The 54,089-nt window shown below is 31.5% G+C and overlaps 8 protein-coding genes and 1 long non-coding RNA gene across 37 annotated transcripts in view; 7 read left to right on the forward strand and 2 right to left on the reverse strand.

Annotated features, from left to right (window-relative positions):
* The first annotated feature begins 4,594 nt into the window (after positions 1-4,594).
* Positions 4,595-7,501, forward strand: LOC100785464 (rac-like GTP-binding protein RAC1). 2 transcript variants are annotated; one of them, XM_003540832.4, is made up of 7 exons: positions 4,595-4,939; positions 5,609-5,696; positions 5,774-5,883; positions 5,961-6,024; positions 6,625-6,689; positions 6,861-6,926; positions 7,011-7,501. In XM_003540832.4, the coding sequence occupies exons 1-7, from the start codon at positions 4,841-4,843 to the stop codon at positions 7,110-7,112; spliced, it is 594 nt and encodes a 197-aa protein (XP_003540880.1). In that variant the 5' UTR covers positions 4,595-4,840; the 3' UTR covers positions 7,113-7,501. The 2 variants fall into 2 exon arrangements, with proteins under 2 accessions (XP_003540880.1, XP_014619944.1); XM_014764458.3 differs by having other exon boundaries at positions 4,598-4,939; positions 6,998-7,501.
* A 346-nt stretch (positions 7,502-7,847) lies between these two features.
* Positions 7,848-9,541, forward strand: LOC100787053 (ubiquitin-conjugating enzyme E2 28). The gene is made up of 4 exons (XM_003540835.5): positions 7,848-8,417; positions 8,522-8,649; positions 8,968-9,072; positions 9,164-9,541. Exons 1-4 carry the CDS (start codon positions 8,348-8,350, stop codon positions 9,305-9,307), a joined length of 447 nt encoding a protein of 148 aa, XP_003540883.1. The 5' UTR covers positions 7,848-8,347; the 3' UTR covers positions 9,308-9,541.
* Positions 9,542-15,941: 6,400 nt separating this feature from the next.
* On the forward strand, positions 15,942-19,636 carry LOC100789189 (pto-interacting protein 1). Of its 2 annotated transcripts, XM_006592007.4 has the most exons (11): positions 15,942-16,072; positions 16,150-16,343; positions 16,433-16,506; positions 16,764-16,858; positions 16,976-17,091; positions 17,189-17,716; positions 17,811-18,059; positions 18,159-18,322; positions 18,410-18,634; positions 18,906-19,055; positions 19,172-19,636. In XM_006592007.4, exons 2-11 carry the CDS (start codon positions 16,208-16,210, stop codon positions 19,418-19,420), a joined length of 1,986 nt encoding a protein of 661 aa, XP_006592070.1. In that variant the 5' UTR covers positions 15,942-16,072; positions 16,150-16,207; the 3' UTR covers positions 19,421-19,636. The 2 variants fall into 2 exon arrangements, with proteins under 2 accessions (XP_006592070.1, XP_040863306.1); XM_041007372.1 differs by lacking the exons at positions 15,942-16,072; positions 16,150-16,343 and having other exon boundaries at positions 16,490-16,506; positions 16,764-16,853.
* A 3,201-nt stretch (positions 19,637-22,837) lies between these two features.
* Positions 22,838-26,512, forward strand: BZIP122 (bZIP transcription factor bZIP122). 19 transcript variants are annotated; one of them, XR_001383657.2, is made up of 6 exons: positions 22,838-23,060; positions 23,169-23,981; positions 25,489-25,553; positions 25,690-25,787; positions 25,978-26,032; positions 26,172-26,512. XR_001383657.2 is itself a non-coding variant. In XM_006591866.4 (4 exons), the coding sequence occupies exons 2-3, from the start codon at positions 23,195-23,197 to the stop codon at positions 25,515-25,517; spliced, it is 816 nt and encodes a 271-aa protein (XP_006591929.1). In that variant the 5' UTR covers positions 22,838-23,060; positions 23,169-23,194; the 3' UTR covers positions 25,518-25,553; positions 25,978-26,512. The 19 variants fall into 19 exon arrangements, 7 of the variants coding, with proteins under 7 accessions (XP_006591929.1, XP_040863057.1, XP_040863055.1 ...); XR_003263588.2 differs by having other exon boundaries at positions 25,695-25,787; XR_005887330.1 differs by having other exon boundaries at positions 23,169-23,938.
* A 589-nt stretch (positions 26,513-27,101) lies between these two features.
* LOC100791834 (WD-40 repeat-containing protein MSI2-like) lies at positions 27,102-29,931 on the reverse strand. The gene is made up of 6 exons (NM_001255049.3): positions 29,582-29,931; positions 29,185-29,496; positions 28,920-29,063; positions 28,462-28,586; positions 28,198-28,293; positions 27,102-27,531 (listed from the first exon to the last, which is right to left on the reverse strand). Exons 1-6 carry the CDS (start codon positions 29,885-29,887, stop codon positions 27,309-27,311), a joined length of 1,206 nt encoding a protein of 401 aa, NP_001241978.2. The 5' UTR covers positions 29,888-29,931; the 3' UTR covers positions 27,102-27,308.
* Positions 29,932-31,931: 2,000 nt separating this feature from the next.
* LOC100813090 (heavy metal-associated isoprenylated plant protein 26) lies at positions 31,932-32,988 on the reverse strand. The gene is made up of 2 exons (XM_003540606.5): positions 32,577-32,988; positions 31,932-32,401 (listed from the first exon to the last, which is right to left on the reverse strand). The coding sequence occupies exons 1-2, from the start codon at positions 32,658-32,660 to the stop codon at positions 32,225-32,227; spliced, it is 261 nt and encodes an 86-aa protein (XP_003540654.1). The 5' UTR covers positions 32,661-32,988; the 3' UTR covers positions 31,932-32,224.
* A 3,370-nt stretch (positions 32,989-36,358) lies between these two features.
* Positions 36,359-38,091, forward strand: LOC106795236 (uncharacterized). Its single transcript, XR_001383721.3, has 2 exons — positions 36,359-37,450; positions 37,607-38,091. It is a non-coding gene; the product is annotated as an uncharacterized lncRNA (long non-coding RNA).
* Positions 38,092-39,917: 1,826 nt separating this feature from the next.
* Positions 39,918-42,245, forward strand: LOC100813629 (probable BOI-related E3 ubiquitin-protein ligase 3). 2 transcript variants are annotated; one of them, XM_006592008.4, is made up of 3 exons: positions 40,028-40,228; positions 40,576-41,104; positions 41,218-42,245. In XM_006592008.4, the coding sequence occupies exons 2-3, from the start codon at positions 40,814-40,816 to the stop codon at positions 41,791-41,793; spliced, it is 867 nt and encodes a 288-aa protein (XP_006592071.1). In that variant the 5' UTR covers positions 40,028-40,228; positions 40,576-40,813; the 3' UTR covers positions 41,794-42,245. The 2 variants fall into 2 exon arrangements, with proteins under 2 accessions (XP_040863329.1, XP_006592071.1); XM_041007395.1 differs by having other exon boundaries at positions 39,918-41,104.
* A 7,427-nt stretch (positions 42,246-49,672) lies between these two features.
* The window catches only part of LOC100798168 (probable CDP-diacylglycerol--inositol 3-phosphatidyltransferase 2), a 4,617-nt gene continuing 200 nt past the window's right edge, over positions 49,673-54,089 (forward strand). The window contains exons 1-12 of one of the 8 annotated variants that reach the window (XM_041007401.1): positions 51,061-51,147; positions 51,246-51,295; positions 51,600-51,765; positions 51,867-51,932; positions 52,015-52,171; positions 52,341-52,380; positions 52,502-52,546; positions 52,633-52,698; positions 52,815-52,929; positions 53,010-53,066; positions 53,159-53,257; positions 53,944-54,089. The exon at positions 53,944-54,089 is cut by the window's right edge and continues 200 nt beyond it. In XM_041007401.1, coding sequence (XP_040863335.1) covers positions 52,063-52,171; positions 52,341-52,380; positions 52,502-52,546; positions 52,633-52,698; positions 52,815-52,929; positions 53,010-53,066; positions 53,159-53,257; positions 53,944-54,003 — 591 coding nt within the window. In that variant the 5' untranslated portion in view covers positions 51,061-51,147; positions 51,246-51,295; positions 51,600-51,765; positions 51,867-51,932; positions 52,015-52,062 and the 3' untranslated portion in view covers positions 54,004-54,089. Of the gene's footprint in view, positions 49,958-50,524; positions 50,658-50,983; positions 51,148-51,245; positions 51,296-51,599; positions 52,172-52,340; positions 52,381-52,501; positions 52,547-52,632; positions 52,699-52,814; positions 52,930-53,009; positions 53,741-53,943 lie in introns of those variants that run through there. The other 7 variants (XM_006592009.4, XM_003540847.5, XM_041007400.1 and 4 more) reach the window with 7 other exon arrangements.

Consider the following 54,089-nt stretch of genomic DNA (forward strand, 5'->3'; position numbering starts at 1 on the left):
CTATTTTTGTTTTATTTAATGAAATTATATTTAAATATCCTCATAATAAGAAATTTATGCTTAATATCAATTTTCAATAAATGATAGTTTTAAAAAATATTTTTTAATTAAAAATAACACAATTTAATAAAATTAACTAATTTTCATAAGGGAGAAATTATTATTATTTTGCTTATAAAAGATAAGAGTAACTATATTTGATACAGTTAAGACATGTGAAATTAAGATAAATGCACGTAAAGGATGCACACGCTTAATATCCTTTAAAAAGTGCAAGTGTTAAAAGCTCCATTCTTGGATTGTCTTGATATTTAAAAGAGTTTGAAGTTTAAGTGCACTAAACAGGTCTCTTAAATAAGAAAAAAAAAATTTGTAATCCTTCAAAGATAGAGATACTTTTAGCAAAAAAGAGAGAACAGTTTTAGAAAACATGCATACTTAAAAAAAAGTTAAAATACATTTCCCATCCTTAATAAATATCTAAATTTTATGTTTATTTTTTAATATTTTTTCTTTTCTTTTCTCCTTGATAAAACAAATTTTTTTATTTTTATGCATGTCACTTTTTTTAGTATTTGATAGATTAAGAATTTTATGTTTACTCCTTGATAAATTTTTTAAATTTGTTATTAGTTCCTTTGAAAAGATTAATAATAAATGATATATTTTTTTTTATTAAGGAACAAATAAAAAATTTCCTAATTTATCAGGAACTAAACAAATATCAAGAATTAAAAATAAAATTATTATTTTATTAGGGACTCAATATAAAGAAAAAATTTATCAAAAAATAAATAAAAATTTAAATATTTATTAGGAATAAAACATATTTTAGCCTTTAAAAAATATAACTTAATTTGAGAAAAAAATGTACTTATATCATGTATGTAACAAGAATTAGGAGATATCTTATAAATCATTATGATTAGATAAGACGATCGAGAAAATATCTTATGTGAAGAGAAAAATACTATAATTTTACTTTCAAATTAAAGTAGAGATATTTTTACTTTTGGTTCCTTCAATTTCCTTATTTACATTTAAAAGTTGTTTCATATTTCTTGATATCATTCTTTTACCTATTATTCAGTACCTATTTTGAATTCACTATGAGAAATTTGGACTGTTAATTAATTTCCAACATTTCTTTATTACATAGTTACCCAAGCACTTATGAGGCTAATATAAAGATTTTTGGCCTGTACATGTTCATAGGTTTGCATTTTATTCGTATGGGTGCTAATAACTAACTATCTCTAAGGAGATTTCTTAAAGAAGCAACAAGTTAAAAGAGACCATGTCCTATAAAAAAACAATTCTCTGAACAAATAACCCTAATTTGAAATATGAACCAAAAATTGAATAAGACCTACATATATTGGTGGTTGCATAAAATCAGGCCGTGGAAGGTTGATTCACATAGGTTTAGGTGTAGATTAGATAGTGATAAATTACTATTTTTAGTTAAATTCATTCATTATAAAAATTCCAAGAGATACGTGCCGCGTGTCTTACACACACCACACGCATATATATAATTGGTTTAATTAATCAGATTGTCTCTTTATTCACTTGTTGGTTGGGTTTAATAATCTTTGAATTGTTATGATTAGTCCCATTGCTTAATCAGTGGCAGATGAACCTGAAACTACCTGTCCTCACGGTCCAGTAGTTCCGTAGGACGTCACAATTGTTGATTTGTGATCCTCCAACTAATCTCATTAGGTGGGGGTACCACTAGCCACACTCAACAACCATTGATATTTCAAGCAATTTTGTGGGAAATTAATTAATGTGAAATTCACATACTTAATAGTACCTGGTGAATGAAAAGAGTTTAGCCACGGATCGGATTGAAATTTAATTAAGCATGTTTGTCGAGTGTTATGGAGCAAGAAGGGACTAGTGCTAGTGTACTACTACTAAATTAAAGTTTCTGGTGTGATAATGTTTATGCATCATTCATTGTCACTCACTAGCTATAGCATGGCTGGTATAATTGCACATAAATAAATGGCGCTTTAAAAGACATCCATACCCAACCATGAAAATATATCGCTTCCTAATGAAGGAAAATTAAAGCGTGGTCCATTCTCTTTGCAGTTGTGAATATCGATCGTGGCATAATTGTGATGAGAGTTATGGCATTTCTTTCACATCATTCTCACACTTGTCACCATCTTCCACGTGGGTTTAAGGGAAGATGCATTACCCATCCCCATCATCTTCCTCCCTTTCAATGCAAAATTTTCCATGCTCAATATTTGAGGTTCGGAATCAGAACTTCAATTATATCAGCATGTAGTAGTATTTTATAACTAATTAACAAGGCATATAAGTTCACAACTCAGGTTGAAGTGGAATTATGGTCACCAATGTAGTAAAGAACTCTAAAATTAAAATTGTACTAGTAGTTAATAAACTTCTGGATTTAAACTTCGTGATACTGATATATTGTGGCGTCATTAATTTTTTTAGCAGTTTTCTCCTTATTTATGATAGCAATTGTTATGTTTCTCCATGTAGTGGACGGCAACATGCGTTGATTTGACTTTGCATTTTATTCTTCACAGGATCTGTGAGGATTGAGTAAGAATTGAAATAATGCATGGACAAAATCAATAAGCTGCTCAGCTGTAAAGTAATTTAAGAAAACAGATACCGTTTCTCTCTGTCAAAATTATTTTGTGACGATTGCTTTAAATTTGTTATGACAGGCCACCGTGATTCTTCTTAACTTGCCATAAATTGCTCATTCAATTTACTGAACTATACTATTATTGGCAATGTGATACTCCCGAGAGCTTATCTGCATGTGTCCTACTCCTACACTTGTTACTCACCTCCTTTTTATATCAACATTGAATTTGAAAGATGATGAATGTAAAACTTTTATTTTAAATATTTATCACCTCATTTATGTTACTGTCCTTTCATGTTTGTAAAATTGACAGTGCATCCGATTTTAATTGCATAGTCAGGTAAGTATCAATAGGCTCGGTTTCTAATTTCAAGTAGCTGAAATTGGAAGTGATTCAGATGGTGAAAGTTTTAGATTTAAGTCCTAATTCTTTGTTGATAAGAGAGAAAGAGCGACCTCTAATCAGAAATTAACTTTTTCTTTGTTCACACTAAACGATGAACATTTTATAAATATTTCACATGCTATATTCCTAGGTATTTAGTTCTTTTATGTAGCAACATTTTTTTTTCTCTTCTAACGAGAGATTCTTGACAAGTGTATCACGTACACCTTATAATTATTTTTTTTTTAAAAATTAAACCAAAAGTATAATTTACGTTGTGATCGACATTATCTTTGTATCTTGCATGTATTAAATTAAAGAGATACAACTAACAGTCATACTATATATTCATTACGCAGCAAGCTCTATGAATAATGAAACGTGGCTGACATTAAATGCATCACAATTACAGCCAATAGTGGGTCCTCTAATCATGCCTCTTTTGCAAAACAAAATCTTTATTTTATGTTAATACAAGACTTAGATACGTACACTTCGATAAGTGTTTTGGGTCTTTGTTCTTTTTTTAACTCAAAAATTAATTTTATCTCATTATTCTACGTTATAAAACATTAAAATTTAATTTAAGTTATAAGAATGAAATTCTAATTCTAATTGAAAAAAAAACAAAATATTTATCTTAATAATCTGCATCTAAGTTTTATTTTGAATATTATATAACAAGGGAAAAAGGATAAAACAAATGCTTTATTTGTTTCTGTGAAGAACTGATGGGTAGATTAAAGAATAGAAAATATTATGATTAAAAGTCCTTTCGTAGTTTGAATATTTGTATGAAGAAAAGAAATAAAAGCTTTACATGAGTTTCACTCTATTATTGTCCGTTCATTGGACGAAAAGGCGAGAAAATGAAGCTCTTTTTTTTATAAATATAAAAAAATTAATTTATCTAACACATATAAAATTAGTATAAATCAAAAACAGTTATATATATATATATATATTTATTTAAATTTAAGACTATTCATTAAATTAAAATAACTTGCATCAACATTTATTAAATATTATATTTGGTTATTTTTTTTCTTATGAATTAGTAGACGTTTAAGTAGTAGAGAAACTTTTTATTTCCCGTTAAAAAACTTGATTTTCATGTTTGATATAATTTTTTTTAAATAAACATTTTGTTCCTGCGAATGTCTTTAATCAATTTTTCAAAAAAAAAATTCATGGAGAGTTACAAATCTTACTTTTTTAAGTTTAATTTTTTTTACAACAACAAAATAACAAAATATCATGTTATTTTTTTTATTAAATTATATAATGTAATAAATAATTAAAATAATTAACAAAAACATTATAACATTTTGATTTCTAAAAAAATATAATTTTTTTAATAATTAATTAAACAAATTTTATTCATCAGAAAACATAATTCCTCTAAAATAAATCATGATTCCCGAGGATAATTTTTTTCCTACCCAACACCCCCAAAGGGTATCTTAAAAAAATATCTCATTTTTATTACTAATTATCCTTTTGTTTCCTTTTACTACCTTGTGTAATTGTGTTGATAAAGGCATTATGGTGGAGGTGAGGGGAGTTGGTGAGGGCATATTAAAATTTGGGAGCTGAAATTGTGGCATAAGCATAGCTGGCAAATACAACATGCAGCCCAGGCCCAGGCCCAGTACAGTACACCAAATTCAATTTCTTTTTTTCCCTTTCTCTAATACACACTAGCTCCTCCTTCTCTTCTCTCTCTCCCTTTTCTTTTGTTTCTTTCTTCTTCTACATCCACTGCACAATTGCCACATGAATCATTAGTTAGGGTTTATTCTCCAAGAAAAGCAATGAGTGCGTCCAGGTTCATCAAGTGTGTCACTGTGGGTGACGGTGCCGTTGGCAAGACTTGCATGCTCATCTCCTACACCAGCAACACTTTTCCTACGGTCAGTGCTACTTTTCTCACTATCGCAAACAAAGCTTCACATTTTCTGTTCTCTTCAGGTTCTAGCTTACTGGGTTTTCAGATAATCACAAATAGTTGGGAGTGCTTGTTACCTACTTGTTCTTACTCTGTGATAATTGGGTTTGCTTGTGATTTTCATAATTCTTTTCTTTCTTTTTTATTGTTTGTGTTCTTGTTTTTAGGTTTTTCTTGGTTCTGTTGTCCTAACCTTTCTTTTAGAGTTGCTGATGCTAGCTAAGGTTTCTTCTAAACAGATTAAATGTGGGGATTTTTTTTTCCCATCGTTTTCATATACCCTTCTTAGAGACGACCGTGGATTTGGACCCGTTTGTAATTTTTTGGGTGAAAAGAGGAAAAGAAAATGTTTTGGTTGAATCTTGGATGTTGATTTCAACTTTTAGTTGCTGTCTTTCTTTGTATTTGATATGACTCCAACGGAGGTGCGATAATTTCTCGAAGATGCTTTGCTAAAATTACTTTCGTAGGACTTTTATGACTTAGATCCTTCTTGATTTTTTGGATTGCTACAATAATCTTCAAAACAATTCCCTTTGTGTTGTTTGACTTGCAATTGACTGAGCGATGGGGATTGACTTTGGGATGTAGTAATCGTGACATCTTGTGTTTCTTTGTGATTCATTGGCAACAGGACTACGTGCCAACTGTCTTTGACAATTTCAGTGCAAATGTAGTTGTGGATGGAAGCACTGTGAATCTTGGGTTGTGGGATACTGCTGGTAAGTATAGTTTCCCGGTTATCTTTCATCCTTCTTGTGTTTTGTCATTGTTTTGATGTTTTCAACTTATGGGACAGGCCAAGAAGATTACAATAGATTAAGACCCTTAAGCTATCGTGGAGCAGATGTATTCCTGCTTGCTTTCTCTCTCATAAGCAGGGCTAGCTATGAAAATGTTGCCAAGAAAGTAAGCTTGGGTTTTTTACTTTTTTTTTTTTTTTGTACCTCTCTAATCTGGACTAATTTTCTCCCATCCTTGTCCAGTGGATTCCTGAGTTGAGGCATTATGCTCCTGGTGTTCCAATTATTCTTGTTGGAACAAAACTTGGTTAGATTCTTGTTCCTTCATTACCTTCTCTGACTTTGTATACACTCTTAATGTGCTCCTTATGTTGTGTCATTGTTTTAAAGTGGGGGAAGTTACTTGCTTAATAAACCTAACCTCTAATTAAATGTCTTGGCCTAAATTCTAGAATCTGAAGCTACTGGATGGGTTGTTATTCAGTATAGATTGAAAGAATAAAGTTCCTTTCTATATTCCAAACTTTCCTCAGGCGTAACTTTACCCAGTAATTGGTTCAGATATAACAAAGTATTTCAGAAGAGCCTTGGCAAATTTTCATCTTCGTTCAATGTTTACCTCCTTTAAAACCAAATGGCAAGTGTAATGGTTGTTCTGAATGCTGCAAGAGTGATTACTGATAAAGCTTGAGAACTTTTGAAGTGTACTAGTGTAAGATGAAAGAGGAATGCAAGTACATAGTACATAAGTCCTTCGCTTCACTATTCATCAGACTTTCTGTTAATCTGTAGCAAAAGTTCTTTTGTTCTGTAAATTTTTCCATTAATAGTTTCACTTTGACCACGATAAAGCTGCCATGATTAGTTTGCTTGGGCATTTCATGACAACCAAATCTCTGTCTTGTAGATCTTCGGGATGATAAGCAGTTCTTTCAAGACCATCCTGGTGCAGTGCCTATCACCACAGCACAGGTGCTTGCTATTTGCCACTACTTCCTTTATATATACAATTAATTAATTGCTTTTGCATTATTTTTTTTTTATTTCACTGTTTTTTCTTTTAGCCCTTTTTTTGTTGGTCACAGTATGGGCATGAGCTTACTTTTGATAGGTTAGTGGTCTGATTTACTGTATTTTGTGAAGGGTGAGGAGCTGAGAAAGCTTATCGGTGCTCCAGTTTACATTGAATGTAGTTCAAAAACGCAACAGGTACATACATGTTCTTTGAATCTTTTGAAAGTTCTGAAGGTTAAAGGAAGTCATGACCTTATTGATGTTAGCCTTTGTATACAGAATGTGAAGGCTGTTTTTGATGCGGCCATCAAGGTAGTTCTCCAGCCCCCAAAACAGAAGAAAAAGAAGAGAAAGGGGCAAAAGGCCTGTTCCATTTTGTGATCTTCAGTTCTTAATATAGTAGTTCGTGGAGGATGACATGACCGTAGTCTTCACCATTCTATATCTTATACTATTTCCAACCTAGATGAAGGAATCACCATGTCCAACTGATTGGTGTGCACACAACTTGCGTTTCTGCTGTAGGATCTGTACAGTCGTAATTTCAATATGTTTGGTGTGCACACAACTTGCGTTTCTGCTGGCCGTTTACCTGCTATATTGATTATTAAATGGCCATTTCCACCAGTGGACACGGGTTGTATTCATGTTGTAATCTAATCTAGGAAGTGCTTGCATATGTGGCTTTGGATGTGAACCAAGTATATGTAATTAATTATGTTAGCTGCTTTTAACAGCTTGGATATATAGATGGTTTGATTAAGGTTTCATTCTTCCATTTGTTTATTCGAGTCGGGTTGACTTAGTGAACTTAAAATCTTATGACAATTCCAGCCTGAGGCTAGTAAAAACGAATTTTAAAATGGAATCTAAACTATCAAGTAACGAAAAGAATAATATGGAGCTGTCAACAACTTTGAGCTTGCACGGGAATATACATTTATTTTAAAGGATTCACAAAACAAGACCAAATTCATCTTTCCCTAGTCACAACTTTATCAGATACTCAACGTGTGGACTTTGAGAGTCGGCAAGCAAAGTGTGGATCTAATTTCTTCTTTTTGGGACGTGGGTTGTCCAATAACTCGGTATCTTGTTTTGGCATTGATGCATTTCACAGGGGAAGTGGTACCTGAAGCCAAAATGGAAGAAAGATAAAAGGCTTAAATAGTCAATGAGGTGTTGGACCTAATTTAATTTGCAAATGGTTAAACTAAACTATATAGTTAATTCTTTGTTAGATTCAACGTTTAACTTTGATATAATATCCTAATGAAGAATCTTTGGGGCGTGGACCATTTTTCCATCTATGCTTAGATGGACAGCAGGCAATTGCAAAAATGATAGAACTCAATTGAAAGCAGCTAAATACTATGTAATATGGCCAACAGCTTTCACTCATTGCTCCCATATCTAAAAGTTGATTGATTCTTAGAATCTTATCTTTTACATGAGGAATATATACTGTGCCCACTTCCGTTGATGAATGGAACTCGTGATTCTGTTCAATCTCCCTTCTCCAACCCTCCATTAAATAATAGCCTGCAACCTGCTTTGTTTCTTGTAGTGTTCTAATCATTTTGGCTTTCCTCTTCTACAATTCTAAAATCACGCAAATGGCATCCAAGAGAATACTGAAGGAGCTCAAGGACTTACAGAGAGATCCACCAACTTCATGCAGTGCAGGTAAAGAGGTTGAATGAAAGTTTGTTTAATTGGATTATTTGACATAAGCTATAACCATGCTGCAGTGTAGACTAGTGTGACATGCTTGTTATGGCGGATTTCAGGACCTGTGGGTGAGGACATGTTCCATTGGCAAGCAACCATCATTGGTCCAAATGACAGTCCCTATGCTGGTGGTGTTTTCCTTGTGACCATCCATTTCCCTCCCGATTATCCCTTCAAACCTCCCAAGGTATACATCAAAAACTGTTACCGTATTCTGACACCCATTTTCTTCATTTCAGTTAAACTTTCATTTACAAATGACTATGGATAAGCAAAGAGTTTCTTCCTTTGCCATATTTGAAGGTGGAACATCTGTTTTTCTAGAGCAACACACAAACACACACATCAGCAGCTATATACAGATATATATACACATACATGGTAGCAGCATCACCTAACAAAATCGTGCTTGTCTTCAATTTTAAATCTTAGTAACTGTTATTTAATATTTGTAGTATAAAGCACGGGATCTAATTGATGGCTAGTATTAAAAACTATTAAACAGGTTGCATTCAGGACCAAGGTTTTCCATCCCAACATTAACAGCAATGGCAATATTTGCCTGGACATACTCAAAGAACAATGGAGTCCTGCTCTCACCATATCCAAGGTCATGTTTTGGACCTTTCCTCATTGATGCCATTAATAGTTTGTTTCTGTTTGTTATAAGTGCTGACTGGTTGTCAAAAATCATGATGCAGGTGCTGCTCTCTATATGTTCTTTGCTAACGGATCCAAATCCTGATGACCCTTTGGTGCCTGAAATTGCTCATATGTGCAAGACCGACAAAGTCAAGTATGAGTCCACTGCTAGAAGCTGGACCCAGAAGTATGCCATGGGCTAAAACTCGATCTCTGCCCTCTTGTCCCCTCCAATACGTTTTGGAATTGTCTCTTTTTGCTCTTCAAAAACCTTCCCTTTTATAGTATTATATATTAATATGTAGATATGACCATGAAGTTTGGGCATATTATTGAACAACTTGCATACATATGAGAATTGTTCTCAAAGGCTTTACCTTTGTGATTCGAGCTTGCTCTATATGAATAAATGCTACTCTCATTTAGAGCTTTTCAAATATTCCCATTAAAAAAGTAACCAAGAAGACTGAATTATTGTCCACTTCCTCAGGTCAAGAAACAAGGTTTTTATATGCACTAGAGGTAATAGTTTTTTTTTTTTTTAAAGACCAATGTTTGTTGTTACTTTATTAGATTTTGTTATTGGGAGAGATACAAATCCACGATCTCTTCCTCTTCCTACAACCACCAAACCATGAAAACTCTAAGCCCTTAATTTGCATTTTGTTTTGGTTTGAAATTATGGTTAACTAAATTGAATCATACTATAATCTAGGGTCAAAAACATAAGAGGGGAAAAGAAACACGTTCTGAATTATATCTTCAAGAGTACACTTTTATGTTTGACAGAACTAACGAATTTGTGATTGGTATTTCAAGCTTGGTGTTTGAAACTGTCATCCGCTTTGCTGATTTTTATACATTTCATCGTGAGGTAATGAAAACTGTCATCCGCTTGTTGATCACAAATGAGCATATTGACCAAGTATTTAAGAGTCATGCTTTACAAATTACAAGTAAAATATTCTTCCATACTAGTTAAACTGCCAGTGCTAGTAAACATCTTAATATAACCCAATATAGTTCTCATTGGCAGTTTGACCTGTAACAGTCTTACATTAGTCATTTTGAGAAAATAGGCTGCACATGGTTTTATAAAGTGATTTAATGATAAACGTAGGATCACAGTCAAACCCAAGGATAAAGTAACTAAAAGTTGCATTTTAGGCTCACTAGCAAAATTATTTGCTATTAGTATTAGTATTTATAAAGTAAAAAAGCACTATACATTGACAAAAAAATCATATATATTAGTAAAAAGACTCAACATATTTAAAATACAATATTTCTTTTCAAAATTATTTAGATCTTACTTATCATTGTGTCGGTCCAGCGTAAAAAAAGAAAAAAAATAACATAAAATAAATATTATATATGATAAATTTATTAATTTTTACATGAATTATATTAAAAGTCATACCGTAGTATTGTTGGTGATTTATGATTGATTAATATTTAACGGTATAAAGCTATCTACGCATAGTCATTAAAAATATGCATATGACTTGAAACAAGGTATTATGTTTTTCTGTCACTACCAATTTTAGCTAATAGTCAAGAATCATATAGTCATCTTCAGCTTTACAAAACTATTACTTGCTATAATTTGTTTGAAAAATGTTTCTGAACAACCCTTGAGTTGTATACACCTTGAGAGAGAAAGGAAGAGAATAGAGATAAAAGAAAGTGATTGCTTTGATTGATGATGTGGTGTGATAAGAAAAAAAAAATAGAAAAAAGAGAATTATTAATTGAGTGTTTAAATATAAGCACTCAATTTGTTTAGACACGCAGGTTCCTAATATCCCATATCACAGTGGTTAGGTTTCTTCATTATATAAAAAGAATAAAGGTAGCAATTATTGCAGGATGAGATTAATATTCTGATAGATATTTACATTTTATACCTAATGTCCCATCTTAATAATTGCAACATGCAATATGCGCAACTTTACGACTTACGAGCAAACATTAGTACCACGCAAATAAAATTTAAAATTAGACATTGGTGATGCCATGTCAAGCACGCAAAGCTACAATGGAGTGTCTTAATGACAGCATTTGATGGCATGCTTATGGTTGGCGTTATTTACAGAAAGAATAGGGGTTACACCATCAATATTCTTCGAGCAAATAATTCTCTTGCTTGGTTCCAAAGATGCAGTTGAGTAGGCCACAGCACCTTTCTCATATGTGATGGTAGCAAAGCCATGCAGGGAACCCCTACGATTGTGAGACTTGAACTGCTTTAATTTTATTTTTCACACCTTGTTTCTTTTCAACCTCCCTAAATTTAATTTAATTTTCTGCAAATAGACCCTTGAACTTTAATTTCATTACAATTAATCATTAAATTTAATCATTTTATAAATAGACATGTTGGACTTTAATTTTTCTAAATTGATTCCTAAATTTTAAACATTTTACAAAAAGAGACTCTATTCTAGACTTTAATTTTATACCAATTGATCATCAAACTTCGCCTCTATTGCAAATAGTATATTTTAATTATTAAGTTGAGATTAAATTATTGACTGCGGAGAAAAAATCTCAATTGTTTATTTACCTTAAATCTCAATCATTCATTAAAAATATTTATCTTTCAAAACTTATTCGAGTACACCCTTCAATAGAAAATATCTTAATTTATATATTGTTAGGTATATGTAGAGTATTAAATTATTGTGCTGCATAAAATATTCTAATGACTGAGAGAGGGTACACTAAGTATATTAAGTAGAAAAGGAAAGAATAAGAGGATTTGATTTTGATTTTTAAAACAAAGAGGGAGGACCTTGCTCATCTTTCGAATTTTGTTTCGTCCACTAATCGCTTATGTTGGTCAAGCATCTTTTAAAAAATATAATAATTTCCTTTGATAAATTATTATATATAGATGATTTTGTAGTGCTTTTTTTTATATAAAAATAAACTTTTTAAGCAGCCTCTATATGTTTACCAAAAGAAAGTCATCCACGACTTCACAAAGTAGTTTTGTCGTTCTAGCAAACAAGCTTAAACCGTTGTAAAACATTCGCAGACAGTTTAGACCTATAACTTTTACTAAGGTCCACTGCCAATTCTACCAAAAAATTCTTATTCCGGTCCCTCTGTATTAAAATAGTGTTAAAATGTTTTGACTTGTCCTTTCTTTCTTTCCTTTATTTTTTTTTTTCTTTTCCTCTTATTGGTTCATATTGACATACATATTTGCGTATTTAACTAATCTAACTGTTATATTTAATCGATTTATGTACGATGCTTTTCTTTTCGGTTGTTATGAGGCAGATATGACAACTTAATTATCGCATACAAATCAAGAGAAAGAAAAATAGAAGAAGGAAAAAGATGAAAATCCAAATACAACAAACCAAACCATACCAAACCATCCCGATTTCTGTTGTACCTAATATCAGATAAGGGTGAAGATTTATCAGTCCCATTTCTCACCAAAGAACAACAAGGCCTGACAAGAAAACGTGGCATGTATTCAGCTTGAAAGTTGAAAGGTTATGCTTTAGACTTTGAATTTGTGGGGCCTATTAAAGAATCAGAATTTTAACGTGTTCAACTTTGATTTCATTGTCAATATTAATTTCAACTAGATAAGCAACAAGTAAATTAAATTAAACTGCGTAATATGTTCAAACTTAAATTTTCAATTATCAGATGGGATCTCTTCAACTGTTACATTCCTGTTGTTGAGCTGCTGAACAATCTGATGACCATTTTGGTTCTGTAAAAAATTCACATGAAAAAGAGAAACAGTATACAAATTTTCAATCAAAGACGTGCACTCCGAGAATTCTAACGTCTAAAATTTTTCAAGCTTTGCATAGTTTTGGATAAATATACACATGCGATCATGACAATGACAAAACAGATCGATTTATGTTGTGTGAATTTTTCAATTTTGTTACGGAATGTATGTTTTTAATTTGCGATATAATTCAAACACTGAAAAGATTCTTTTTTACATTTTTATTTAATCATGAAATTTAAATGATTGAGTTTTTGTAATAATCACTTAAAAAATTATATTTAAAATAATTTCTAATTAGTTGATAGTATAATTTTTTTTTTTTACAATAACAACATGTTAAAAGTAAAATGTTAAATTGATTGAATTTTAATTTTTATGGTTACCTCCTTTACGTGGACTAAACTGTAATATTTTTTAAACAATTAAGAAATTTAGTGTAATGTATAAGGAGTGTTGTTATAATATTTTTAAAATAATTAAGAAATGTTAGTATAGGAATAGAAAAAACATGGAGAGATTGAGTAATTTTATGAAATCCTAGGAATAACGTTTGTGTTAAGTTTGCATGTAGGCAAACTAATCAAGTTTCTCATACTTTAGTTAGAGTATCTTAATTTCATGCTATTCCACATGTTTCTTATTTCATTTCAACATATATATTCACTCAATTACATTAAAATTACATTATAACATGGAACATTTTATTGCATGTCATGAAAATCATATGCAATTGAACATATACAAAAATTTTCAGCAATTTTATTTTTAATGTATACTAATAAATAATTCATCGAAAATTCATCTTGTTTTAATTTTTTGTTTTTAATGATCATAAGAAAGGCTCATAATTAGAGTTTAGCAAAGCCTAAGGATTTTTTTTTAACTAGGGTATTTCTAAACCCAAAGCCAAGGATTTGTCTCATGTGGTAAAACCCATATGTATGATCACACTTAAGAAACAAAATTATCTATTAATAATGTCATATCATATTTACATGATTGTATAATAATTAAAAATTGAAAATATATTATCTTTTGATGTTTTAGCTTTCCAATTTTTTTCCAAAATAATTGATGTTTTAGACTTTCAATGTCCATTTAAATCTTTTTTCTCAAATATACTCTTATTTAACATCGGATGCAAGTATCAAAGATCAAAATATTAAATAAGGATAATTTAGTCCAAATACGATTTCATTAAATATTTCTTAATCTATGTGTAATGATCTTAAACATTAAAAGATATGAAAAGGAGGTAGTAATACTTAGATAAAAAAAATCCAAAAAAAGATAAGATTACTAATAATTTTATCATTTAGAAAAAAAGTAAGGTTAAATATTAATTGTATAATGATTAAAATTTGATAAATGTAATATTTAGATAAAAATTTCTTTAAAAAGAAAAAAATAAGATTACTATTAATTTTATAACTTTAAGAAAAAGTTAAGAAATAAATATTGATTATATAATAACTAAAATTTGATTTAATATTTAGATAAGATTTCTTTGTTAATAAAATATCCTTCTAGTTTTTAAAAAATATATACCAGTGTTCTTATATTTGATGACCACAACTATATAACACTATTCTTTATAGTTTCAACAATATATAAGTTAACAGCGAACTCAATTTAATATGGCTTTTAAATTTAGCAAAAAGTCAGGGGGGCCTAGCATATTTCATTATTAATATTTAATGTAATATGATAATTTGTTATCATGATTATCAATATACATAGATATTATAAATAATAAAATAATAATAACAATAATAAATATAAAATATGACCACAAATTTTATTATTTTTATTTATTGTGTTAGCGTTTAAGGTATCATAATCATTTATTTACGGCAAATTATTATTATAAAATCGTGATATTAAACAAAAATTAATCATAATTATGAAAAGTATTCTAAAATTTTAAAGCTGATTATCATCTTATATAAAATTAAAATTGATTTAATGATTTTATTGATTAATTTAATCAAAATATATTTTTTAATTTACAATAAATGATTATAATAATGTTTTTATGAATTAAAAACCCAAAAGAATCGACGAAATTTAGACGAAAAAAGAGTACATGTATGATGTCATGCTTATGTAACAAAACCTCCTTTTATTATTATTATTATTCATAATTGACTGGTTTTTATATAAAAATTAGAATGACACACGTGCTTACTATCCAAATATATTTATCATGAAAAATTTGAATTATATAATTAGAATGAATTTCATCGGTGCAGACGTTCTAACAAATAAAAATTGACAATTGATAAAGAAAGTACTAATATTTTTTCTTTATCATCATCATTGTTTGATTAAGAAGGGAGATAAATGACAAAACAAAAATTGAGCATTATTGTTATTATAACATTATAAGAATAATATACCACGAGTATTAAAAAAAAAAAATAGAAAGAAGAATACGAGTGTCACTCGAAGTTTGGAAATTTTTATTGTAAGCAATGTGGTTGTCCTAGGCGCAATAATCGTGGAATAGTGTTTCATCAGACCATGAACATGTAACAGGACCGCATGTCAAGGGTTTCCCGCCAAAACGCCCGCTTAGGACTAAAAGTCAGGTGCTTATTTTCATCTTATCGTAAATAACGTTAACACATAACTCTCTATCCGTACTTTTCGCACCAATTCTTTTCCTTATCAACACCCCCAGCAATGCATCTTTTTACTTCCTTTTTTCCTTTCCAATTTTAACACCCCCATTTCGTTCAAGAACACACTTTTATTCCACACCCGAATTCTCTCTGTGTATTCTTTTATTCCATTCTACCACAATACGTAAAAGCAATTTCAGTAGTCTTCTATAGAAATTTTTTAGTTCAAGTAGGTACGCTTGCTGATGCTATTTGGCGGTAATTTAATTCAGTTAAAAGAAAAAACACACAAAAAACATGCTGTTCTCAAACCATGGCTGCTTACAACATTTTAGGTACATATTTCTTGTTTTATTCAACATATTTTTAATACCATAATCGTTTTTTACGACGATATATTATATTTAATTCAAGGTCTCCGCGGGTTTTCTTCACCTATTGTTTCATCCAATAGGTCATGTGATTTTTAATGTTTTTTTTCCTCCCCTTCCTCTCTAGCCACCATAAATATATGGATTTTTTTAATGCGACGTCGTCTCTGTCAATGGATGCTGCTATTTAATATTCAACTATACGAATAGGTGAGCCAAGTGTTGGGACATTATGTTCAAGTTTCAATTCCAACCATGATAGTAATATTAGTACCTCTGTTTTGCAGAGGATGAGATGGTTCGCTCAACAAGGTGAGGTGATTGATACTATAAGGGCAAAACGCAATGACTGTTGAAAAGAGAATTGTTTTGGTTGGGATTAGAATTGATGGCTATAGCAGACAGCTCCTCAACTGGGCACTTGCCAAAGTTGCTGAGCCTGGGGATTGTGTTATAGCAGTTCATGTTGTTAAAAGTTCGGGTAAGGAACTTCAAAGCTTCTACAAATATTATTAGCGTGTGTATTTTACCTTTGAACATGCCGTTGTTGAAAAAGTTAATTTAATGCAGATTATGTTTCCAAAAACAAGACTCTGATAGATGGCTATTTAGAAGTTTATGAAGGCCTATGTGGTGTGAAGAAGGTACATAAATATTTCTATACTTTTTTTTTTACAATACTTTTGATACAGTTCTGGAGATATTGTTTGTGGTGTTCTTCAATTTATAGTTAGAGTTTCACCTCAATAAGGCATAATAAAACCAAGTTAAAACTCCAATTCTGATTAGAAAATGATGCTTAAGATATTGTAAGTTATGTCTTTATTTTTATTTATTTTTACTTTAATTCATGGGGTTGGTAAAGTCACAGATTTTATTGACGGGTCTAATTGGATTTCAGGTAGGTCTCACCGGTCAAATCTTCACAGGAAGCTCCATTAAAAACATTCTTGTTAGAGAAGCTAAAAAGCATGCTGCCCTGGCTCTAGTGGTAGGGTATGTGGAGCTTGTATTTCACCATATTTGTTGTGGGTTTAGTTTACTTGATGTGTACATTTACTTAATTTGCTTTCTCTGATTGGTTTAAAAGACTAAAACAGATTTCAATTGCAGGGGTCGAGCTGCCACAGCTAAATATTGTGCTAAACGTCTACAACCCACCACCAATGTTCTAGCCATTCAAGACTCAAGAATTGTCTTCAGAAGTTGCACCAATAAACAACTACCAGGTTCATATCTGTGTCATTTTTCTTGTAGAAAAATTATATCATAAGAGAGTCAGTAACATGAGTGAAACAGAATAAGGCTTGTTTTCTCTTGTGGCAGGTGGTCTTATACTGGATCCAAGACCAAGTTTAACAATCATAAAAGAAAATTTGCGTGACAGAGCAATCCACTCTTCAATTTGTGACTCCATCGTGGAGATTGAGGAATCAACGCGCAAAAATTCCTTAGAATCGAAGGAAGAAGCGTTTAATGGATCAGAAAAGAGCAAGTCAAGGTCAATATCCATGTTTGCAGGTGATTCTGCCGAACAGAAGCTTGGATGGCCTCTACTCCGCAGAGCCAATTCAGGAATGTCACAAACCCTTCATGCAAGGGACATGTCAGTAGTACAATGGGTTATGACCTTACCAGATCGTTCACCAAATAAAGGTTCTAGCTCTTCTTCCACTGAGGAAAATCCATTTGAAAGGAGCATCAGCGATGTTGAATATGAGAGCTCTTCAAATTCCTCTCCTTCATCTGTTGATATACCAAATGGCCTGGAAGAGATGTTAAATTTAAATTCTCTAAATTGCAAGCGGTTCAGCCTTGAGGTTCTGAAGTCTTGCACTAGCCAATTCTCTTCAGGTTGAACCTCTGCTTCTTACACTGACTGTTATGTTTTTTTCTTCTAGTTTCATAGTTTGTGAATAAATATAATATAAACTTTGTTCCGTTGCAGAAAAATTGGTTGGGAAAGGAGGGAGCAATCGTGTGTACAAAGGAGTCCTCACTGATGGAAAATCAATCGCAGTTAAAGTAATGCAGTCATCAAAAGAAGCATGGAAAGATTTTGCCCTTGAGGTGGAAATAATATCCTCATTGGAGCACAAAAGCATTGCCCCTTTACTTGGGATTTGCATAGAGAACAATACTTTAATATCTGTTTATGACTATTTCCCCAATGGCAGCTTAGAGGAAAATCTGCATGGTAAAGTTTCAGTGGATTTTTGCTTTCACTTTTCAACCATAATTTCAATTTTGATGGGAATGAATAATGATGCTAATATGAATTTGAAAATGGATATAGGAAAGAACAAGGATGAATCCATCTTGTCATGGGAAGTAAGATTTAATGTGGCTATTAGGATCGCTGAGGCCCTTGATTACCTACACAGGGAAGCTTTGAAGCCTGTCATACATAAAGATGTCAAGTCGTCTAACATTCTTCTCTCCCAAGGGTTTGAACCTCAGGTAACCAAAAGTTGAGACTATTAGTATTGAAAAGAACATTATGTGTGAAATTCATTGGGTGACTCATGATTTTTTCTTTTGATGCAGTTGTCTGATTTTGGACTAGCAGTATGGGGACCAACAACTTCATCCTTTTTGACCCAAGATGTAGTTGGAACATTTGGTTACCTTGCTCCTGAATACTTCATGTATGGAAAGGTCAGTGACAAGATAGATGTCTATGCCTTCGGTGTAGTTTTACTTGAACTAATATCAGGAAGGGAACCTATCAACTCGGCAGCTTGCAAAGGACAGGAGAGCTTGGTCGTGTGGGTAAGACGAAGCCCCATTTACAAGAATGAATTTTGACTTCTGTTAATGATATAAAAATATAAGAATAATGTTATTCTTGCAATTCCTGTCACAAATCACAATACTAGTACCATTTATAATTAGGAGAGAGAGGGAAGTATAGAATAAGATAAAAGATGTGACATACAGAAAAAATGAATTATTAAAAAGTATATATAAAACATTGTGAAAATAGGAATACTCAAAAAGTATAAATTCTTCTAAGAATTATAAACAATGATTTCATTTTCAGGCAAAACCAATAATAGAGAGTGGGAATGTTAAGGGCTTATTGGACCCAAATTTAGAAGGGAAATTTGATGAGGCCCAATTGCAAAGAATGGTTTTGGCAGCATCTTTATGCATCACACGGGCTGCTAGACTTCGTCCTAAACTGAGCCAGGTAATACCAAATGACCCATATTGAAGCTGCCATATTCTCGATGAAAGTCACATTCCCAGTTATTATATTTTATAAACTTTAAGCTCCTAAAGTTTATAATTTTCCATCATGTACAGATACTGAAGATCCTAAAAGGAGAAGAGAAAGTTGAATATTTCTTAAACTCTCAAGGAGATAATGATCAGGAGGATTCAGAAAATCAAGAAAACATTGATGACGAAGTGTATCCAAATTCAAGTGCAGAGTTACACCTAAGTCTTGCATTACTTGGTGTTGACGATGACAGTACATCACATAGTAGCACAGACCACAGCTATAGTGAAGACTTGAAAGAACAATGGAGCAGGTCATCAAGTTTTAATTAGTTTTCTTCAATTTCTAAGTTCCTAACACCTATTTCGTCATTAGTTTTATGCGTGTACAGTTACGTTAAAAAAACAACAAACGCGAAAACAAAGGAGTTGCGCCCCTTGATGAGGTGGTTTGTAGATTTAGAATGGCAGTTTTCTTTTGAATTTATCAGGGAACAATGTACTAATTTTTGGATTTATGCACAAATCATATAGGCAATGGTTGAAATATAATGCGACTTTTATTTCTCTTACCCATTATATATGCTTTGACTGAAGCCGATATTCCTTTAAAATTTCAATGAACCATAACTAATGTTTGAAATTTCAACCAATAATGTAGAGATTATGATTATTTTTTGGTCTATACCTCTACAAAAGAAGATGGGGAGAGCTCCAAAGGAACATATACATTTAGGCAGAAACTAGTGTTGATTAAGAATAATTTAAAAAGTTTATTACCATTCACACCATTTTCTTTGTTTCGTACTACGAATTCAATGATGCCATTCAGCTGACTACTCTATGAAAGCGAAAGTAAAATATGCGATGGATAATGCCAACAATGATGCCATTCATCCCATTATATGAAAGCTAAGTAAAATATAAGCTCTTGGCAAAAGTAAATAGTAAAAGTAAAAAAGAAGAGAGAAATAAAATATAAGCTCTTGGCAAAAGTAAATAGTAAAAGTAAAAAGAAGAGAGAAGTAAAATATAAGTTCCCAAAAAGATCAAGCTTCTGTTTGTGGGGTAAAGGGTGTCACGCATATAAAAATATCTTTCAATAAGAATGATTACTTGTGACGTTTTCAAGAATTCTAAATAGTAAATTTATTTGATTTTTTAAAGAAAATTCATTTTAAATTATATAATAATTATAACGTAATTATAATGATTAATTGCAATCATATTTTCTTATAATTGTAATTATAATAATAAAAAATGATTAACAATTATTTATAATAATTATACATATTATACTTTTTTACTGCATACTTATTATTATTATTATTATTATTATTATTATTATTATTATTGCTCTAATGGCCAGTCATGAATATGAAATTACTAGAAATATTTTATACACAATTTTAAATAGGCTTTGATTTTCCTATTTTGTTCAATATATAATTTTGGTCTTTCCATCTTAAAATAGAGACATTTGATTCTTCTATTTTTAAAAATCTATCATTTTAGTTCACATATTTCAAAATAGATATATTTTGTCCTTCTATTTTAGAAAATTTATAATTTTGGTTCAATATTCAATTTTATCTACATTTTATTTCTATTATTGCTTACATTATAATTAATTTAATAATTTTGTATGATACCTTAAATGAATATGTTAGGTCTAATGTTCAAACGGTATCAAAATAAAATAAATAACCGTAGGAAAATTTAAGGATTTAACTAAAATTGTAAATTTTTTAAAAATAAAAGGATTAAATATCTCTATTTTGAAATAGAGAAATAAAATAACAGATCTTTTAAAGCAGGGTAATCAAATGTTTGTATTTTAAAATAGAATAATCAAAATTACGGATTTAACAAAATAGAGAGATTTAAAATTATATTTAAGCCTTTTGAATAAATATATTTTTCAAGTATGAATAATAACCTTCTTTGGGGTCTTTCACTATTTTTTTCTTGTGTATTAGCCTCACACTTATTAAATATTTTATGCACAATTATTTGCATATAAATAATTTTAAAACAATTATAACCTTCAAAAATATAAAAAAAAAAATCTTTATAATATTTTCTAATCGAGTATCATTTCACAATCACTATATATAATTATGAAAATTATTAGTATCTAATATTTTTATTTTTTAATTCAAATAGAGTTGAAGAATAAAAGACCATCAAGGAAACAAAAAATGATAAAGGGGTGTATCTTTGAAGATTAATGGGTCTAGAGTAACTATACATGTCAATAATTAAATAAATTGATATGTAAATTGAGTAAAATATTTAACATAAAATACTCAATCGTTTATTTTTAAAAATATTTAATTTAAAATAATTAGGAGTAATATATACTTTAATTTGGATTAATTAATAACATTAATATATCTTGATTCAAAATTACAACATATTTAAATTAACATAAAATAAAAATAATTTATTGAGTGAACATAAATTTAGTTATTGTTTTTATTATTTCCATATTTTTTTAAGATATAATAATTAATTGAATCTTCAATTGACTATTTATGTTACACAATAATAATTAATAATTTTAAAATCGTTATATTTATGATACATTGTTGATATCTAGCACAAAAATATTAATTTTAGTTTATAATTCTTAATTCAAAATTTCAAAAATTCTTATAGGTTAAAATTTTAAAATTTTTTATATCATTTTTCAGAAATCAACATATATATTATGAATGACACACATTATATGAATTTAAGTCTTAATTTTAAAATACATAATTGAAAATGTCATTTTATAAATATTTTTTTTATTATAGCCAACAATTAAGTTTAGATTTTTGTAATATTATTTTTCAACAAATATAAATTACTAACCTTTTTAACACATAATTAATTATTATTTGTCTCATTGTATTTTTTAAAATTCTACTATATATATATATATATATAACAACCATTAATAATAGACAACAATAACTAATAAGTAAATGGTTAGAATAAACAAGTTACTAGAAAAGTTTAAAAAATACATATTTAATTTTTTTTTTTTAAATATTTACCCGTACATGGTACCAGTCACAACACTCTAGTAATATAGATAAATAAATCACACACTTATATATATATATATATATATATATATATATATATATATATATATATTAATAAAAAAACAAGCTGTGTTATTTTTACATATAAATATCTATGTAAAAGAATGCATTAACAGTGGAGAAATTATATGAGATAAGGAATTGTCTATAATGAGTTAGGGTAACATAAATGTTGTTTAATAACTTGTTTAAAAGTATATCAAAAATATCATACAAAAAAATAAATGAAAATTTTGCATGTGTATGGCCTGATATAAATCATATGAGTGACTACTTGACTAGGTTTCAAAAGTAATTTTGGAAAACACGACACAAAATTGATTGTAACAAACAATAATGATTTTCACAGTATTAGTATTATGATGTTAAAATCTTAGTACCTTTAGAAAGACGAAAGTGATTTAATAAATTATAGAAGTACACTTACAAAACTTGGTATTATTTTCTCTGTCTCTATCGGTCAACAATTTTTTTTTTCTTACGATAAGATTTGATTTTATTTCTCTTATTTTACTAAAATATCTTAAATTATATATTTTTTTCTCTAATCGAAGAAGATAAGCAGATTCACACTAAATTAAGAATTATTAAGAATAAATTTTTAAAAAAATATTAACAATTAAAATAATTAAGTTTTTATAATTAAAAAGGGAGAAAAGGAAGAATATTATTCTGATACCAATGACAATAGAGAGTGTGGACCCAGAATAAGGAGAAGAGGTAGAGGTCTTGGCCCTACGCGAATTATCATCGTAGAACAATCAGACATTCACACATTCTCGATCACATGTAAGTCTGAGACTAGAAGAATACGTATAAATTAGAACCGATTGAAAGTAATCAATCCGTGGATTCTCTGAACTTATCGCTTCTTCCCGGTAGGTCCATTTCGCTTTTGTTTCTGTTTCCCATATCCTGCCTGTGTTATCTTATTAGGGTTTCGTTCCCAATTGCAATTCAATTCAAATTCGCACACTATTTACTAGGTTTGAATTTGGGTGTTTCCGTTTCAATGGATGACGGCGAGCTTGATTTCTCCAACCATGAAGTGTTTTCGAGTCCCAACATGGGTGAGCTTCCCAGCAGCGGTTCAATGGACAGTTTCTTCGACGAGCTTCTCAAGGACACGCACGCCTGCACCCACACCCACACCTGTAACCCTCCCGGCCCCGATTTCTCCCACACTCACACGTGCTACCATGTCCACACCAAAATCGTCCCCGCCCCTGAGGAGGACCATGTCGCCACCGATGACACCGCCGAGTCCGCCGAGAAGAAGTCGTCGTCGTCGAAGAAGCGGTCTCTGGGGAACAAAGAGGCCGTCCGGAAGTACCGCGAGAAGAAGAAGGCGCGTGCGGCGTCGCTGGAGGACGAGGTTGTGAAGTTGAGGGCTCTGAACCAGCACTTGATGAAGAAGCTGAAGGGGCAGGCGGCTCTCGAGGCCGAAATCGCGAGGCTCAAGTGTTTGTTGGTTGACATAAGGGGGAGGATTGAAGGGGAAATTGGGTCGTTTCCCTATCAGAAACCAACGCCGAATGCGAACCCTCCGGTGGCTAACTTGCCTGGTTCTTATGTGATGAACCCTTGTAACTTGCAATGTGATGATCGGGTGTATTGCCATCACCCCTATGGGAAAATTGGGGAGAGTGCGGCTTTGAATGGGGAAGAGTTTGATGGTTGTGAATTTGAGAACCTGCAGTGTCTGGCAAGCCAGAATTTGGGGCTCAAGGATCTTCGTGCCTGTGGGGTTGGACAGGCAAGGTCTAATGTAAATTCTTCTGCATCAAATAAAAGAAAAGGTGGCACTTGAATTTGATGACACACACTATCTGATTATAGGGTAAATTGAAATGTTTGATTTGTTACTACTGAATTTGTGCTTATACTAGCTTGCATTTTAATTGCTGCTCATGGTATGATTATGATCTGCCTAGTATATTCGGTCACTTTTTTTTGGATTCAGTGCTAATTGTTTGTCTTGTTATCTAGTTTTGCTTTGTAAACGTGCAGTATAGATTCCAGGGACGGAGCTATGTAGTGACTTAGGGGGCCTGACTAATAGAAATTTTTTCAATAATACTTGCTAGCTCTACCAAGCTTATGGCTCTCATGGACATATTCTCTTGCCATTGTGGGCCTTTTGTTTGCAAGAAAAAAAGTTCTAATGTGCAGGATTTCATAAGAAAGTGATTTTAGGAAAAGTTTAATTTATTGGATATTAGATTTGGCCTTTTGTTTATATTCGTTGCATGTTGTATACCTGTCTTTTCTTTAGATTTACCATATTTTAGTACTGAATTTAGTATTATATGTTAACATTTCCATTACTCATTCAACCATTCTTTTACTACTTCTATAGTAGAATCTGTCAATTTTTCTTCTTTGGCACAAGTTTTTTACCTACAGGCTACAGTATAAAGAGCATTCAATTTATGTATTTTTCTTTTTGTGTGATTTGATCTTTTTTCCCCCACCCACTATCTATTAGTTGGCCTTTTTTTACAGTTTTAAGTTTCATCTCGTTTATATATAATTTTAATAATTTCTTTAAAAATATTTCTAATTTATATTTTATACTTTTCAAATATCATAAATATAACTATTATCACCCGTTAAATAAAAAAAAATGAAAATTTTATCAGTGCCCCCCCGTAAGCCTCCTCTGGCTCCGTCATTAGAAAGTGTTGAGATTTGAGAGAGGGAGAGAAAGAGAAAAGCATGGGAGGTGAACTTGCTCATGCTCAACAATGCGATCTTCTACATTTTTTCTGTTTAGGTCATGAATTGTTGGGAGTTCTGAATTAAGATGGTCACACAGAAACACCTTTTTTTTAACATATATTTGGTATAGTTTGTGTTTGCTAAATTTCGTAGTTGTCCTTATATTCTAGGGCTGAAATCTGATTGCTAGATTTTATATGGTATTATTGTTAGCTTCTGTGAGAATGCTAGGTTTTGAAAGGGTAGTTATTATTACAGTATTACTATTACTATTTACTAGTATTAGAGTTCTTGTAAGACTTGTAAGATAACTACATGTAACATGTATGTATGCACGAGTTAACAAAATGGTGCCATGTTTTATGACTAAATCTCCTCCCAGAAGATTTAAGCAATTGAAATTTAAAGATTCAAAGTACCAAATTATTGTGCTGAACGTTTTTACCAACTCTACCTAGAGGGTTGAAACAAGGTTTTTTTTTCAATTATTTATTATTCAATTCCTTTTATCCCCGTTTCCCAAAGAATTGGGATTGAGTCCAGTATGATGACTTTAAAATGCTCTAATGGATGTTTATTTCTTAGGGGGATCTCATGCTGTGACAGCTGGTTGAAGAATTAATAAATTGGTGGTTTTCATCTTTGCCATGGTAATATCTCCTTCCAATAAATATCTCGTTACCAGTTGAAGCATCAGCTATCCATCAAGTCTTTTTTTAAAACAATTTTCTCTTTTTGACCCTCTGCTGCATTATCGTGGTTCGAATGGCTGTTCTACTATGGAAGATTAGTCATAGATTAATGTTTTATTCAAACGAAATAGAGTAGTTGATCTGCAGCCAGCATAGCTTCTGGCCAAGACAGATTTGGTGCTTCTCTATGCAGTTAAGTTTCCTGTTTTTTTTTTTTTTTATGCATGGGACAAGTTAAACTGATATCACAAAAGTTTCTATGATCTGCCAATTTTAAATATGTCAAGTATGTGAGTAGTGTTTACTTTGTTTAATAATAAGAGGATATAAAGTGGTGATTCATGTTTTCTAAATTCGCTAGTTTTTCATTGCTGGATTGCAGAACTTAGGGAAGATGGGGGTGTGTTTCATCTTTCAGTACTTAGTGCTGTGGACAGGTGAGACACCAATGTCATTTTGTGTAATATATAATTTTGTGTGAGTGAAATGATAAAATTGGCTTGTATGGTTGCCGGCGTTGTTCTTTTTCCATCTTTGTTTATCTTAATAATATGAGAGGTTTACTTCTGTCTTTAGCATTTTTGCTGGACAAGGGTAGAAGGAACTGTTCCTTTAACTGAAGATTTTGCATATGGGCATGTCTTCTACAAGTTAAGACAGACAAGTGATTTGTTTTGTATTTGAGAACGCAAAGTAACTGTTTCGATGATGGGAAAAGCATATCTGCCTGTCTGCCCTTAGAGAACAAGTCTTGAATAGATTTCGGTAAATTAAAAATGCTCTTGCTGATCCTCTTTTGGAATGATTAATAAAACATTACATTATTGTATCTTCTACTTCGACCGCCGTTGTGGACAAAATTTGTAATAATTTTACTTTGCGTTAGAGTCTCTATAGTAAATAATTGCTTAAATAAATTGTTTATCTTAAATTTTTGAGTCATTGTTACATAGATTTAAAAATTCGACATAAAAATTTATTCTATTGCTAAAGTTGTTAGAGTAATTGTTTAACTTGAATTATATTAAATTTTATAATTAAAAAATCTTTAACTGGTAAGAATTAATTAAACAACGGTTGTTAATATATAAGTAACCCACTTAAGTAAGTCACTATCAAGTCATCTGCTTCGATAGTAAAAACTTGTTAAACAATATTGTTAAATTTTAAAAACTTATGAAACACCTACATTAGAGATGTCCTTACTTGCTTGTTGAACGTTAAAATTTTCTTATGTCAAAAGCTACATCTACAATTTATTAATGACATCAAACTTGTTCGATGAACATTAATGTGAGATAACAAAAGCCTTTTGAAAAACAATTTTTCCTCAAGAGTTTTATTTACAAACTTTTTTTCGTTTAAAGACCAATTATTTATAAATAACACTAAGGAAATTTCTTTCTTACCCTCAAACTTTATTGTTCTAGTTCTGTTGTAAAAGCAATCATTGTGTGTGTATAAACTCTCAAGTCTCAAGCACGCTGCGGCAGACATAGGATTTATCATCATAGTACTTTTAAACGTGCTTCAGAAATCAATTCTGCATATAAAAAAGAGTTCATGTTTGACAAAGATACTATGTTGCCATCACTGTTCCAGTTGTTAATGATCACAAGACATTCACATGACACCAAATGGTCAAAGATTCCATTAAAACAATAAAGCAATGGTAATAAGAGCATCATCGCCTTTGATCATGTGTCTGGTTAATTAATCATCGGCCGTCCACATGTTGTCATCATCTCCGTCATTGTAAATGCTCTCAGCCATTTGCCAGACATGGAAAGAATTGTCCTCAGCTACACTTGAGATAACCCATGGCTGATTTCTGTTCCATGAAAAATCTGATATTTTCCCTTTGTGACCCCCGTGAGAGAATAGTAGTTCAGGAGGGCCACCTTCACCATCTCCCTCTATCTGCTCACCACCAACTCTGAGCCATCATGAAAATAAAGCGTTAAGGGAAGATTTCAAATCCTTTTGTTTATAATTATTATGCCATTATTGAATATAGAGTTTGCACCGTGAATCTAAATAAGCATAATCATAGTTATTAGAATCTAAGATTCATTATTCGAATCCTACAATGTGATTTGGCTACTTATGGATTTGTATCATAAGAAACTCAAATGACTTTAAATTTTATGATTCATAATGAACCATTGCAATTTCATATCATTAATATGAATCACATGATTCGGCAATTTATTACTTTTTCCTTTTTGTTTCTCACTTTTATGTCACCAATTTCCATAAAGTACAAGTCATATAGACTTAAATTGTTAAATCAAAAGAAATTAAAGGAACACCTCTAAACATATATCATTCGATTATTCCACTACTTTATTTGCCACTCATTCCTTCGATGCATGCACTTTATTTGGCTATTTCATTGCTTTATGGTGAGGTGGTTTTATCAATTTCTAGTTCAAAATTATTACATTTAACACCATATCATCTATTCCCAATTCAAAAGTTAGCTTGGCAATTCTTGATTTGATAACCTAGACCATAATTCTTCTTACAGTAGTAGATCAACTAATCACAACAAATTGTCAAGAAAGAGAAAGAAACAAAACATTCTGGAGTCTGCCCTTACCTGTTAAGGTCCCAAACCATCAGCCGTCTGTCAGCACCAGAAGATGCCAACACAGTCTCATGATTAGGATCCCACTCTACCTGGAAAACTTCATCTCTATACACATTAAAAACAAACCAAATCAGTGAGTAAACAAAATTGAAATATTCTAAGCTACTAATGACTAGTCAGTCGTCACATTGAAATAGTATCAACAAAAATAATTATTTTACCAACGGACCAAGGCATTGTTAATACACACAGCATGATAGACAAATGACATACGTGTGGCTACTTAAAATATGTAGCGGCACTGCCAGCTTCCGTGTATCAAAGAGGCCAACATCTGTATCTGAAGATGCTGTAGCCAAAATCCATTCATTATATGGATTGAAAGAAAGAAAGTTCACCTGATCCAACAAGAAAACAGATACAATATAACATTATCAGTAACAAACAAACGATATTCCGGTAAAGAGTGAGATGAGAGTCGGATGAGGCAAATATACAGAGACATGGGGAGTATATTTCAGTTTAAACAACGGTAACAATTAACTACAACAAAAAGAAAGGCACACAAACTACGGTAAATATTAACTACAGTGTGTACTATCATTGGTTCCAAAATCCTGTAGTTTTTAGCAATGTCATTGTACACACAACCCTAATGTGGTGGTTGTCATAACCCCATGCAGTCAGCACACTTGACGAACAAGAGACACTGCAAGGATTACGAAGCATACCTCCTTTTCATGTGGTTTGACTGATTGTTGGGCTTTGTTTGTCCGCAAGTCCCAAATGATCAATTTGCAGTCATCTCCACTGGACCCAAACATATTCTCATCCTTCAAATTCCATGACACATCTTCAACCACATTCTCATGACCCTGCCAATACAATCAAAAGCCCAATTCAATCACCAAAATGCCAGGCAACCTAACCTAACAAAAAAGACCAACACAGCACACCAAGCATAAAAAAACAACCGTCACCAATTCTCAGCATTACCTCATAAATATGAAGTGCATCAAGCACCTTCTCTTGAGAGGCACCAGGCACATCCCACAAGCAAACCTTATGGTCATGCGAACCACTCAAAAGATACCCGTTCTTAAAAGGGCTCCAAGACAAACCATAACCCTCTTTATCATGACCCCTTAACCTCAAATCAGGGTCACACGCACTCCCACGTTCCTTGGTGAAATCAAACACATAAACCTCGGAATTACAAGTCTTGGCACCAACAATACTAGGGTTCTGCGGCATGCACCGCGCTCGATTCACCTCCCCATCAACAGAAATCCTTTGAGAAATCTCCACCTACAAAAAATTAGCAGAGAAATTTCATCAAACAGTTGGTACGCATAAACCGATGGAGCAAAAAAGGGGTTAGAGAAACACAAACCTTGGGAAGAACGGGGTTGTTCGGATCGGTGGCGACGATGTGTTGTGAGGTGTCTACGGGGAGGGATGCGTCAGCGAGCATGAGGAAGTTTGATTCGCCTTCGGAAGTGTGAGTGGCGAGAAGAAGTTTGTGGAGATTGAAGGAAGGATGGGAGTGAGGTTGGGGAGAGGAGGGAAGCCAGTGAACGGTGAGAGAAGGCCATTGAAGAGGGTGAGAAATGAAGAAATCGTACAATAGAGGAGTGTTCTTCTTCCAAACGGAGAACTCTTCTTCAACCTCACCACCTTCCTCGTACTCTTCCGCCATTTTTCTTTCAGCGCCAAAACTTCAAACCCTCGCGCGCGAATGCCACTGTCAGAGAGAAACGCAGGTTTTAATAGTGGAGCAGAGCATTACACTTGCGCTGGGCTTGGGCTGGGATTAGATGGTCAGGTCTATTTGGTTCAAAATCTCCCCAGGCCCATCTATAAATAACTATTGCTAGATAATATCCTTAATAATTTTTTATTCGGATAATATCTTTGATATAGATTAAAAACAAATATTGGGACATTTTTTATTTTCCATTCTTAAATTAAAAAATAAATTTAATCTCAACTTACCACCAAACTCGTAGATCAACTGATGTGAATTGTTCTAATTTAACAAAAAGTCTGAAATTAAAGTTTTAAACCAGAAAAATAACTTTAACCCAAGTCCAGAGACTCATCCTTTTGCTTTTACATTGGTTCATCAACTTTTGTGCTTGGGTTGTGACATTCTAACTTTCAACAACAATCAATTAAAGGGCCGCGTTGAAATATGGTAATCCTCTATTCTAATTCATGATATAGCTTACTCATACGAAGGCTATCATTCCATCAATCACAAATATTTGTATAGGCGCGTTAAACTATATTTTGATTTTTTTGTTGTCATCTTCAGATGTATTTCGGACATAGTTAGAATATTTACATACTCTTGGTGTAAAGATTTATATATTGTTAACCAATTTAAAATGATTTTAAATATAATTTTATAATACTTTTAAAAAAGATAACAATATTTTCATATATAATGATTTATAATTAAAAAGACAATGTAAAAAGGTTTACACTATTATATGTTTTAATTAAATTCATTAAAGAATCTCACTAAAAGTTAAGATAATGATCGAGAGTCCCCGAAAAAAAAAAGATAACGATCGAGAGGACATTGAATGTTATTCCAAACAAATTTGTAGTTAGAATGACCGACGACAAACAACATCACCCACAAAATAAAATGTGAGCTAGGAATATTTCAAGATGAGTATTACTAACAGTTGTTAAAAATATGCTTAATTAAGTTCGGTTACAATGTAAATTACTTTTCTCGTTCATGAGAGTGGGGAGATGGTCTTTTCATGAAGAGAATAAAAGTAAAAGCAAAGATAATAGAAAATGAAGAGTGGGGAGATGCATATAACTTTTCCGTGGTTTTCTTTTTATACACACACATACAAACCCACTCCCAACTTGCCATACGTAAGAGGTAAATTATCTTTTTTCATATCAACCATGTAATCATTCATACTTGTTTGGGTTGCTTTTGCATGTAATCATGAAGTTAATTAATTATAACTTTTCACCTACTTATTTTAATTGATTGTTTGAACTATTGTGTACCTAATTTTTTCTTTTCAATTTATAATTCATCCTGCTAAGAGATTTTCAATTATCAAGTGTATGATTGTATTTATTCTTCAAATTGAAGCAGAAAAGCTTCTTCCTCGCTCCGTCTCTCGAAGGATGATGAATTGCGAATATGTGAGTTAATATTGATAAGACAGCATTTTTTTTTCTTATTTCCTTTTTTTATTATTCTTTATCATAGCTTGCTACCAGTCTTTTTAAAAAAAAACGCTAATATCACCTGATCAGTAAAAGAAATAAACAAACCAGTAATCTACGATGACACGTCGTTATATGCATGCATCTACCTCCCCTCGCATGCTGTGTGATGTTTTTAGGCAAAACAATCTGTTTTAAAATGTGAAAAAACAAACCACAACTGAGCTATGTTTAGTTGTGCATTTCAATTAACTTTTACTCTTTTTATAACTTTTATAGCATCTTTTAAAATGTTAGATGAAACAACTTTCTTAAATATTTAAGAAGATTATTGTATTTTATTTCATTTTTATCTTAAAAAATTTATTCAATTTTTTTTGTTATTTAAAATTTTTCAATTACTTCTTTTACCGTTAATTTTATTAAATACTTATAATTAATTATATTTCAATAAGTTAATTTTTTAGTTTTATCGATCTAATCTGAAATAACATAGCAAGAAAAAAATATATACTAACACAAACAGAAAAAAAGGCGCATTAATTTGTAATATATGGATTCATAAAATAATCATTAATTACAATACAAAGATATCAAATTTCCCAACATGACATTATAAATAAATAAAACATCACTATTAAGGATACATGTCCATTGCCAAAAGCGTTCCCCTCATGAACAGGTGACCTATTTTACTTTTATGTTGTTTTTTTTTTTTTGCTACTACGATATGATACAAGAAAAAGAAAAACAAAAGGAAAGAGAAACTAACCAATAAGACAGGATGAGGTGTGGTGTGGTGTGGTGTTCACATCAGATTCACATAACGATTTCACGTAAGGCCGGTGCGGTGAGCGATGCGTGAAACCACCTTTGAGGGTTCCACGTACCCCGAAACACTCACCTTGCTACCCTGTCGATCCACCTCCACTTCTGTCACCCCTTCCACCGATTTCTTCACCTTTCTTTCACACCCTTCGCAGTCCATCTTCACTTCCACCTCCACCGTCTGTTACGTGCATCAAATGACTCAATTAATTCAACACAATGCGTTAATTATTTTAAATCTTAAATACTGATCGACGGATAAAAAGAAAAATTACAACATAGTGGCACGGATATGATGTGTGTATATATATATATATATATATATAAATCTATGATTGTGATATGAAGTGGTTTGCCTGGAATTGTTTGCGTTTCTTCTTGAGCTTGGAGCTGGCGTGGGAGCAGTCAAAGAGCTCAGAGATGTGATCCAAAGCACCCATTTTTCTGTGTATGAGATTGAATATTGTTGCTGGTTGCTACTACTACGTTACTACTTTGGTTGGCCTCATCTATTAGAAGTTACTATTATTTATTGCGAAGACCAAGGCTAAAAATTAAACGAGTGATGAATACTATATATATCGGATGCAGTAGAAAGTTCTAGCTGTGAAACCGACAAGTCCGTAAGAAATAGTAACAGCCAAAATAAAACGAACATTTAGTCGGTTGGTTTTGTTTTGATGAGATGAGATGCATGGGGGTGGCAATGTTAATCGATTGAGGAAAGGAGGTGTGGGTCGTTACAAGTAATGTAATGACCGTATGGGGTATCCATTCTATCTTTTTCAAGTAATATTTTTATTTCCAAATACGTCCGGGAAGAGAGGTGTGGCGGTGCACAGAACAAAAGAAACTCCCTGAATTTTTTTCTTTCAAGGCCCAAAGGGAAATCTTTGGGTTGTTTTGCTTTAAGCCCATGTAAGTAGGCCTCAATCTCATTAGTGTCAGCTCAGAAAGGCCTCACAAGGAAATATACTCGAGCCCATTGTACAGTGCCGCATCCAAGGGCTGCCACTTCTTTTGAAAAAATAAATTGGACCTACTTCATGGAAAAATGGGTGTTGACTGAAAAAAAAAAGCAGATGAATATATGTATTACATAGTAATAATTTGGGTTTGAATGTGTTGATAAGTTGGACACAGGAACAATAATTAAAGATGATACCTACGTGCCAATAAATAAATGAATCCTTACTAAACATTTTATATATATATATATATATATATATATATATATATATATATATTTACAGAATTGAATATAATAGTAAATGATTCCTACATTCCGTTTCATGTCCCTGGCAATGTACAAATTCTTTTTACTCAAAAGTCTATCATCATTTATTCTTGGACTCGCTTACTTATGCGTTCATCACAACACTGAAACTGTATATTCTTTTGAATTACAGTAGAAATTTAAATTTAATGAATGACAACACACTCAAATCAGTAACATTTTATAAAAAATATTGGTATGTTTAGATAATAAATTAATTTAATCCAGGCACCCCTTCCTAGTTCCTGACCACTTAATTAGATTATTTTGGTTGTGTAGACAAGATAAGTATAAATTTGGTGCAGCATAAATATCACCAACTTTAAGGTTTTTAGGTACTAGATTGGGAGTTAATATCAATTAGGTAAAAGTCATTAGCATATGGTCAAAGTCGGTATGTTCCCATGTCCCCTCGCTCCACGACTTAAGGGACAAGGACAATTATTAATGATATATGGACTTCAATTCCCATCTCATCCATGTTATGTACGTTATTGTTAGCTCCCAAGTCCTTTTTTTATATTTTTTGTTCTACACTTTGAATCTGGGAGAAAAAAGAGAAAGACAAAGTTACCCTATGGTCTGAACTTTCGAGGAAACAAGATGTCAACGAATAGAGTAATTATACAATTAAAGACGTGCATGAATGAACTCTGCAGATTTTCTTTAAAGAAAAAGCTATATGTATTGTAAGACCAAAAAGGTAAAAAAAAGGAATTAGCTAGCTAGGGGATATAAAATATTGGTTCAAACTTCAAAGACTGAATGAATCATTCATATATATCCGCTTCCAGCTTTTTCTAGACATGCTTTACTGACTATTGACTGGTAAACAGCATGCAATATTGCAACTGGGGGTGTTGTCAAAGTTGCACGAGAACCACTCAAAAGAATTCACCTCTTTGCTCTAATTTCTTTCTTTCTTTCACTGTTATGGGGCATAGAAAAGCGACCTCATAGAACAATATGTATTCAAGTAAAGCATGCATGGGATTGGGATAGGTCCTTCCCTCCACAAAAAGACAAATTCATAGTTCACATGATTTGCGTGCATGTGTCGGTCTCCAATGTAGAATATATATATATATATATATATATATATATATATATATATGAGATGAGAATATTCAACCCACACATGATCATACATCCACATATACTAACCATAACCAGTAACTAACCAGACAAATTCATATTTCACTCTCTTAACAACCAGTCAAGTCAAGAACATGCATGGGCGTGCCGCCCTTAATTTGTTTATTCATATATAGGGATTCAATTTTCACTTTTCATGTTAAAATATTGTGGTTCCTGTTATCTACGTACCAGCTGATTTGTTGTCATTACTTGTAAGTTACTGAGTTGGATTACAATTTACAACCAAATAATATTAACAATAATGAAGAAAATCTGATATTATTGAGGAACAGTTGACGCTATTATGAGTTGTTTCTCAACTAAATGCTAAATACGAATGACATTACATATTAGCATCTGTATCATGTGACAGATGAGGTTTTACTTAGTCGGAGCTGTGTGCTGATAATTATTAAGAACCAGATTTGGTAACCGACCAAAAAAGATACTACATACATACTAGTTCAATCAATCTATCTTTGCCTCTTTTAATCCTCTGCTGTTGTAGATTAAGTTGCCAGCTATTGAACCTAGCTAGTAGCTATATATGCTATCCATAACCTAATTAAATATTAAAATATGTATATACAGTACTATCAGTTTGTTATATATTAGATAATGATGTTGCATATCTATAAAAAAAAAAATATAATTTGCAGGCTCCATATATAGATCCATGATAAAACAAAATCCTTATATTTGGTAATGCTGAAAGTGATTGATATATGATTAACGGAATACTGATTGATATATGATCAACCGAATCTAACGTAGTTGATTGAGTAGAAGGAATATGAATTATTATAAATTTTTTAACATTATATTCAATTTTTACATATAAAAAAATAATATAGTATAAAGCTATGAGCTAGTATATCATAGTGATTCAAGAAGTTGAGTTTTTTAAGTTTTTAAATAATTAAGCCAAACAAATCAATTTCACCAATAGAAGATGATATTGTTGTGAACGAAAGACTACGCAATTTATAATTGGCCAATTCCACATGGCAACGTTTATGCATTGTGGAGGTGGTCCGTGGTCCTAAGATTACCCAAAAACATTGAAGCATCAGCTATAATTAACCCATCCAAGTCAAATCTTTGATATCACCGAAAACCTAACAAAAAAGTAAATGGTTCTTAATTTCTTTTCTACGTATATAGATTGGTACGTAATGCAGTACAAATAGGACAAAGCTATGATGTATGAACAATTTTGTGAGGTGTGATGACTGATGAGTAGGTTCTGTGCTTGATTAGTGGTGTCTCTGCTTGCCCTTGTGATATAGTATGGAGGAAATTAATAACTCCAATTGCATAATTCGGTTTCTGATAAGATAACATTAATCGTGTGTGACTAAATTAGCAAATGCTAATTAACCTAGCTACAATTCTTAGAAGCCGCCAGCACTCATGCACATAATAAGGTATAACCTTTACTTATGTTTGCTCGATAGGGACCGGCGAAGTTCTTTCATAAAAAAAATGCCGAGATAGTTTTGATTTTAACTTCCAAATGCTTAATCTATATATAGACTTAAGATTAATTGCTCTATGCTTAAACCAGAAGAAATTAATAGCTATGTAAGCTAGCTTTTTTTAATTACAGAGCCAGTTGACTTTTTGCATGTTTGTGTATTTTATGCAACAATGTGACTCGCTAAGTGGCTATTTTCATTCATTAATTCCGTAGAGATTAATGCTATGGAGGCTTACAAATTGGGAATTGCTAGCTAAAAGTTGTGCTCTGACTTCTCATTTCAACTCGCAACGTTTACATTAATTTACCTACACGGCAATGTCATATATTAACAATGCATGGTAGAATCACACTACTCTATAAAGAATTACCTTGATTCCACGACAATTCCCTGTGTTTAATGATTGTGCGAAATCAAAGTCTTAAAGTTTAAAATTACGATGCTGAACGAATAATTTTTTTTGAATCGGGGGATTGAGAGTTGAGACTGCCCTTTACGGCACAAGTTCCACCTTATACAATGCTTTGTTCAAGGTTCAAAAACAAAACAAAAAAGAATCGTAGTTGAGAAGTTACCCCCAAAGACTTTTTGCATCAAATACGAGAAATGGGGCTAACATATTGGAATGAATATCTCCACGTCTTAATGAGTTAAACGAAACAAAGCAAAGCAAACCCCATTACCCACAAGAGAAAGCGAAAGATATGTGGGTCTTCCTTGAGAATATATTACTGGCATGACACGATCATAACAAATATAAAACCCACACAATGTGGGAAGACTTTAACCCTTGGTCTCATTTGCACAAGTACCGCCCAAGATGGTTCATGTGGGTGGCCAACACGTGGGTCCATTCCCACACCTTAATATTCAATTATTCATCTCTATGAATAATGATCATTCGGTTCATTGTCCGTGCTTTCTCCATCTGTCTCGCTTTACACCAAAAACAAATTAATGTTTACAAAGGAAACCAATTAGAAAAGAAAATTAATAAAAAATACAACCAACAGTTGGTGACTTTTTCTCCTACACCGAGATTTCTTTGTGTGTGCATCCGTGCATATATGTATCTATTCAAAATGATGTTACTGTCTCTAAGGTGGATCACCTTTATAAGTGATTTATCGTGGACCACTTTTAGTAATCGTTAGATTCATCTTCAGCTTACATTGATACCGTGCATCCTCCACACTGGATCCCTCCTCTGCCTCCACAGATTCTCTCGTTCTTGTTTCACTCTCACTTGATGCGCAATTACTCGCCACCGCCAGCACCAAGCTAGGGTACTCTGATTCAGATTTTCCACACAAATCATGGCACCTTTCTTGGGGAAGTATATGCTGTTTCGTGGTTTTCTTTTTTTTTTTTTTCCTGAAAATTAGTTTATAGTTTATTAGTACATTTTTTCTACTTTGATGCTTTAGTTTACAGTGTGGTCATTTAGAGCATTTTGGTTCTCTGGTGTGAATTTATTGGGTGACACATTTAGGTGAGAAGGGATGCGAAAGCTATTGACAGTGCTGAGATCTATAGTTCACAAGTACTACACGCAGAGAAGAGGACTCCAGGAAAGATGATCGAGGAAATAAAAGGTGAGAAGGGATCTAGTGTGGATGATGCACGTTTAGTCTGAGCTGAAAATGATTCTAATGGCTATTAAAAGTGACTCACGGTAAACTACTTGCAAAGATGGTTCACCTTAGCATCATCTGGCTTGACATATAAACTAGTTTAAATAATGTTTCCGTGATTTGGGGTTCCACCGGACGCGTCAATAACAACGTTGTGGCCTGTGGGTCATGGCTAGCTATTGCTTCCATGAAGGTGTTTACATGTGTGGCTCCAAGAAGATAGGTCCAATGTAACGTCCAAAGTTCAAAAGAATATCATGATCATCCTATGTGGATATTGACTATGCCTAACACCGATATGTTCGTTCTTTTGAATTATTTAATCAAGAGATTTAGATTGTTATTATTTGTGTCTATCATTGCGGATAAATATTACTAATTTTGGATCAATTAACGCTTGCGACATTTTGTTTACGTGATGAGTTCTTTAAGTTAATTAAATCCTTAACTGTGGTCTGCTTTTTTTTTTTTGGGAAAATGTAAATTATATTAAATTTAAAATGATATAATACTAAACGGGTCATACTCCGCTGTTAAAAAAAATTAAGATGTTAAAATAAATATAACATATGCGTTTATCTATACTTAACAAACTTAATCTTACTAACGTGTCTGCTTGATTCTCAAACACGCGCTGCAAATCGCAGTGCATATATAACACAAGTGACTTACGTGTTCATTCGGCTTTTGGCTTTTTTGCTTTCGATGGACGGTATGGTCTATATGAATAGAATACACGCTTTCAAGCTTCAACCACCGAATCACACGACAGTCACGACTATTTGGATGGGGGAGCGTCTGCAAATTTTATTTTAAGTGCTTCTTATTTTTAAATATAATTTTAATTAAAATTATAGTGAAGTAATTTATACTTAAAAAATTGATTATTTTCTGGTGTGCATCAAGACTTCAGCTATGGAAGATTAACTTTTTAAATAAAGTCTTCGCACACTAACCGCACTTTGATTGATACGTCAAAAATTTAAATTTCAAAAACAATTTTTTTATATTAAAATTTAACCTATAATTTATAAAATAATTTTACTTTTATAGTCGAATCTATAAAGTTTGATTAGACAAAATCACGTTTGCATTATATTAGCAAGCAATCTATCATTACAGTAGTTTATTGTGCTTGCCAAAACCATATTGTCACGATAAACAATCTATCATTAAGGCAGCTCTAGACATTTTAGTTTCAAAGTAAGGAGACTACTGATCTTGTTCCAAGCTCGACCAACGCAAAAGGTGAACCCCATTTAAAGTCATTTGGTGATATCGCGCTAAACTTATTTGCAGAACCTTATCCTTTACTTTTTCAATCAAAGATATATAATATGGTTAGTTATGAATTTTTTTTTAAAATTATGATATTTGAATTCAGATATAAATTCTACTTCACATTTGTTGAGTGACCTAACTTGATATTATTATACTTTCAAAACATAATAAAAAAAATTAAGCAATCAAAAAATATTTTACAAAATGTTACTATAATTTTTAATAAATATTTATTAATTCCCAATAAAGAGTGTTAGCAAATCCTGAAAATTATTTCCCTCACAATAAACGTCCTGTTGCAAAAGAAAAAAATGTTTAAATAAGCACATTTATTAATGCAAAAAATTCCACTCAATTAATAGAAGACAAATTTTCTATCTTCTTCCTGAATTTGATTACCGGCGGCCACGCAGTACCCACTAAAACAAGCAAGCTCAAAAACATTGTTTATTAAAAAAAATGTAAAATTTTCAACACTAAAATAAAATGAATTGTCAGTTCCACAAAATCTAAACTTTGACCAACTTATAAACTAAATTATAGTTTCTTTATTAATAAATCTAATTAATTTTGTCTTATTTAATAATTTTATTTTTTAAAAAAATATTTAATTTTAATTCTATTTTTAGTGATTTTTTTATATTCATAATAACAAGTTCTAATAAAAAAATACTTTAAAAATAACCTTATTTTTTATTTGAGATAAAAAAAAATTAAACAATATAACTAATTTTTTTAATAATATAAAATTAGTTATTTCTTTAGTCGAGGAAGTATGATATTTTTAGCATGTAAAAACTAACTAATTGCAGCCAAGAAACATTTGCTATCTAAAAATTCTCATTGTTATGACTTATCAACGCAATATTAACGAGTAACAAACGTAAGAAAAGACATCTAGGAATCCGGAAAGAGGGTGTTAGTAACGTAGAAATACGACCAACCAAAAGAAATTGAACGCTAACTTTTTCTCCTGGCCAATAAATCATGCTTTCAATCCATTCCTTTTCAAACGAGGGAGCTGACAAAGCTCTGTCTTGTTGTTCAATAAAAACTGACCCTTTCACAGGTTCCTGTGACTTTCTCACTTGCCACCTACTTGAAAATTCGAATTCAATTCCTTTATTATATTTATTCAAAGCAGAACAAACGCCTCTGAAATCTCTGACCCGATAGTTTAGTCACAAAATATGCATGTGGTACGTTGTTGCTTACCACATCTCGCACCTATTTCTTAAATGCATATAGGACCGGGAAGAACAAAGTTTAAAAAGAAAAAGCAAAAGAGAGAAAAACTCCACGACACCCTATAGCTAATAGCCTCTTTCTCTGATTTCCTTTCAAGTTTTTCAGTTACTTTTTCTCTGGTCAATCAAAATCCATTCATTAATTGAGCCTCATTAATGTGACATATTATTATTTATAATAAAATGTAAACTTGAACTGTTAATTGATTCCTATCCTGAAGTTTTTTTACTACTTTTTCTGTTCAAGCAATTTTGTTTTATTCAAAGCAGTTTTTTATTTTATATATATATTTGCACAGCACCACCAGCCAAGCCAGTACTGCCACAACGCTATTTGCCATGCCCTATATCCTGCCGTGAGAACGTGGAAAAAGAAAAACTATTTTCAGTTTTTTCACCCTTGGAACATTCAACTTTCAGCAGATATAATCTCATCAGCATGTGTTACTGAAGGAGATTTAAGGGTGGAAAAGGTTCAGGTTCTGATCATTTTGAAGCTATAGGTTGGCTTTGGTGTGAAAGATTGGTGCTTAGGTTATGGCCATTCAAGCACAGTGGTATCCAAATAATTCTGCTTCTCCGTTTTGCAACAATGGTTTTTGTGCTGGTGGGCTTATTGACTCTCATATCAATTTCCAACCGAAAAATCATCTTCAACAACAGCAGTTGCAGCTATCAGAACAGCATTTGAAAGAGTTATATAATGCGAGTCATGGAACTGTTGATCCAAATCTTCATGTTTATAATTCAAAAGCCGTGAATTCTCATATGTTTGCTGTTCAGCTTGAGAAGCAAAGGGAGGAGATTGATCAGTACATGAAATCCGAGGTTAGATGTAATTTTTATGTTTTTTTTATTATTATTATTACTATTATTATGGTGAGTTGAGATTGTAATTATTATTTACTGTGTGTTCTGATGATTAATTTTTTATGGAGCAGGATGAGAAATTGAGATATATGCTACGGGAGCATGGGAAACAAGTGATGGCATTGTTGAAGAAACTGGAATCTCGATCACTTCATGTTTTAAGGGAAAAAGATGAAGAAATTGCGCAAGCTATTAAGAAAAGGGTGGAGTTGGAAGAGTATTTAAGAAAGCTAGAGGCAGAAAATATGAAGTGGCAGAAAGTGGCTCAAGAGAAGGAAAACATGGCATTGTCCCTCTATAAAACATTGGAGGAAATGACAGAAAGTGGCAATTTTTTGAACAATGGGATGGTGGCAAATGATGCAGTGTCCTTTTGTGGCGAAACTGGGGGAAAAGAAGAGATGGACGAAGAAGAAGCAACAGCAGAGAAAGAGAAAAAACGTATAGAATGTTGCGGTGGGGTGAGTGAGTTTGAACAGAATACGAGAAGAGGAGTAATGGTTTGTAAAAGCTGTCATTCTAGGAGCTCGAGCTTTCTGTTTCTACCATGCAGGCACCTTTCTTGCTGCAAAGTTTGCAACACTTTCCTCGAGGCATGCCCCGTTTGCAGCACACCAAAGAAGGCTACCATTGAGTTGAGACTTTGATTTTTTAGGCTGATATGAGACTACAGGCTTTCATTTTCTAGGCTGATTGATTGATATTCCCGGAAAAAAAAAAAAAAGTAAATACTAGTAGAACAGATCATAGAGATTGCTTAGCTGTGATGGTTGGATGATGGATCTGCTGAGATACACAGCAAGATGTATGGACATTACTTATTTTCACTGAGTTCAATGTTTCTAGACTTAACTATAGGTTTTTTTAAGTTTTCATTCTAATGCCTGGTTTACTTTTCTTAGGCCCTTTATGTATTTAGATCTAATTTGTTCTTGAATTGAAAAGACAATCCAGACCAGTACAAGAAAATTTGCTAAATACAATATGTTTAGCTTTTGCTTTTAAATTTTCTGTTTTCATATAGGGTCAATTAGTGATTTTTGTTTTTCCCTTCCAAAAATTCATCCACGACCATGTATAACTTGATTGTTTCTGTGGCAAATCTGTAATCGAACAACTTAATAGTCCTAATTTAGTTCCTTTGTATGGTTAATAGGTCACTACTATTTGTGAAATGTGATGACAGCACTTTTCTCAAAGAATGGTTTGCAATTTGGGCCGGTGATTGTGGATATTGATTAGTGTATAGTCTATTCATCTTTGGGAAACACCATTGATATTTTGTACCGATGATGTGATGATGTCTACACAGATTTGGCCGGGTCTAATATAGTTGGAGGGCAAATTGTACGATGAACTCCTAAATAGGTAGTTTACTCATTCACTAGTATTTTTTTAATTGAAAATTTTATTTTCATCCTCTTTTAGAACCACTGGATCTTACTTTAAATGATTAGATGATTGAGATTTGTGAGACAATGAGAATATTAATTTTATTATACAATGAATTATTTATAAATTATAAGCTAAGTAGAACATTTTAACCTTCACTCTCAGATCTCACTTCTACGCAACTCCCTCCAAACCCAAAATCCTTGTTCATTCATTTATACATCGCCGCAGGAGATCGTTGAATCAATGATCCTTGTTGCAAGCAACGATCGTGTGTTGGTTTTATGTGTCTAAACAAATTGATTTATTTATACAAGAGTCAATTGAATTAGATTCTAACGTTGAAATCTCATCTGTTGTGAGTTTGTTGATAAATTGTAGAGCGTAAATTGAAAACAAGAGTTAATTAAAGGATAATTTTTACAAGCTGGAGTTTTAGAGTATAGGGTGCACATGAACAAATATATCCGGCTTTGTGAAGAAAAGAGTTATCGATATTGATAAATTAAGCTCAACGCAACTTTGGATAAACAATTAAATGCCAATTTGAAACACCTCTTACCAGAATTCACACGCAGATGATGGAAAGTCCTTTATATTTACCGATTTGAACGAACACAATATTGTTCACTATCCAAAGTATTCTTGGAACCAACGAGTACTTTTCTTTATTATTAAACAATTTAACTTATTGGGCTTATACTAAACAGGAGCACAATTGTCTTTCTCTACATTATCGTTAAATATTATTTAATTGTTTGTCTTATTTTAATATTATTTTCATGTATTATTCACTATAAAATTTTAATTCCACCGGTGGATCACTTGTTACACGTTCCACCGTAGAACGCTTCTAGATTGAGTAAAAGAAAACTATGCTTCTAGATTGATCAGTGTTTTGAAAAATTAAGTTAAATCATGGGAACTGAAAACAAATGTATTGACACTTCAGTTTAATTTTGTTAGAACATATTCTGTTTTTATAAGCTTTTAGGGAAAAAATGCTTCTTTTGTGTATATATATTTGTTTCCGCCACGTTCGGCTTCATTTTCTCGTCAAAAATTGGAAGAAGACACAGAAGCAAGGCATTTATTGAGTCTGTAGACCTACGTCCAAAATGTATGACACCTTACCAAATATGCCTTTCATTGTTTGGAACTCTATAAATAAGAAGGGAAGAAGAGATTGTTGTGGATCCCATCTAAAAAAAATCTCTCTTTTCTTGGAAACAAAAGGTAGGATGAAGTGTATGTATCGATTGAAAGACAAAAATACTATTAGTTATTTCATAATTTTTCATTTAGGGTATTTATGTGATTTTTACAAATATTTTTTTTTCTCACTTTCTATGATGAAATAAAGATTTTTAGCCTATTTGAAAAACCGTCCAGACACCTCAAAAAGTACATTTGTGTTAGAAATTACAAAGGAGGTTGTTAGAAGCATACATCAAAATAAGTTCTTGATATACCCAATCAGAGATTTTATTTTTCTTTCCTTTTACTTACTCTTCTACGGAGACAACCCAAAAAAAATATTTTACTTTCTATTACTCTTTTTTCCTCCTTTCTTTTTCTTCTCGTTCAAATTATTTTTTTACTTTTCTTTCTAACAAAAATACAATTAGTCCATATACAAAAAAGAAATTATAAAATTAGTCCTTACATAATTATTTTGTAACGATTTATCACAACCAAAAGTCTTTGTGGTAAAGTTTTCTCCAATGTTAATATGAAAAGTCAAAACTTAATTTATAAACCTTTATATGGATCAAAACTTATGATTTTCTCGTATAAGGACTACAACTTAAAATAAAAACAACTATAACAATCAAATAAATAGTTTAACCAATAAAAAATTTGAATGGAAAAGTAAACATTAAGAAACTTTTAAATATTTAAATGGATTAATTAAATTTAATGTGACAGTTTTTTTTAACCACCATAACTAAAACCTAAACTAAGGATAACTATAAGAATCAAACAAATATTTTAACATTTTTTAATGAAAAAGTAAACATTAAGAAAATTTTAAATATTTTAATAAAACAATTTATTTTAATGCGATTATATATTGTAATCATCTTAATTAAGACTTTTAACTCTAGATGTATCTTTCTAAGTTTTAATCTTTTATAGGTCAATTATGAAATTAATTTCGGATCAGACAGACACTTAACTCATCATCCACTCCTAAAGATATACTGTGTAGGAATCAAGCATGTTCCTCCCCTAACCAACTCACCTGCACTACCACTTAATTTAATGTGACTTTTGAATATAGAAATCCTTCTCAAAGCAACTGTTTGGTGACTTTTGAATATACACCATCAAGTATATTTTTTGTATACTATATATATTAAGCTTTGAATCCTTTCAATAATTTAAATAGTTATTTTATTTTATTTTAAGCTCATCACCATCTTAACTTTTCCTTGCTTAAGTAACGGTAGCATATGCCATTGCATACCAGCATTCATTATCTTCTTAATTGTTTACCAGTCTTAATTTCATAATACATCATCTCTTGATACTGTTAAGTGATAATTTATTTATAATATTATCTAACTTACTCAAAATAAAAATGAAGTTAAATAATCTTATTCTAAATTATTAGTGAAAATCTGTATGCACTTAAATATGGTTGAAACAATATTTTTAATTGCACTAATTATTTACGATTGTTTAACTTCATTTTTATTTGATTAAGTTAGACAACCTCTTATAATATATAAAATCAAACTTGTTAATTTCAACACTTTATTTAATTGTCATTTTTTTGTTATTGTATTTACACCGCATAAATGATATTATTAATTTATCACTTTTGATTTTAGCCCATATCAGCATTTTGGTTTTGATTCATTTTCATACTTTCTAAATACGTTTTTTTTAAAACTTTTTGTAACCTGGTCACTGTTTCATTTTTACCATGCATACCAACATTCATTGTCTTCTTAACTGTCCACCAACTTTAATTATGTACATGTAATCTGTTAAAAATCATTAACAAAAAAATGTTATGTTTATCTAGCTGGGAAAGAGAAAAACAGTGCCATAGTCTCATAGAGTGCCTAATAAATTCATATTTAGATTTTTTTTTATTTCTTGTCTATTCTTATTGAAAAAATAACCCTAATATAATGAGCCATTGCCATTTGCGATATGCCTAGCTAGCACCATAGCCCAAATTTAATTTCCATACATGGTTAATAAACCACTACTATTTGTGAATTGTGATGGCAGCAGTTTTCAGTTTTCTCAAATAGTAGTCAGCAATTTGAGCTGGTGATGGTGGACACTGAATAGTGTAGTCTATTCATTTTTGGAAGATACCATTGATATTTTATACTGATGATGTCTGCCCATTTAGACTTAGAAATTTGCAAATAGATGGATCCAATCAAAGTCTAGTTAGATTGAGTAAAACTATCCCATTTTCAGTTATTATTATTTTTTATTTCATTTTTTAAAATCTGTTTTGATTAGTAGTTTGAAATATTATTTAAACTATGTGAACTGCAAACAAATACCTCTTTTAAAAAAATTATCAAAAATGTTTCGATCATAGATTACTTTAAACAGAATTAAAAAAATTGAATGAGAATAAACATAAGAAAATTTTGAATCTTTAAAGGGATCAATTCAATATAATGTGACTAAAAAGAAGGTTAAATTTTGAAATTATATATCAACTGCAAACAATCTTATTTATAAGGATTAATTTCTCAATAGTTAATTGTCGAAATCTCAAGCCTTAAAAAGAACAAGTTGGGGTTTTGATAGCGGGAAATAGGGTGAAGGAAGGTGGCCGTAAAAAATAAAAGCTGAGGTTATGAGATAAGAGAGTTGGGTATATAGGAGCGACTGACTGAAAAAATGAGAGTTGTGATTTTGACACAGGAGAGTCACGGAAAATAAATGAAAGAGATCAGTTAACTTGTTTAAACTTTTTATAATTTAAATAACTTTTATGATTATCTATTTTTATACTGTTATTAAATTATCTATTTTTATACTGTTATTAAATTATCGTTTGAATTATGTTAAGATAATTATTTTTAAAATTAATAAATTTATTATATATATAATAAATTGTAATTATTGCTCATTTTTATAGTATATTTCAACACTATCGTTATTCGATATGGAACTTATCATATTTCATTACTTTCACCACAAAAATGTATCAAAGTTAAAAATAATTAGTTTAAAAAATAAATACAGATAAATTTTAAAATAATAACAGTTAAATTACAAAAGAATATATTTCAAATATATTTATTTATTTTAAAAGTAGATAAACCTTTACATAAAAAAATATTAATATATAATTTAAAAAAATTGAGTTTAACTTTTATGTATTGTTATTGTAAAATATTTTGTATTATTGATCAATTAAAAATTATTTTAAATATGACTTAGGTAAACAAACTTCTCGCACCGTCGAAACAAAGCACTCAACACAATTAAACTTAATGAACAAGGTAATCTTTTTTTTTTACTATGTAGACTAGGTCATTACTTCCGTAGACTACTTGATAAGTAGTCGATTATGAATCATAAATTTTGGTCATTGGATTAATCTGATGTTAATAGGTATATTTTACATCTACCAAATCAGATTATTCTTCCCTTGTGTAATCCTGCCACCGACCACCTCTCTGTTGTTGAAGACGATTTCTAGTGGCGTAGGAGGTGAAATATACTTCAATAATCGTAGCTTGGTAAGCTGTTTAAGATCCTCTATTACTTGATTTCTTTTTGTTTTCTTTTTTCTTTTTGCAATACATTGTCATCGTATCTTTGGAGAAGTTTGAGTTCATGAAGAATGGTGTTGCAGTGGCGGAGAGAGGCTGTGGAGACCAGTGGGAATTGCAATTATTTTTTTTTTTTTTAGGAGAATCTAATGGTAGTTAAAAAGTAGTGCACTATAAATCACCTATGAAGAGGTTCATTTGTTAAAATCAATTTCGAATGAAGTTGTTTTAAATAATCGATTTGAAACCAATTTTAAATTGATTTTGAGAACCAAATCGATCTCAAATCTGATTTTCAAATTATATTTTTAAAACTATTCCAATTTTATAAAAAACATATTTGGTAATTAATTGAATCGAACTTGTTTTAAAATCAGTTTGAAATAAGTTTATTTCAAACTGAACTTATTTAAAAAAAACAAATCAGTTTTATTTAATCCAACTAATTCAGTTCAAAAAATAATACAATTAGAAAACAATTCAATCTGAATTGATCTATATGTACACTCCTGTTGTAGATCATAAAGTATTCTCTAAATCAGACAATTGTTTCAACTGCATGTAAACACTATAAACAATACAATTTTACCTTCAAGCAATTAACTTAATTATATACTCAAAATTTAAACTCAAAAAACCAAAACAATCGTGCATTAGCTTATCCATAATCTCGATGGATGGAAAGTGAGGTAAGCTTTAATACACATGCTAAGAATAACTTCTCTTGAACCAAGTACAAATACTTGATAAATATTATCCCTTGGACCAAAGATATGTACAATTTTTTTTCTATTTCTCCTATATCAAACGCACTTCATTTCTTATATTTCGTTTGTTATCACTCATTCCTCCCTATTTTCTCTCCACTCCACCCTTCCAAATACATCATAAAAAGATATAAATTTGATCTCTATGGTAATTCATAACAACACACAAATGTTCGATCTCACCAACATTATAAATAAATAATAATAAATAAATGGATGCACTACAAATAAAGTTATTTTTTAATTATCCAATAAGTTTTACTAAGGACGAATTAACTTGAACATTAAATTTTTTTTATTGGTACTTATTCAATTTACTTGAAGATTCGTTAGAAAAAAAAAAGATATATTTTAGTTGTTGTAGATATTTATCAAAACATAAAGAACTGGAAGAAGATTGATCTTACTTGTTATTTTAAAATAATAGTTATTTCTAATTCTTATATAATTAAAAATGTTTAATATCAAATATTTTTTTTAATTTCAATTAATTTATATTATGAAATGCTTACCAATAAAATCTATTTGTTTAATGCTCTAACTATATTATCATAAATATATTTAATCATCTAACTAAAACTTTCAGTGGTCTAACTGTATTATGAAATTATATTTTTGCGAGTATATTTAATGTTATAGCTAAGAATAGTAATACTAATTTCTAAATAGACATGGCAATGGGACGGATCGGATATGAATATTATCTCCCCAATCCCTTACCCCGACTCCTCAACATATCCTCATACCTGTACCCGATACTCGACGGGTTTGAGTTTATTGTCCCATCCCCGTCGGGTATAGGTATCCCCAACCCCATTCCACACACTATTTAGAAAAATATATTTTTTTTTTGTAAAAAAAATATTAAAAATTTGATTTTAGAAAAAAATAAATTGATTGTTAAACATTTATTTTTAACTACTTATATATCAATAAATTTATTATAACGTGCGTGTCTACATAAATAGTTAAGAAAGTAATATTAAATTATGTAAAAATTCTAAAATAAAATTAACTACTAATAAAAATTATATGTCTTTTGATTAAATTATGCAAAAATTCTAAAGATTTTAAGTGGCGGGGCGGGTTCGGGGTCGGGACGGGTCTAATAATCCCATACCCGTACCCGTACCCGACTTTTTGTTATCGGGAAAAACCCAAACCCGAACCCATACCCGATCAACTCGAGTATTACCCGTCAAAATTAGGACGGATTCGGACGGGTACCCACGGGTACGGGTTTTCTTGCCATGTCTATTTCTAAACAATATTTTGGAATCGCCTATCTAACCACCAATGTGCAAATCTTAATTGAAAATTAAATAAGTTAAAACACATGATGGCCATGAAGATGAAGGAGCTAAGAGCACAAGCTACAACCCACGAAAAAAGATACGGCAGAAACATTAATCAATAACTCGAATTTTCTTTTGATGAACATTAATGAATTAATAACTCAAGAAAAAAAAAGTGAGAGTTGTATTACCCATTTACAATTCACGACTTATAAATAAAGTCCGAAAAGCAAAAGTCGTATTACACTTCATGACTTTATTTTATTTTGGAAAAAAAAAAGTTATATACTTTTTACAATGTTCTTACAATTTTTTTTATAAACAACAATTATACATATCTCATCGTAACTTTGGTATTCTGAATAAATTTTCAAAATGCACCCCCGTTGTAATTACAAATTTTCATTTTTCAGTAAAAAAAGAAAAGCCCTTGTACTCTTTTTGTTGTTGTCTCTGAACGTATACTACGCTAACTTCTCTTCCCCGAATCTCTTCCAATCTCCCTTCGCCGGTGCATCCCTTCCCCGATCTGTCGCGCATTCCGCCACCGCTTCTGCAAAAGTATGTACAGTGCTTCATAATCCTCCCTCGCCACCGGTATCGTATATTTTTCTCTCTTCTATTTCTTTCAATTCCTTTCCCTGCATTTCACTTTTAGTTTATATCATTCGAGAATAATCGTTTCCCTTCGAATTTCTAGCGTGTTAGGAGTCACCGTTGTCAATGCACTTGTGCAACGAACTTTTGATTTCGAGACTTGTAGATTTGAATTAGGAGCACTTTTGATTTGGCATCGATTTCTGATTTGACTTTTTGCAAATTGAATTCACAACATAAAAAAATAAAATAGATTGAACTAATATTTAGGTTGCCTGTAACTGCTATTTGAAGGTTAACTTATTGTGGAGAGGAGAATTAGTATTTATTTGCTTGTTTCTGTAGCAAAGAATATATGCTAAGGAACTTCATTATCAGATGTTGACTTTGATGTTTAGTTTTTATTATTTATGTATCTGGATGAATAGTTAGGTTAGGTAGATGATTGCGACTTAATGCACCTTCCATTATGGTTATGCTTATATGTGCATGACATAGGATGGGAGTATCTATGTGAGCACGTGGCTTTGTAGATTTGGATGGATTTCTTACTGGAAACTATGTATGCAGGTGAATGTTTGATTGGCAATCCTGTACTTATTAGTCAAGTTTTTAGAATAAAAAGAAGCTTCAATGGCCAAGAAACCAGGACAAAGATCCAGTAAATTGTCTGTGTACCTTTACATTCCTAATATAATTGGTGGGTATTTAGTTATACTGCTGGATATTTATTTTTGTTTTCTTTGTTTACTTAGTAGTTAGTACTTAAATAATGCAGAAGCAATGGTGTGCTCTAATACTTAATCTGTGTTGATAAAAATAATGGGATATAACTCTGATTTAGGACAGATGAACAGAGTGATACAGAAAATTTATCCAGGAACATTTTTGTTTTTTTGGAGAACGTGAGGCTTTGGCACTCTTTATTTGATTATACCATGTGTTAGCAACTGTTGTTTTAAACAAATGGATGTTTAATATTGTAACTAGAGTAACACTGTTTATTATTGGATTGTTTAATTTCAGGAGATTTTACTCAACTTCTGGCTCATAGTTTTCTGTGAATACATTGTCTTAACTCCTGACCATGTCCATGGTGATGCAGGATACATGCGGGTTCTTTTAAACTGTTTTGCCTTCTCCCAATGTTTATCAAACAAAATCTTATTCTCTATTCTCTATTTTTTAAGGTGGGATACCATTTTATGGACTTTCTTTGGTATTGAGCTTTTTTGTCATTTATGTTTATGGAATGCGGGACATAATTTGGCTGAATTCACATTGCCAGCTTTGTATGTGATGCTGTTGATGGCTGGTGTGCCCGCAAATTCAATCAAGGTATAAACTTTTTTATTGATGTCAGATCGCAATACGTTTATCCGTTAAGGTTTTCTTATTGAATTCATAAATAATGTCAATGCCCAACTTAGAAAATCCTTGACCACAATTTATCTATGTTCACAATGGATGCTATTGCATTTGCAAATTTGCATACATCACAATCACCTTCTTGGGCAAAAGTTGGTCAATTAATTGAGGGATAACTGTGTTTTGACTCCTTGTGGTTTATAGAGCATTCTGATTATGATCTCTCTGTTAATTTTTTTTGTACCCTTAGCTTCCTTCTGCTTTGTGACAACAGGTAAAGTTTGGTTTTTTGCTGACTCTTTTACTGATTATTGAGTCCTTCAAAATCGTCTGGAACTTTAAATCTGGAAAATCAGTTCGAAACTGAGGGAATGCCAATATATCACAGCTATAATTTGCTTAGATATTTCTTTGAGACACATTTACAGTATGAATTTCAGGTAATAATAATACTGATTTTCACACATTCGTAAGGTTCATGCTAAAGAGGACACATATATGTATTTTTCTACTACTTTTCACTTAACTATGGGTTATTTAGTGGCAAATTTAGATGAAGATATAAAGTGTCCACCAAATGTGGATTCATCATGTGCTGACTGCCAAGGTTAAGGATGTTTTGTTTTGTTTCCATGATTGAATTCTGTTGACTGTTAGACTTTCACATTTTTTAATAAAACACTTGGTAGGCCATAAGCAAGTATTAAACAAGAAAATAGAAGGATAACGTGGCATATATGCTAAAGACTAAAGAGAGTTGGCTTAATTGGTATGATCAACCATCATTGACGAAAAAGGTCTTGGGTTCAAATTTTCTGCTAGTGGTCTTTCATTGGTATGTAATGTGTAAGTACCACTATAAGCCAAGCTTGTAGCATGCCCTAAATGTGGAATTGGGATAATTACCCATCTCCCTAAATTCTTTATTTTTATTATGAAAAGACAATTATTCCGTATGATAAATAAATATATTAATCTAACACTTTTTATTTTTATTGTTATTTTCTTGATTCAGTGTCAACCTTTGGAGCTGTGCTGGACATGGTAACAGACAGGTTATTCTCTGCTCTCTCTTTATGCATGCAGACCAAAGAAAATGTGATGATTGATGCTGTTATAGCTCCTTTATGTTCAATTCTTGTGTGCTTTGAATTGATGTGGCTTCCTTAATACCAGAATTAGCACTGCTTGTCTACTTGTAGTCCTTTCCCAACTGTACAAGTAAGATATTTTCCCTTTCAAGTTGTATTTCAGTCGCTGTAATTTCAAGCATGTACACCTGACTTTTGGGTTGAACTTGTGTAAAGGCCTAGCCTTATCTTCTTGTCATTGCTTGCTTTAGATATTGCCAGCCACTGGCTGCAAATGTACAGGTAATGCATGTCAACTCTGTTTTTTCTCCTCTAACTCTAATTGTATAATTCTGCAGTTACTGGTTTTAGTCTTGATGGAGAGTTCATATTTTGATTTTTTTTAACATTAAATGCAGCACTTTCTTGACGGGAAAGACTAGTCATAAAGATGTAAAAGACAGCAGCAGCTGGCTTTTCAGGGCATACTATGGAAATAGGATGTTTATGGCTTACTGCTGTGTCTCATGTGAGGCAAGTGTAATGCCATCCTAATCCTGTTTACTTAATCCTTTATGGGTTCTTTACTTAATCCTGTTGTATCCTTTCTATAGGTTCTTTACTTAATCCTGTTTTATCTTGTGGAGAATCAAACACAGAAACTGGTGGACGTAAGTGCTCCCTACAGCCTACTGCTGTTAGATTATCTAAGATGTTTCATTTGCTGTGAGCATCATAGTTTCTCAATTTTTTCTATTTCCAGGTTATATCAAGTAATTTACAAAAGATATCATTACTTTCTCTCCTAATGGGTTCTAGTTTATTTGGATGGGCAGCCAAGCAAATTATAAATGTTATCCAGGTTCGAATGTAATATATATATTCTGGATATTTTTTATGATTAGGTGCTATATATATATATATATTTAGATTTTGACCACCCTACTCCATAATGAAAAGATGAGGAACCAAAAACTATTAAAAAGAAGCAACACATCAGGGAAGAAAAGAAAATCCAAAGTCCAAAAAAATAGAGTGGCACTAAATTGTTTATATTTTTTATTTGGAATATTCATCCTGCAAGTATCACAGTAGAATAAAATTTAGAATCTTAAAAATCCTGTGCATTCTAGTTTTCTTTTTGGTGTAATTATCACAAGCTAATCTTTTTCCCAAACAAAAAAAAGAAAAGAAATTCACATGCAATCAAGTTTTTATATTTTAAGTCAGCACAAAACTTCATAAACTGTATTCTATTTAGTACAGTTTTAAAAATGTATTATACTGCAGATGATGACATTAGTTCAAATGTGGATTAAGATCCAGCACATTCAGTAACTAGCAGGTTCCGTGGTGCCTCCTCAATGCACTCTTGCTTAACTCTTTAGAATGGCTCATTAACTTAATATTATGACTTGGGAATTGAAAAGAGTTTTCTTTACATTCTAGCTATATAGAGTCTTGGAATAAGAACTGATTCTTCATGTGTTGATCTGATGCTTTTGATTATTATTTAGTTGTTCATTAATTACGCTCTTGTGATTTCAGATGAAGACAGCATCAGATGCATGTGTGCTTTATGACATCGAAAAAAAACATAAGAACTGATATTTCTTCCACGACCCGAATCCCTTATCTTTGTTTTTCAGTACCAAGTTGTGCGCTCAAAGATTAATATGAATTATCCCAGATGG

This window comes from Glycine max, chromosome 12 (assembly GCF_000004515.6).
Source record: "Glycine max cultivar Williams 82 chromosome 12, Glycine_max_v4.0, whole genome shotgun sequence".
Taxonomy (NCBI): Eukaryota; Viridiplantae; Streptophyta; class Magnoliopsida; order Fabales; family Fabaceae; genus Glycine; species Glycine max.

Coding starts and splice junctions, on each gene's coding strand:
- LOC100813090 (XM_003540606.5), bottom strand. CDS start 32,660: ATGGGTGCTTTGGATCACATCTCTGAGCTCTTTGACTGCTCCCACGCC. Junction 32,402..32,576: donor AGAAACGCAAACAATTCCAG/GCAAACCACTTC, acceptor TGCACGTAACAG/ACGGTGGAGGTGGAAGTGAA.
- LOC100785464 (XM_003540832.4), top strand. CDS start 4,841: ATGAGTGCGTCCAGGTTCATCAAGTGTGTCACTGTGGGTGACGGTGCC. Junction 5,884..5,960: donor ATGAAAATGTTGCCAAGAAA/GTAAGCTTGGGT, acceptor ATCCTTGTCCAG/TGGATTCCTGAGTTGAGGCA. Junction 6,927..7,010: donor GTAGTTCAAAAACGCAACAG/GTACATACATGT, acceptor CTTTGTATACAG/AATGTGAAGGCTGTTTTTGA.
- LOC100787053 (XM_003540835.5), top strand. CDS start 8,348: ATGGCATCCAAGAGAATACTGAAGGAGCTCAAGGACTTACAGAGAGAT. Junction 8,418..8,521: donor ACCAACTTCATGCAGTGCAG/GTAAAGAGGTTG, acceptor GGCGGATTTCAG/GACCTGTGGGTGAGGACATG. Junction 8,650..8,967: donor ATCCCTTCAAACCTCCCAAG/GTATACATCAAA, acceptor ACTATTAAACAG/GTTGCATTCAGGACCAAGGT.
- BZIP122 (XM_006591861.2), top strand. CDS start 23,195: ATGGATGACGGCGAGCTTGATTTCTCCAACCATGAAGTGTTTTCGAGT. Junction 23,982..25,488: donor TGCATCAAATAAAAGAAAAG/GTGGCACTTGAA, acceptor TTTATTTCTTAG/GGGGATCTCATGCTGTGACA.
- LOC100791834 (NM_001255049.3), bottom strand. CDS start 29,887: ATGGCGGAAGAGTACGAGGAAGGTGGTGAGGTTGAAGAAGAGTTCTCC. Junction 28,294..28,461: donor CATATTTTAAGTAGCCACAC/GTATGTCATTTG, acceptor TAATGTGTATAG/AGATGAAGTTTTCCAGGTAG. Junction 27,532..28,197: donor ATGGTTTGGGACCTTAACAG/GTAAGGGCAGAC, acceptor ATGATGGCTCAG/AGTTGGTGGTGAGCAGATAG.
- LOC100813629 (XM_041007395.1), top strand. CDS start 40,814: ATGGCCATTCAAGCACAGTGGTATCCAAATAATTCTGCTTCTCCGTTT. Junction 41,105..41,217: donor ATCAGTACATGAAATCCGAG/GTTAGATGTAAT, acceptor TTTATGGAGCAG/GATGAGAAATTGAGATATAT.
- LOC100789189 (XM_006592007.4), top strand. CDS start 16,208: ATGACTGTTGAAAAGAGAATTGTTTTGGTTGGGATTAGAATTGATGGC. Junction 16,859..16,975: donor GCCCTGGCTCTAGTGGTAGG/GTATGTGGAGCT, acceptor TTTCAATTGCAG/GGGTCGAGCTGCCACAGCTA. Junction 18,635..18,905: donor AGGAGAGCTTGGTCGTGTGG/GTAAGACGAAGC, acceptor TTTCATTTTCAG/GCAAAACCAATAATAGAGAG.